Here is a 72,089-nt window from a genome sequence, read left to right on the forward strand (position 1 = left end):
ATGAGCATGGCAACCCCATCACTCGACGCGTGGTCACGCGTAAGTTTGAAGAAACAGCATTTTATTGAGCTTATTGAAGATGTGGGATTGTCGGTGGAGTTGTACAGCTGTCTTATGACTATTGTTTTTAGCTCTTTCTCTTTCTTCCACCACTTTGACTCCGGGTAGGTCTTAGAGAGTTTTTGAATCACAAATCACTAATCACCTCAGTTTTATGTTAATACACGTGCTTTCTCAGTTTATGCAGTTATTGTAATCAGTGCAGTGCTTCTCCACTTCACTGCAGAAGCTTCTCCACCTTGGAGTTTGTTTTTGTTTTTTAATTCCAAATACATTTGCTTAAATAGTGCTAATGCTATAGTCCTGTATTTTCTGGCTTTCAGTTCAGCCAATGGGAAATGCTCCTGACTTCAGCACTGATGTCACAGACAACTCCATCATTGTCTCCTGGACCCCTGTGCCTAAAATTGGATACAAGGTACCGTTAAATCATGCCAGAGCCATTTTGGCACAGCTATAGACTAATTCAGAATGGACGTCACAGTTACGTCACTTGCAGCTACGCGTATATAGTGGTTGAAGAAAAACGCTGGTGAACAGCTGGAGGTAAATGGGTAAAGTCCATGGAATAAGAGAAAAAAATATGCTTTTGATGTCAAGATCAGATTGCAAATAATTTTTAAAGAATACTGTCATCAAAGACGCCATTTGAAGCTAAACGCAGATGTTTAAATGCACATGCTATGGATGAAAACTGCTATGATTACTCTACTTTTAAAGCATACATTTTATTTAAACAATAGGTTTACATAATATTCACTTACTGTTCAATCTGGGGGGGGGGGGGGAGCCAGAACAGAAGAGGGGAAAAGAGAGAATGATGAGTTGTTTTTCCTTATTATAATAAGGAGATGAGATATTGTGAGATATAATCTCGGAACTGCGAGGAAAAAATCAGAATTTTGAAATATAAAACAAAAATTTACCTTTTTTGTTCTTTTATTCCATGGCTCCATAAACTGCCACTTGAAAACAATCATTTTCTGCCAACAGATAGGCTCCGCCCACAAAAAAGTCATCCCTGTTTCGGAGCTGTAAGACTATCCCACTAACGTCAATTTAGTTGAAAAACAGTGCTTATCGCTGGGTGACAAGCTCTAGTAATATGCAGATAATATTTTGAAAATGACATCTAATCAATGAAATATTTTTAAACGGAACTATTTTGTACCGTATCCGTGTAATGTACGTGCATCCTGAATGTTTACAAACCTATAATTGTTCTATAGGGAATCACTCTTGGTTTTTTGGCCGTTGTAATACACATGTAAAAGTACTCTTTAGAAACTGACTTTTGGCATTCTTTTCTCTCACGGTCACATACATTCAGTCATGATTACTCAATACACAGTGTTTACTCTCTAATTCTGCTCTGCAGCTGACCGTGAGGCCCAGTCAAGGTGGAGAAGCTCCAAGGGACACGATCTCAGAGTCTGGTAGTGTCCACATCTCAGGTCTAACTCCTGGAGTTGAGTACACCTACAGTGTCCAGCCAGTCATCAACGGTCATGAGCATGGCAACCCCATCACTCGACGCGTGGTCACTCGTAAGTGTGAAGAAACAGCATTTCATTGAGCTTATTGAAGATGTAGGAGTGTTGGTGGAGTTGTACTGTCACGCTGGTAAATGAAAGATCCAAAAGCAGAGATAACAGGAATAACAGTCTTTAATGAAAAAATATATAACAAAGGCAGTCCGTCTTTTCAGCACACAGAACTGGTAAATAGAAACTTGAACAAACGGAAAGACTCCTGTCTCGATGAGTAACAGAACAGGACTCCCTTGTAGCAGACTCGAAGCTCAGGAGTAGATAACTCAGGCAGGGTGAGAGAACCACATTGGTCTACAATCAGCAGCAACAGCAGCAGAATACAGCAAAAACTTAGGGGCTAGACTGTTCCAGGCAGACAAGACAAGAATAGGTGAGTACCTCTCAATACAGACAGGATGTAACTGCAGACAAAACGCATGACATGTAACAATAATCCAACCAAGAATCTACCCGAGCAAACACCAGATAAAGGGTGAACACTTAGGGCAAAGTAGAAACAGGTGTCATAGCAAATCAGCGCGAGCGCTGATTGCAATGACAAACAGGTGCATGAAGAGAGAGAGGTCAGCGGGACAGACAAAGAGTAATATAATAAGCTAATAAGGTGTGTGTGTGTGTGTGTGTGTGTGTGTGTGTAAATGAGTGAGAGCGTGCGAGAGCGAAAACGGAAGAAAAACCTGACTCATGACAGTACCCCTCCCTCAACGAGCGCCACTAGGCGCTCGAGGAAGGAGCCTGACGGGACCGGTAGAAGTCGTCAATCAGCGAGCGGTCCAGGACATCCCGGGCTGGAATCCACCGCCTCTCCTCAGGACCATACCCCTCCCAGTCCACCAAAAACTGGTGACCACGCCCCCGGGGACGAACGTCGAGTAGCCTTCGAACTCTGTAAATGGAGGCCCCCTCGTCAATAGGAGGAGGGGGAACGGAGGGACGTGCGGGCGCACGAATAACGGGTTTAATGCAAGACACGTGAAAAACCGGATGAACACGGCGCATCTGACCAGACAGTCTTAGCTTTACAGCGACTGGACTGATGACCTTAACAATAGAAAAGGGTCCAATAAAACGAGGCATGAGCTTGCGAGACGTCTCCTGAATAGGCAAATTGCGGGTGGATAACCACACCCTCTGACCGCAAAAATATCTGGGAGATCTCACCCTGCGGCGATTAGCGGCACGACGAGTACGTTCCCTAGTCTGACATAAGGCAGATCTCACCCTCCTCCAGGTACGCTTACATCTCTGAATAAAAGCCTCGACGGACGGAACCGAGGCCTGAGACTCCTGGGCGGAGAAAACAGGCGGTTGGAAGCCAAGGCAACCCTCAAACGGGGATAACCCAGTGGCGGACGATGGGAGAGAATTATGAGCATATTCGGCCCATGGTAACTGCTCGCACCAAGACGCGGGATTCTGAGAGGTAAGACTACGCAGCATGCGACCAAGAATCTGATTGGTCCTCTCGGCTTGCCCATTGGTCTGTGGATGGAATCCTGACGACAGACTGGGGGAAGCCCCTATCTGGCGACAGAACTCCCTCCAGAACAGAGAAGTAAATTGCGGACCTCTGTCAGACACAATGTCCGAAGGAAGACCATGGATCTTGAAAACGTGATCCACCATAATCTGTGCGGTCTCCTGAGCCGACGGTAATTTAGGGAGCGGAATAAAATGCGCAGCCTTAGAAAAACGGTCCACGACGGTGAGAATGACCGTATTGCCAGACGAAGGGGGAAGCCCGGTAACAAAATCCAACGCAATATGCGACCAGGGACGCGAAGGAACGGGAAGAGGTCTGAGAAGACCCGCCGGAGGATTATTACTAGACTTAGTCTGAGCGCAGATAGAACAAGAAGCAACAAAACGACGAATATCGCGCTCACGAGTGGGCCACCAAAATCTCTGGCGGATGGCCGCTAAAGTACCTCTAACTCCGGGATGCGCGACTAATTTAGAAGAATGACCCCAGCGAAGAACCGTCGAACGAGCAGCCTCGGGTACAAACAAAGTTCCCTCAGGAGCGCGGGGCGGTCTTGCAGTGTGAGAAAGAGCACGCCTGACCGCTTGTTCCACTCCCCAGACGGCTGCCCCGACCACACAGTGCTGAGGTAAAATCCTCTCATCGGTCGAGGCACCCTCTGATGAGTCAAACTGCCGAGAAAGGGCGTCAGGCTTGAGGTTCTTAGAACCGGGTCTAAATGAAATGGAAAAATCAAAGCGATCAAAAAATAATGCCCAGCGGGCCTGACGAGCGTTAAGACGTTTAGCAGAGCGAATGTACTCCAGGTTGCGGTGATCCGTCCAAACAATGAATGGTACACTGGCTCCCTCAAGCCAGTGTCGCCACTCACCTAGCGCCAGACGGATAGCCAAGAGTTCTCGATTACCCACGTCATAGTTGCGCTCCGCGGGCGAAAGACGGTGGGAGTAAAATGCGCAAGGATGAACCTTGTCATCCTGGGAGGAGCGTTGCGACAAGACAGCTCCTATCCCAATTTCGGAGGCATCGACCTCAACAATAAACTGACGTTCTGGATCAGGAGTGATCAGGATGGGCGCAGACGTAAAAAGCATCTTAAGACGGTCAAACGCATCCTGAGCAGTCTCAGACCAAGCAAATTTGGACTTGGACGAAGTGAGAGCGGTAAGAGGGGCGGCAACCTGGCTAAAGTTACGAATAAAGCGCCGGTAAAAATTCGCAAACCCCAGAAATCGCTGGAGTGCGACTCGAGAATCGGGAACAGCCCAATCAAGAACTGCTCGAACCTTGTCAGGGTCCATACTAATCCCCTCCGCTGAAACGACCGAACCGAGAAAAGTAACCGATTGGGCATGAAAAACGCATTTCTCAGCCTTGACGAATAGGCGATTCTCTAATAAGCGCTGCAGGACACGGCGAACGTGTTGAACATGTACCTGGAGAGAGGGTGAAAAAATTAAGATGTCATCCAAGTAAACGAACACGAAAACGTTAAGCATGTCTCTTAAGACATCGTTTACTAATGCTTGAAATACAGCGGGAGCGTTGACCAAACCGAAAGGTAGAACCCGGTACTCAAAGTGACCGACAGGAGTGTTGAACGCGGTCTTCCACTCGTCTCCCTCCTTGATACGCACTAAATGGTAGGCGTTGCGCAAGTCTAATTTTGTAAAAACCCTTGCGCCCTGTAGGATCTCAAAAGCCGACGACATAAGAGGCAAAGGATAACGGTTCTTGACTGTTATGTCGTTCAGCCCTCGATAATCGATACAAGGACGCAAAGAACCATCCTTCTTCTTTACAAAGAAAAACCCAGCGCCGGCGGGAGACGAAGAAGGAGTAATGATCCCCGCATCGAGAGATTCTGTAAGATATCCTTCCAGAGCCTCTCGTTCGGGCGCCGAAAGAGAGTACAGTCTACCGCGAGGGGGCGTGGTGCCAGGAAGGAGCTCGATAGAGCAGTCATACGGACGGTGAGGCGGTAAGGATACCGCCCGGGAACGACTGAAAACCGCCCGCAGATCATGGTACTCCTCCGGGACACCAGACAAATCATCAGGCTCCTCCTGGAAAAGAGGAACAGAAGACACGGGAGAAACAGCGGAAACCAGACAATTTACATGACAAGCTAAACTCCATGAATGAATAGACCCCTTAACCCAATCAATGTGAGGATTATGTTGGATAAGCCAGGGATGACCTAAAACAATGGGGGTAAAGGGAGACTGAAAAACATAAAATGAGACTGTCTCATGATGATTGCCGGAAACAGTGAGACTAACCGGACTGGTGACACGACGAACAGAAGAAAGCTCTCTGCCATCCAGGGCAAAGACAGTGGCGACATCAGTCAAATCAACTAAGGGAATCTTGTTCTCACGAGCCCACATCTCATCGATAAAATTGCCCTCCGCACCCGAGTCGACGAGGGCAAGACCGGTAACAGAAAAACCAGCCCAACGGAGAACAGCGGATATAGTGGTTCGAGACCTTGGTGATGAGGAGATGACAGAAGCGCTCACCAGTACTCCTCCGTCTACTGGCGAGCTTTGGCTTTTAAACTGCAGGATGAAGCGAAATGGCCCGCCGTACCACAGTAAAGGCAGAGACGGTTAATAATTCGCCGCTGTCTTTCCTCCGGGGAGATGCGTACGGCCCCCAGCTGCATGGGTACAGCATCAGGTTGGTTCTGAACAGAAGCAGTAGCAGAAGGAAAGTTATCACAGGATGTGAAAAGTGGAGAACGAACTCGACGCCTCTGCTCGAAACACTTGTCAAGGCGGATGGCCAGGTCGATAAGTTGATCGAGCTGAGTTGGCGACCCCCGCGCGTAGATCTCCTCCTTAAGGTCTACATTCAACCCTTCAAGAAAGCGAGCAGTTAGTGCAGGATCATTCCACTCACTTGTAGTAGCCAGAGTCCGGAACTCTATCGCGAAATCTGCAACAGATCTTCTGCCTTGACGTAGCACAGCAAGTAGACGTGATGCCTCGCTGCCGAAGACGGATCTATCAAAGACCTTGATCATCTCATCCTTGAAAAGAGTGTACTTGCTGCAGCATGCAGATTGCGCTTCCCAAACTGACGTACCCCACTCGCGTGCTCGTCCCGTGAGGAGAGAGAGAACATAAGCGATGCGGGCCCGATCCTCTGCATACGTCTGGGGCTGAAGGGAAAAGACAACTTCACATTGGATGAGAAAAGCTCTGCACTCCGTAGGCTCACCCGCATAACAGGAGGGATTGTTGACTCGTGGCTCAGAGGGCAGCTGACGATTGTGAGACATGGCAGATTCCTGATGCAGGTGAAGTAAACGGGCAGATAGATCAGCCACCTGAGCTGAAAGACTCTTAACAGCCTGATGAGCGGCGGCCAACTCCTGCTCATGTTTGCCAAGCATAGCTCCCTGGATCTCGATCGCCGACCGGACAGGCCTCTCATCTGCTGGATCCATGTTGGTTGGATTATTCTGTCACGCTGGTAAATGAAAGATCCAAAAGCAGAGATAACAGGAATAACAGTCTTTAATGAAAAAATATATAACAAAGGCAGTCCGTCTTTTCAGCACACAGAACTGGTAAATAGAAACTTGAACAAACGGAAAGACTCCTGTCTCGATGAGTAACAGAACAGGACTCCCTTGTAGCAGACTCGAAGCTCAGGAGTAGATAACTCAGGCAGGGTGAGAGAACCACATTGGTCTACAATCAGCAGCAACAGCAGCAGAATACAGCAAAAACTTAGGGGCTAGACTGTTCCAGGCAGACAAGACAAGAATAGGTGAGTACCTCTCAATACAGACAGGATGTAACTGCAGACAAAACGCATGACATGTAACAATAATCCAACCAAGAATCTACCCGAGCAAACACCAGATAAAGGGTGAACACTTAGGGCAAAGTAGAAACAGGTGTCATAGCAAATCAGCGCGAGCGCTGATTGCAATGACAAACAGGTGCATGAAGAGAGAGAGGTCAGCGGGACAGACAAAGAGTAATATAATAAGCTAATAAGGTGTGTGTGTGTGTGTGTGTGTGTGTGTGTGTAAATGAGTGAGAGCGTGCGAGAGCGAAAACGGAAGAAAAACCTGACTCATGACATGTACAGCTGTCTTATGACAATTTGTCTACAACTCTTTCTCTTTCTTCCACCACTTTGACTCCGGGTCGGTCTTAGAGATTTTTTGAATCACAAATCACAATTCGCCTCAGTTTTAAGTTAGTACACATGCTTTCCCAGTTTATGCAGTTATTGTAATCAGTGCAGTGCTTGTTTTAAATGTCTATTGAGATATTAAATACAGAGCAATTACATAATACACATTGCTTTCTCAGTAATTTTTAATAAAGCATATGTTTCTGTTGTCAGCATTTATCCTAATTAGACAATTTTGGCAAACAGAACATAAGAGCTCAATTTCATCTCACAAATTTGGTTAGTTTTATGAAAAAATGACATTCTGGCAAATGGTAACCCCTCAGTCACTTTGAGGTACTACAGGATCACACACGGAGAGTTGGGTAGGTGAATTGGATCTAATATAATATAATCTGTCTCTTCACAGAGCCCGACCCACCCACCGATATTGATTTCACTAGCGTTACTGAAGACAGTGCTGTAATCATCTGGTCAGCTCCTAGGGCTCAAGTCACAGGTTACAGACTTTTCCTGACTGTCCAGGGCTCAAACCCTAAACAGCTGCATATTCCTGGCCGTATGTCACAGTACACACTCATCAACTTGCAGCCTGACACCGAGTACACTGCCACTCTGCATGCCGAAAAAGGCAATGTGCTTAGTGAGGGGTCCATTGCCTCCTTCACCACACGTGAGTTACTGATTTGTTTTATTTTTTATTATTCCAAATACATTAGCTTAAAGAGTGCTCATGTAATAGTCCTGTATTTTCTGGTTTTCAGTTCAGCCGATGGGAAATGCTCCTCACTTCAGCACTGATGTCACAGACACCTCCATCATTGTCTCCTGGACCCCTGTGCCTAAAATTGGATACAAGGTACCGTTAAAACATGCCAGAGTCAATTCAGAATAGATGTCACAGTTACTGACTTTTGACATTCTTTTCTCTCACGTTCACACACATTCAATCATGATTACTCAATACACAGTGTTTACTCTCTAATTCTGCTCTGCAGTTGACCGTGAGGCCCAGTCAAGGTGGAGAAGCTCCAAGGGACACGATCTCAGAGTCTGGTAGTGTCCACATCTCAGGTCTAACTCCTGGAGTTGAGTACACCTACAGCGTCCAGCCGGTCATCAACGGTCATGAGCATGGCAACCCCATCATTCGACGCGTGGTCACTCGTAAGTTTGAAGAAACAGCATTTTATTGAGCTTATTGAAGATGTGGGATTGTCGGTGGAGTTGTACAGCTGTCTTATGACTATTTGTCCATAGCTCTTTCTCTTTCTTCCACCACTTTGACTCCGGGTAGGTCTTAGAGAGTTTTTGAATCACAAATCACTATTCACCTCCGTTTTATGTTAATACACGTGCTTTCTCAGTTTATGCAGTTATTGTAATCAGTGCAGTGCTTCTCCACTTCACTGCAGAAGCTTCTCCACCTTGGAGTTTGTTTTTGTTTTTTAATTCCAAATACATTTGCTTAAATAGTGCTAATGCTATAGTCCTGTATTTTCTGGCTTTCAGTTCAGCCAATGGGAAATGCTCCTGACTTCAGCACTGATGTCACAGACAACTCCATCATTGTCTCCTGGACCCCTGTGCCTAAAATTGGATACAAGGTACCGTTAAATCATGCCAGAGCCATTTTGGCACAGCTATAGACTAATTCAGAATGGACGTCACAGTTACGTCACTTGCAGCTACGCGTATATAGTGGTTGAAGAAAAACGCTGGTGAACAGCTGGAGGTAAATGGGTAAAGTCCATGGAATAAGAGAAAAAAATATGCTTTTGATGTCAAGATCAGATTGCAAATAATTTTTAAAGAATACTGTCATCAAAGACGCCATTTGAAGCTAAACGCAGATGTTTAAATGCACATGCTATGGATGAAAACTGCTATGATTACTCTACTTTTAAAGCATACATTTTATTTAAACAATAGGTTTACATAATATTCACTTACTGTTCAATCTGGGGGGGGGGGGCAGAACAGAAGAGGGGAAAAGAGAGAATGATGAGTTGTTTTTCCTTATTATAATAAGGAGATGAGATATTGTGAGATATAATCTCGGAACTGCGAGGAAAAAATCAGAATTTTGAAATATAAAACAAAAATTTACCTTTTTTGTTCTTTTATTCCATGGCTCCATAAACTGCCACTTGAAAACAATCATTTTCTGCCAACAGATAGGCTCCGCCCACAAAAAAGTCATCCCTGTTTCGGAGCTGTAAGACTATCCCACTAACGTCAATTTAGTTGAAAAACAGTGCTTATCGCTGGGTGACAAGCTCTAGTAATATGCAGATAATATTTTGAAAATGACATCTAATCAATGAAATATTTTTAAACGGAACTATTTTGTACCGTATCCGTGTAATGTACGTGCATCCTGAATGTTTACAAACCTATAATTGTTCTATAGGGAATCACTCTTGGTTTTTTGGCCGTTGTAATACACATGTAAAAGTACTCTTTAGAAACTGACTTTTGGCATTCTTTTCTCTCACGGTCACATACATTCAGTCATGATTACTCAATACACAGTGTTTACTCTCTAATTCTGCTCTGCAGCTGACCGTGAGGCCCAGTCAAGGTGGAGAAGCTCCAAGGGACACGATCTCAGAGTCTGGTAGTGTCCACATCTCAGGTCTAACTCCTGGAGTTGAGTACACCTACAGTGTCCAGCCAGTCATCAACGGTCATGAGCATGGCAACCCCATCACTCGACGCGTGGTCACTCGTAAGTGTGAAGAAACAGCATTTCATTGAGCTTATTGAAGATGTAGGAGTGTTGGTGGAGTTGTACAGCTGTCTTATGACAATTTGTCTACAACTCTTTCTCTTTCTTCCACCACTTTGACTCCGGGTCGGTCTTAGAGATTTTTTGAATCACAAATCACAATTCGCCTCAGTTTTAAGTTAGTACACATGCTTTCCCAGTTTATGCAGTTATTGTAATCAGTGCAGTGCTTGTTTTAAATGTCTATTGAGATATTAAATACAGAGCAATTACATAATACACATTGCTTTCTCAGTAATTTTTAATAAAGCATATGTTTCTGTTGTCAGCATTTATCCTAATTAGACAATTTTGGCAAACAGAACATAAGAGCTCAATTTCATCTCACAAATTTGGTTAGTTTTATGAAAAAATGACATTCTGGCAAATGGTAACCCCTCAGTCACTTTGAGGTACTACAGGATCACACACGGAGAGTTGGGTAGGTGAATTGGATCTAATATAATATAATCTGTCTCTTCACAGAGCCCGACCCACCCACCGATATTGATTTCACTAGCGTTACTGAAGACAGTGCTGTAATCATCTGGTCAGCTCCTAGGGCTCAAGTCACAGGTTACAGACTTTTCCTGACTGTCCAGGGCTCAAACCCTAAACAGCTGCATATTCCTGGCCGTATGTCACAGTACACACTCATCAACTTGCAGCCTGACACCGAGTACACTGCCACTCTGCATGCCGAAAAAGGCAATGTGCTTAGTGAGGGGTCCATTGCCTCCTTCACCACACGTGAGTTACTGATTTGTTTTATTTTTTATTATTCCAAATACATTAGCTTAAAGAGTGCTCATGTAATAGTCCTGTATTTTCTGGTTTTCAGTTCAGCCGATGGGAAATGCTCCTCACTTCAGCACTGATGTCACAGACACCTCCATCATTGTCTCCTGGACCCCTGTGCCTAAAATTGGATACAAGGTACCGTTAAAACATGCCAGAGTCAATTCAGAATAGATGTCACAGTTACTGACTTTTGACATTCTTTTCTCTCACGTTCACACACATTCAATCATGATTACTCAATACACAGTGTTTACTCTCTAATTCTGCTCTGCAGTTGACCGTGAGGCCCAGTCAAGGTGGAGAAGCTCCAAGGGACACGATCTCAGAGTCTGGTAGTGTCCACATCTCAGGTCTAACTCCTGGAGTTGAGTACACCTACAGCGTCCAGCCGGTCATCAACGGTCATGAGCATGGCAACCCCATCATTCGACGCGTGGTCACTCGTAAGTTTGAAGAAACAGCATTTTATTGAGCTTATTGAAGATGTGGGATTGTCGGTGGAGTTGTACAGCTGTCTTATGACTATTTGTCTATAGCTCTTTCTCTTTCTTCCACCACTTTGACTCCGGGTAGGTCTTAGAGAGTTTTTGAATCACAAATCACTATTCACCTCCGTTTTATGTTAATACACGTGCTTTCTCAGTTTATGCAGTTATTGTAATCAGTGCAGTGCTTCTCCACTTCACTGCAGAAGCTTCTCCACCTTGGAGTTTGTTTTTGTTTTTTAATTCCAAATACATTTGCTTAAATAGTGCTAATGCTATAGTCCTGTATTTTCTGGCTTTCAGTTCAGCCAATGGGAAATGCTCCTGACTTCAGCACTGATGTCACAGACAACTCCATCATTGTCTCCTGGACCCCTGTGCCTAAAATTGGATACAAGGTACCGTTAAATCATGCCAGAGCCATTTTGGCACAGCTATAGACTAATTCAGAATGGACGTCACCGTTACGTCACTTGCAGCTACGCTTATATAGTGGTTGAAGAAAAACGCTGGTGAACAGCTGGAGGTAAATGGGTAAAGTCCATGGAATAAGAGAAAAAAATATGCTTTTGATGTCAAGATCAGAATGCAAATAATTTTTAAAGAATACTGTCATCAAAGACGCCATTTGAAGCTAAACGCAGATGTTTAATGCACATGCTATGGATGAAAACTGCTATGATTACTCTACTTTTAAAGCATACATTTTATTTAAACAATAGGTCTACATAATATTCACTTATTGTTCAATCTGGGGGGGGGGGGGGGGGAGCCAGAACAGAAGAGGGGAAAAGAGAGAATGAGTTGTTTTTCCTTATCATAATTGTGAGATATAATCTCGGAACTGCGAGGGAAAAAATCAGAATTTTGAAATATAAAATAAAATTTACCTCTTTTGTTCTTTTATTCCATGGCTCCATAAACTGCCACTTGAAAACAATCATTTTCTGCCAACAGATAGGCTCCGCCCACAAAAAAGTCATCCCTGTTTCGGAGCTGTAAGACTATCCCACTAACGTCAATTTAGTTGAAAAACAGTGCTTATCGCTGGGTGACAAGCTCTAGTAATATGCAGATAATATTTTGAAAATGACATCTAATCAATAAAATATTTTTAAACGGAACTATTTTGTACCGTATCTGTGTAATGTACATGCATCCTGAATGTTTACAAACCTATAATTGGTCTATAGGAAATCACTCTTGGTTTTTTGGCCATTGTAATACACATGTAAAAGTACTCTTTAGAAACTGACTTTTGGCATTCTTTTCTCTCAGTCACATACATTCAGTCATGATTACTCAATACACAGTGTTTACTCTCTAATTCTGCTCTGCAGCTGACTGTGAGGCCCAGTCAAGGTGGAGAAGCTCCAAGGGACACGATCTCAGAGTCTGGTAGTGTCCACATCTCAGGTCTAACTCCTGGAGTTGAGTACACCTACAGTGTCCAGCCAGTCATCAATGGTCATGAGCATGGCAACCCCATCACTCGACGCGTTGTCACTCGTAAGTGTGAAGAAACAGCATTTCATTGAGCTTATTGAAGATGTAGGAGTGTTGGTGGAGTTGTACAGCTGTCTTATGACCATCTGTCTCCAGCTCTTTCTCTTTCTTCCACCACTTTGACTCCGGGTCGGTCTTAGAGATTTTTTGAATCACAAATCATAATTCGCCTCAGTTTTAAGTTAGTACACATGCTTTCCCAGTTTATGCAGTTATTGTAATCAGTGCAGTGCTTGTTTTAAATGTCTATTGAGATATTAAATATAGAGCAATTACATTATACACATTGCTTTCTCAGTAATTTTTAATAAAGCATATGTTTCTGTTGTCAGCATTTATCCTAATTAGACTATTTTGGCAAACAGAACATAAGAGCTCAATTTCATCTCACAAATTTGGTTAGTTTTATGAAAAAATGACATTCTGGCAAATGGTACCCCCTCAGTCACTTTGAGGTACTACAGGATCACACACGGAGAGTTGGGTAGGTGAATTGGATCTAATATAATATAATCTTTCTCTTCACAGAGCCCGACCCACCCACTGATATTGATTTCACTAACGTTACTGAAGACAGTGCTGTAATCATCTGGTCAGCTCCTAGGGCTCAAGTCACAGGTTACAGACTTTTCCTGACTGTCCAGGGCTCAAACCCTAAACAGCTGCGTATTCCTGGCCATATGTCACAGTACACACTCATAAACCTGCAGCCTGATACCGAGTACACTGCCACTCTGCATGGGGAAAAAGGCAATGTGCTCAGTGAGGGGTCCATCGCCTCCTTCACCACACGTGAGTTACTGATTTGTTTTATTTTTTATTATTCCAAATACATTTGCTTAAAGAGTGCTCATGTAATAGTCCTGTATTTTCTGGTTTTCAGTTCAGCCGATGGGAAATGCTCCTCACTTCAGCACTGATGTCACAGACTCCTCCATCATTGTCTCCTGGACCCCTGTGCCTAAAATTGGATACAAGGTACCTTTAAAACATGCCGAAGTCAATTCAGAATAGATGTCACAGTTACTCACTTTTGACATTCTTTTCTCTCACGTTCACACACATTCAGTCATAAGTACTCTATACACAGTGTTTACTCTCTAATTCTGCTCTGCAGTTGACCGTGAGGCCCAGTCAAGGTGGAGAAGCTCCAAGAGACACGATCTCAGAGTCTGGTAGTGTCCACATCTCAGGTCTAACTCCTGGAGTTGAGTACACCTACAGCGTCCAGCTGATCATCAACGGTCATGAGCATGGCAACCCCATCATTCGACGCGTGGTCACTCGTAAGTTTGAAGAAACAGCATTTTATTGAGCTTATTGAAGATGTGGGATTGTCGGTGGAGTTGTACAGCTGTCTTATGACTATTTTTCTATAGCTCTTTCTCTTTCTTCCACCACTTTGACTCCGGGTAGGTCTTAGAGGGTTTTTGAATCACAAATCACTATTCACCTCAGTTTTATGCTAATACACGTGCTTTCTCAGTTTATGCAGTTATTGTAATCAGTGCAGTGCTTCTCCACTTCACTGCAGAAGCTTCTCCACCTTGGAGTTTGTTTTTGTTTTTTAATTCCAAATACATTTGCTTAAATAGTGCTAATGCTATAGTCCTGTATTTTCTGGCTTTCAGTTCAGCCAATGGGAAATGCTCCTGACTTCAGCACTGATGTCACAGACACCTCCATCATTGTCTCCTGGACCCCTGTGCCTAAAATTGGATACAAGGTACCGTTAAATCATGCCAGAGCCATTTTGGTACAGCTATAGACTAATTCAGAATGGACGTCACAGTTACGTCACTTGCAGCTACGCGTATATAGTGGTTGAAGAACACTGGTGAGAAAGCAGAGGTAAATGGGTAAAATCCATGAAATAAGAAAAAATATATATTTGGTGCCTTTTGATGTTAAAATCGGAATGCAAATTATTTATATAAAATACTGTCGTTAAAGACGCCATTTGAAGCTAAACGCAGATGTTTAAATGCACATGCTATGGATGAAGACTGCTATGATTACGCTACTTTTTTAAAGCATACATTTGATTTAAACAATAGGTCTACATAATATTCACATGCTGTTCATTGTGCGCTTGTCAATTCTGAGTCGGAAAAAAAGCCAGAAGAGTAGAGGGGAAAAGAGAGAATGACGAGTGGTTCCTCTTCAGGAACTCGAGCTGCATCGAAAAACCCTATGGGGAACGCGTTTAGCATGAGCGACTCTGAAAATCATGTGTAATCTGTTTTATGGAAGAGCATGACATCACGGGCGGGGTGACGTAAGCGACCATAAAAGCACATGCCGCGCAGCTGCGGTTTCCAGCGAGCACTACTCTCAGTTTTTTCCGCCCACGAGCGTAGCAGTGCTGAGAGGCTCTTACCGCCAAAATTCAACGGGGTTATTCCAACGTTGGTCGGACCCGAGCAGGCTCTGGTTATGGAAAAAGAAGTGAATACTCTATTAGGGAGGAGGCCATAGAGGTAGTCCCTCCTCAAGACAGGGATCTGGGTTTTAACAGCCGGTATTTCACAAGTTCCAAGGAAGGATGGGGGGGAGGGGGGGTTGTGTCCGATCATAGATCTGCATCAGTAAAATCACTTAGTTATGAGGCTGAATTTCAAAATGCTCATTATAAAGCATGTTGAATCACAAATCAGGTCCGAGGACTGGTTTGTCATGACCGATCTCATAGACGCATACTTACATCCCTCCATCCTTCCACAACACAGAAAGTTTCGGAGGTTCGCTTTCGGGGGCAAAGTAAACCGATATCGAGTACTTCCTTGCCTTTGCACTCTCACCTCGCATACAAAATTATATCAATGATTGGTTGATTCTAGCTCAATTAGAGCACATGGCCTTTCAACATCGAGATGTCATTCTCACTCACATGGGGGAGCAGGGTTTGAGACTGAACACCAGAAAAGTGTACTTTCTCCAGTTCAGAGAACCACCTCTTTAGGCGTAGTGTGGGATTCGACCATGATGCAGACACATCTGTCCCCTGCTCGTATCGAGTCAATCCTCATGTCAGTCAAGAGAGTCGAAGAAGCCAGTCACTCACTGTCAAACAATTTCAGAGATTGTTGGGTCTGATGGCAGCTGCGTCCAATGTGATACCTCTTGGCCTGCTGTACATGAGACCCCTACACTGATGGCTCAAGACCAAGGGATTTTCCCCAAGGGCAATCCACTTCGAACTATCAAGGTCAAGTGGCAATGCCTCCGTGCCTTAGACACGTGGAAGAAACCTCGTTTCTTGAATCAGGGCCCGGTGCTGGGAGCTCCTTGTCGCCGTGGAACACTAGCGACGGATGCGTCCCTCACTGGCTGGGGTGCGGTCATGGGTGGCCACCCTGCCTGTGGTCTGTGGAGCGGTCGCCATCTGATATGGCATATCAATTGTCTAGAGATGCTAGCCATCTACCGAGCACTAAAATACTTCCTCCCAGACCTGAGGGGTCACCATGTGTTGGTGCGCACTGACAACACATCGGTGGTCTGTTATATCAACCACCAGGGAGGTCTGCGTTCGCGCCCCTTGTATAAGCTGGCACACCAGATCCTTGTGTGGTCCCAGGCCAAACTCCTCTCATTCAGAGCAGTGTATATTCCTGGGAAGCTAAATATGGGAGCAGACATACTGTCGAGGCTGGGGCCGAGGCCCGGGGAATGGAAATTTCACCCCGAAGTGGTGAAGCAGATATGGAGAATTTTTGGCAATGCTCAAGTGGACCTCTTTGCGACTTGAGAGACATCCTAATGTCTCCTCTGGTTCTCTCTAGTTCATCCAGCTCCTCTGGGACTGGACACTATGGTACAGACCTTGGCCGAGGCTTCGTCTGTACGCATATCCCCCTATTGCTCCCAGGAGTTCTGGCGAGAGAATGCTGGGACGGGGTCCGTCTGTTGTTAGTAGCCCCGTTCTGGCCGGGCCGAGTATGGTTCCCAGATCTGGTCTCGCTCCTCGATGGCTCTCCGTGGGAGATACCGATCAGGACAGACTTACTCTCACAGATGCAGGGCACGATAATTCACCCTCGCCCGGTGTTGTGGAAGCTGTGGGTATGGCCCCTGAGGGGGGACAACTCATAGCATCCAGTCTCTCAACCGAGGTTGTTGAGACCATCCTCCAATCCAGAGCTCCCTCAACAAGGAAACTGTACACCCTGAGGTGGAAACTCTTCACCTCATGGTGCAGAGACCGTCAGCTTGACCCAGCTAACTGCCCAGTTGGTACAATTCTGAAGTTTCTGCAAGCCAGGTTCTCTGCAGGGTTGACCCACTCCACGTTGAAGGTTTACATGGCAGCCATTGTGGCCTACCATGTCCCTCTCGATGGTCAGTCTTTGTGAAGACATCCCCTAGTTACACGTTTCCTCCATGGTGTGCTGAGGGTGAGGCCTCCAGTACGGTCCCGTATCTTGGTTGTGGCCTCTCTGAGGAGAGTTGGAGATCTTCAGGCCCTCTTAGTGGCCCCTACTTATCTCGACCTTGCGCCCGGCATGGCCAAAGCACTTCTAAAGCTTCGAGCGGGTTGTGTTCCTAAAGTTCCCTGTCACACCACAACCGATAGTACTGCAGGCCTTCTGCCCTCCTCCCTTCCGGCAGTCCGACCAGAAGAAGCTAGTTTGATGTATCCACCTCGAGTGCTAGACACATATGTCCACAGAGCTGTCCTGTGGAGAAAATCAGACCAATTGCTAGTGTGCTACGGTCCCCCCCAAAAGGGGCTTTCCTGCATCTAAGCAGATTCTTAGCCATTGGATAGTTGAGGCTATGAGTCCTCTGGTCTTCCCCCGCAGTTGAGAACCAAGCCTCACTCCACACGGGGTATGGCAGCCTCCAAGGCCGCCTTAGCAGGTGCGTCCATGCTGGACATCTGGAACGCTGCGGGGTAGTCCACGCCCTCCACATTCGCAAGGTTTTATGGCCTAGATATGCCAGTTACTGCAGACTCTTCTGTTCTCTTGTCCTAAGCTGTGCTCTTCGGATACACACTAGGCAGGGATTTGGTAGTCTGGCAGCATGGGCACATCATTCCCCGTAGTGTTTTCGATGCAGCTCGAGTTCCTGAAGAGGAACGTCTCTAGGTTACACATGTAACCATGGTTCCTCGAGGGAACGAGACACTGCGTCTTGATGCCATACCCCCGGCACCCCTGCCGGCACTTGCTGGTACTCGAAGCTGATACCAGCTGCGCGGCATGTGCTTTTATAGCTTCCTGGTCACTTGCGTCACCCCCCCGTAACGTTGCGCTCTTCCATAAGACAGATTACACATGTTATTTGGAGTTGCTCATGCTAAACACGTTCCCCATAATGTTTTCAACGCAGTGTCTCGTTCCCTCGAAGAACCATGGTTACATGCGTAACCTAGAGACGTTTTTCCTTATTAGAATTGTGAGATATAATCTCTAAACTGCAAGGGAAAAAAAGTCAGAATTTTGAAATATAAAATCAAATTTACTTTTTTTTGTTGTTGTTGTTCTTTTATTCCATGGCTCCATAAACTGCCACTTGAAAACCGTCATTTTCTTCCACCATTTTGTTGAATAACAGTGCTTATCGCTGGGTGACAAGATCTAGTAATATACAGAGAACATTTTGAATATGACCTAATCTAATCAATATAATATTTTTTTAACCAAACTATTTTGTACCCTATCCGTGTAATGTACATGCATCCTGAATGTTTACAAACCTTTAATTGGTCTATAGGCAATCACTCTTGGTTTAATGGCCGTTGTAATACACATGTAAAAGTACTCTTTAGAAACTGACTTTTGACTTTCTTTTCTCTCACGTTCACACACATTCAGTCATGATTACTCAATACACAGTGTTTACTCACTAATTCTTCTCTGCAGTTGACTGTGAGGCCCAGTCAAGGTGGAGAAGCTCCAAGGGACACGATCTCAGAGTCTGGTAGTGTCCACATCTCAGGTCTAACTCCTGGAGTTGAGTACACCTACAGTGTCCAGCCAGTCATCAACGGTCATGAGCATGGCAACCCCATCACTCGACGCGTGGTCACTCGTAAGTGTGAAGAAACAGCATTTCATTGAGCTTATTGAAGATGTAGGAGTGTTGATGGAGTTGTACAGCTGTCTTATGACAATTTGTCTACAGCTCTTTCTCTTTCTTCCACCACTTTGACTCCGGGTCAGTTTTAGAGATTTTTTGAATCACAAATCACTATTCGCCTCAGTTTTAAGTCAGTACACATGCTTTTCCAGTTTATGCGGTTATTGTAATCAGAGCAGTGCTTGCTTTTAATGTCTGTTGAGATATTAAATACAGAGCAATTACTTAATACACATTGCTTTCTCAGTAATTTTCAATAAAGCATATGTTTCTGTTGTCAGCATTGATTCTAATTAGACTATTTTGGCAAACAAAACATAACAGCTCAACTTTCATCTCACAAATTTGGTCAGTTTTATGAAAAAATGGCATTCTGGCAAATGATAACCCCTCAGTCACTTTGAGGTACTACAGGATCACACACGGAGAGTTGGGTAGGTGAATTGGATCTAATATAATATAATCTTTCTCTTCACAGAGCCCGACCCACCCACCGATATTGATTTCACTAACGTTACTGAAGACAGTGCTGTAATCATCTGGTCAGCTCCTAGGGCTCAAGTCACAGGTTACAGACTTTTCCTGACTGTCCAGGGCTCAAACCCTAAACAGCTGCGTATTCCTGGCCGTATGTCACAGTACACACTCATCAACTTGCAGCCTGACACCGAGTACACTGCCACTCTGCATGCTGAAAAAGGAAATGCCCTCAGTGAGGGGTCAATCGCCTCCTTCACCACACGTGAGTTACTGATTTGTTTTATTTTTTATTATTCCAAATACATTTGCTTAAAGAGTGCTAATGCAATAGTCCTGTATTTTCTGGCTTTCAGTTCAGCCAATCAGAAATGCTCCTCACTTCAGCACTGATGTCACAGACACCTCCATCATTGTCTCCTGGACCCCTGTGCCTAAAATTGGATACAAGGTACCGTTAAAACATGCCAGAGTCAATTCAGAATAGATGTCACAGTTACGTCACTTGAAGCTGCACGTATATAGTGTTTGAAGAAAAATGCTGGTGAACAACCTGAGGTAAATGGGTAAAATCCATGCAATAAGAAAAACATATGTATTTGTGACTTTTGTGTCAAAATAAGAATGCAAATAATTTTTTATAGAATACTGTCATCAAAGACGCTATTTGAAGCTAAACGCAGATGTTTAAATGCACATGCTATGGATGAAAACTGCTATGATTACTCTACTTTTAAAGCATACATTTGATTTAAACAATAGGTCTACATAATATTCACTTGCTGTTCATAGGGGATGCATTGTATTAGCCCTACAGTTACAGCATGAAATATTATTTCAACCCTACTTTTCACATTTTTACATATTTATTTTATTCACAATTCAGGATTTTTTTTTTTTTTTTGCAAATGCATTCTATATATCCTAATTTTGACTTTATTACTAGACTTGACTCAAAAATAGTGAGTTTGTCAGTTCTGAGGGAAAACAAGCCAGAAGAGGGAAAAGAGAGAATGACGTTTATCTCTTTTAATTTTGACGATTATAACTGACAATTAAAAATTAGAATGTTACTTAAGACCAGGGCCCGCCAACCCGCCAAATGCAGGTGGATTTTGCTTGTGGCGGGTAACACAGTGACTCCAACTAGCCACTTTGACTGATTGAATAATTGCCAGTGTGTGAGTTGGAGGCTAAGTGTAAGTTTAGCACAGATATATTTTCACTCGCGAACACGCTGACTCTGACTGAGGGCTTCAGAGTTTCACTTTCTGTCAAGCAATCTGTGATACTTCTCAGTTCATCTCAGTGGATACGCATCGCACCTGTATTTGATGTACCGTAAACTCTAGTGTGAAGGTGCACAAATCGCCGTCGCTTTCTCTCACACACGCAGAGACCGAGAGAGAGAGAGAGAGAGAGAGTGAGAGAGTGAGTAAATTGACGCGATACATTTAAAGAATATTCTTTGTTGTATTTTCCTGTCAAAATAACAGCGTTCCTATGGAAGTCTTTAGCTTTTAAGAACCGCCAAGTTTTCCGGTAGTGGGTAATGTTAATGCGCAAACGGCAATCTCATTGGCTGGCGCTCACCTATTATCGTCCCTATTTTGATTTCAGCAAATCAGTTTAAGCGAACGCACAAAACTTGATTAATATTCATGAATCCAGCAGCTCATTAATCCTTAGTAATCCTTAGTGTGTTTTATAGTTCTTATTATTAGAATTTGTATCATTATTATCCTATCAGTATTTTTGTTAGTTTTTTCCCAATTTTTTTTTGTCAGAAACATTGAATGACAGAAAAAACAACCACCTCTCAAGTTAAAATGTTCAGCTAAAATGACTAATATGCATTCAAACATGGTTATCAAATTTACTTCTAATTACTTAGGTTATATTAAATAGTACTTGATTATTATAAAACTTGACCGACTGAGGTTAAAAGTGTACTGATGTTAAGTGTATAAAAAACTGCCATTTTACAAATATTTTATATATATATATATATGGCATGCATTTTTTGTGAGGTTTCGAGACTGTCCTACTTTCCATTGAAACTTGTAACAAAGAATTTCCCAGTGTGGTTCAATAAAGTAATTCTTGCAGGTGTTTTGAGTTAATTAGCTGATTAGAGTGTGGCACCAGATGTCTTCAATATTGAACCTTTTCACAATATTCTAATTTTCTGAGATACTGAATTTGGGATTTTCCTTAGTTGTCAGTAATAATCATCAGAATTAAAAGAAATAAACATTTGAAATATATCAGTCTGTGTGTAATGAATGAATATAGTAATAGTAATATGCAGATAGCATTTTGAAAATGAGATCTAATTAATATACTGCAATATTTTGAAACCTAACTGTTTTATACCGTATCCGTGTAATGTACGCGCATCCTGAATGTTTATAAACCTATAATTGGTCTTTAGCCAATCACTTTTAGTGTGGCCGTTGTACTACACATATTAAAGTACACTTTAGAAACTGACTTTTGACATTCTTTTCTCTCACGTTCACACACATTCAATCATGATTACTCAATACACAGTGTTTACTCTCTAATTCTTCTCTGCAGTTGACCGTGAGGCCCAGTCAAGGTGGAGAAGCTCCAAGGGACACGATCTCAGAGTCTGGTAGTGTCCACATCTCAGGTCTAACTCCTGGAGTTGAGTACACCTACAGCGTCCAGCCGGTCATCAACGGTCATGAGCATGGCAACCCCATCACTCGACGCGTGGTCACTCGTAAGTGTGAAGAAACAGCATTTTATTGAGCTTATTGAAGATGTAGGAGTGTTGGTGGAGTTGTACAGCTGTCTTATGACTATCTGTCTCCAGCTCTTTCTCTTTCTTCCACCACTTTGACTCCGGGTCGGTCTTAGAGATTTTTTGAATCACAAAACACTATTCGCCTCAGTTTTAAGTCAGTACACATGCTTTCTCAGTTTATGCAGTTATTGTAATCAGTGCAGTGCTTGCTTTAAATGTCTATTGGGATTTTGAATATAGAGAACAGAGAAATTACTTAATACACATTGCTTTCTCAGTAATTTTCAATAAAGCATATGTTTCTGTTGTCAGCATTTATCCTAATTAGACTATTTTGGCAAACAAAACATAAGAGCTCAATTTCATCTCACAAATTTGGTCAGTTTTATGAAAAAATGGCATTCTGGCAAATGGTAACCCCTCAGTCACTTTGAGGTACTACAGGATCACACACGGAGAGTTGGGTAGGTGAATTGGATCTAATATAATATAATCTGTCTCTTCACAGAGCCCGACCCACCCACCGATATTGATTTCACTAACGTTACTGAAGACAGTGCTGTAATCATCTGGTCAGCTCCTAGGGCTCAAGTCACAGGTTACAGACTTTTCCTGACTGTCCAGGGCTCAAACCCTAAACAGCTGCGTATTCCTGGCCGTATGTCACAGTACACACTCATCAACTTGCAGCCTGACACCGAGTACACTGCCACTCTGCATGCGGAAAAAGGCAATGCGCTCAGTGAGGGGTCCATCGCCTCCTTCACTACACGTGAGTTACTGTTTTTGTTTTATTTTTTAATATTCCAAATACATTTGCTTAAATAGTTCTAATGCAATAGTCCTGTATTTTCTGGTTTTCAGTTCAGCCGATGGGAAATGCTCCTCACTTCAGCACTGATGTCACAGACACCTCCATCATGGTCTCCTGGACCCCTGTGCCTAAAATTGGATACAAGGTACCTTTAAAACATGCCAGAGTCAATTCAGAATAGATGTCACAGTTATGTCACTTGAAGCTGCGCGTATATAGTGTTTGAAGAAAAATGCTTGTGAACAAGTGGAGGTAAATTGGTAAAATCCATGGAATAAGAGAAAAAAATATTTTTGTGGCTTTTGATGTTAAGATCAGAATGCAGACCAGACGTTTAAATGCACTTGCTATGGATGAAAACTGCTATGATTACTCTACTTTTAAAGCATTCATTTGATTTAAACAATAGGTCTACATAATATTCACTTGATGTTCATAGGGGATGTATTGTATTAGCCCTACAGTTACAGTATGAAACATTTTTACATTACATTATTTAATTCACAATTAAGTTTTTTTTTTTTTTTTTTTTTTGCAAATACAAGTTTATATATCCTAATTAGGACTTTAATACTCAACTTCTTTTATTTCATGGCTCCATAAACTGCCACTTGAAAACAGTCATTTTCTGCCACCAGTTAGGCTCCGCCCATAAAAAAAATAATCATCCCTGTTTTGGATCTGTAAGACTATCCCCCTATCTAATGTCAATTTTGTTGAAGAACAGTACTTTTCGCTGGGTGACAAGCTCTAGTAATATGCATTGAATATGACATCTAATCAGTATAATATTTTTAATTCTAACTATTTTGTACCGTCTCCGTGTAATGTACGTGCATCGTGAATGTTTACAAATTTATAATTGGTCTATAGGCAATCACTCTTGGTTTAATGGCCATTGTAATACACATGTGAAAGTACTCTTTAGAAACTGACTTTTGACATTCTTTTCTCTCACGTTCACACACATTCAGTCATGATTACTCAATACACAGTGTTAACTCTCTAATTCTTCTCTGCAGTTGACCGTGAGGCCCAGTCAAGGTGGAGAAGCTCCAAGAGACACGATTTCAGAGTCTGGTAGTGTCCACATCTCAGGTCTAACTCCTGGAGTTGAGTACACCTACAGTGTCCAGCCGGTCATCAACGGTCATGAGCATGGCAACCCCATCATTCGACGCGTGGTCACTCGTAAGTGTGAAGAAACAGCATTTCATTGAGCTTATTGAAGATGTAGGAGTGTTGGTGGAGTTGTACAGCTGTCTTATGACTATCTGTCTACAGCTCTTTCTCCACCCACGGATCTGAACCTGCAGTCCAACCTAAACACTGGAGAGCTGACGGTTCAATGGAACGATGCTAAAATCCCAGGTTAGTACTGAAATATTCCTCATAATAGAACAAATCCTGTTTTACATGTGCTTGTTAAACTTTCAAAATAAACACACAGTTTAAATATACCATTTTGTGTGTTTAAATTAATGTTTTAATTAAATTGATCTAAAGTGACATATTACTGCAAACTAAATAATATTGTTGTAAATAAATGCAGATCAGTTGAACTTTGTTCATCAAAGAATCCTTACAAAGCATAACTGTTTCCACAAAAATATCAAGTAGCACAACTTTCAACTTTTGATAACAGTAAGAAATGTTTCTGAAAATTCAGCTTTGCAGTCACATGAATAAATTGCTTTTTAAAATAGATCAAAATAGAAAGCAATTATTTTAAATTGCAATAATATTTCACTAATACTGTTTTCACTGTATTTTTGATCATATAAACATGATAATATATATATATATACACACACATACACATACATATATGTGTGTGTGTGTGTGTGTGTGTGTGTGTGTATACATATATACATATATTATATATATATTTGTTTTACTCTGTTGCTATTTCATCAACATAAATTGATTTGTGAGAGAATCATTGTCTTTATGCTGATATTTATCAATAAAATCAATCTTCCAAAAACTGCATACAAACAATTAAAGGTTCCATGAAAAGTCATTATACAGGAACACTGTATAATGAAAATATGTTCTGTCCTTTCTCAAATGAGCTACACAAATGTTCACTACACAAATGTACTGCTTGATCTTCCCTTGGTGACACTTGTTCTTTTCCCTCAGACATCACGGGTCACAGGGTGACCTGCACTCCCACCAAAGGGCAACAAGGGAACTCTATAGAGGAGTTTGTGAAGGCAGGACAGAACTCATGCACGTTAGAGAATCTGAGTCCAGGAGTGGAGTACAATGTCAGCGTGTTTACTGTGAAGGATGACATGGAGAGTGTTCCTGTCTCCACCACTTTGACTCCGGGTAGGTCTTAGAGATTTTTTCAATCACAAATCACTATTCAACTCAGTTTCATGTTAGTAACTATGCATAAACTGGGTACGCATGTGTATTGTAATCAGTGCATTGCTTGCTTTTAATGTCTATTGAGATATTAAATAAAGAGAGCAGAGAAATTACTTAATACACATTGCTTTCTCAGTCATTTTCAATAAAGCATATGTTTCTGTTGTCAGCATTAATCCTAATCAGATGATTTTGGCAAACAGAACATAAGAGCTTAATTTCATCTCACAGTTTTGTCAGTATTCCTCACACTCCTCTCCATGGTTTAGTATTCACAATATGAACCATGAAGGCTTTGTTTTCTGATCAGATGACTTACCTCACTTTCTGTGTTACTTTCTGTGTTGTGTCTATGTCTGTGTTGGGTCTCTGGCACCTTTCTCCTCCAGATGTGCCCAAAATAACTGACCTTAGCTTCATCAACATCACTGACTCCACTTTCGGCCTCAGCTGGAGTCCTCTTAACTCCACCGCCGTTACCGGCTACCGCATCACTGTCTTGGCTGCTGGGGACAGTGTCCCAATCTTTGTTGAATTTGTGGAGCCCACATCAGGCGTTTATACTGTGCATGGTCTGGAGCCCGGTATTGATTATGACATTACCATCACCACAGTCACAGAAAATGGAGAGAGCGAACCCATCACCATCACCCAGCAAACAGGTAAGAGTATGTGTTTGTGTGTGGGTGTGTGTCTAACTATACTTGTGGGGACAAAATTGCTGAACAATGTCTCCAGGACAAATTGTTGAGGACTTCTTAAAATAAAAAAAATGTTTAAATGAATCTGTTTTGAAATTGAATGTTTTCATCCTGTGATGGCAAAGCTAAATTTTCATCAGCCAATAATATTATATGATTTCCTAATTTAATTTATGGTACTAGTTTATACACTGTCACGGTCATATTTGACACAGAAATATTTTTCCTATGGGTATGTTGCTTCCATCCAAAAATAATGTGATAAAACACAGCAGCTTTTGAGTGGAAATGAAAAATCATGCCCTTCCTTCCTGTCTCTTTTAGCTGTCCCAGCTCCATCTGGCCTGTCATTCGGAGAAGTGACTGCAGACACTATGCTGGTGACCTGGAAAGCCCCTCATGTGCCCAAATCCTCTGATATAAAGCGCTACATCATCCACTATCATCCGATCGATGACGATGATGACACCATTGAGCGCACTGTAGATGGAAACACAAACTACATTGTTCTTCGCCGTACGTGACTTATGAAAGAATTGTCCCTTATTTGTTTGTGCAGTTCTGTCTTTAGTGTCTGTACTGAATACTCATTAGTAAAGAGTCTCCCTGTGTGATTTTAGATCTTGTGCCCAACACTGAGTACATGGTGAGAGTGATTTGTGTCTATGAAGAGAGAGAGAGCTCACCTGCCATTGGCACTCAGAGAACAGGTGAGTTTGTTGGCTAAAACTGTTAAAAAAGAGATTTGTTTCATTGGTTGATTAAGTCATGTATCATTTTTACTTCACAGTCCTCGATGCACCTGTCGCCCTGCAGTTCTCAGATGTGGGCACCAACTCCTTCACCGTACGCTGGCAGGCTCCTCAGGCCGTTATCTCAGGATACCGTATCCACTACCAAATGACCAGTGGGGGACGTGCTAAAGAGGAGAGACTGCCCCCATCGAGGAGCCATTTCACCCTCACAGGCCTGACCCAGGAGACCGAATACAGGATCAGCGTCTACGCCGTCAGCGGATCCCGCGAGAGTCTGCCTCTAACTGGAACTCAGTCTACCAGTATGCTGCTACCTTCTGACTTTTGATTTCTCATTGCAGCTCACTTTAGATCTTAATAGTACTAATTGTCTCCCATCAATGTTTCTCTGTTAGTCTCTGATGCCCCCACTGACTTGGAAGTCATCTCCTCAACGCCAACCAGCATCACTGTTCGCTGGGACGCCCCCTCTGTCACTGTGAGGTACTACAGGATCACACACGGAGAGTCAGGTAGGTGATTTGGATCATATTGAAGTGTTGATAAGCTTATGTCACTTAGGTTCGGCATGAAAAAATTCAGTCTGATTTCCACATGCGATGTGTCTGTTTTAAATAATGCATAAAAATGGCAGATGGACAGAAAGAAAATGCAGATTGACTCTGACAATGGAATAGAAAATAGTTTTAGAAAAGCATGAATTCCCTGGTTACTCCGAGATACAAAGTGCTACACAAGTTGACATTTCTGACATCCGCTTGTCACAAAGAAAGGAAGTCAAATAGTATTTAAATGTTTTCTAACAGCAGTTATAAAATGACATAAAATGACAATAAATTGTGAAAAATGTAACCCTCCCTCAAAATCAGGTCCCCGTAAAGACCCTGTGCTACCCTATTTGCTCAAACATCTTATACACCATGCATTTGCTCTTACCTTACATGTATTCACAATAATCTTTAATGTAATTGTGTGTCAAAATACATTTACAATGAATAGATTTTAAATTAATATTATGTATTATCAGTGGGCCATCTTTATTTGAAGTGCAATGGAAAAGGAATTAGATCTTCTCTGTATAAAAAATGCAAATGATTGTCAGTCCGAACAGATTCCTTTAAAATGTAAATGTTTATTGCAGCATTTTTTTTTTCAAAGAATATTCGTCTTTTTTATGAATTGATGTTCATTTTACCATAGTTTGTTTGGGGCTGACCAAATTGTTTGAATTTTTACTTCCAGGAGGTATTGACGCTCCTCAGGAATTTACTGTTCCTGGCTCCCAGTCTACTGCCACTATTGATGGCCTCCGTCCAGGCACTGATTACACTATCACTGTTTACGCTGTGACCGGCAGAGGGGACAGCCCTGCATCCAGCACCCCCATCCACGTTATACACAGAACAGGTAAACCGATGCATCTGAGAGTGTCTGTCAGATATGATTTGACAGACTTTTTAAGGATTTCAAAAGACAGGGTGGCGTAGAAATTACACTCAGTTAAGAGCAAAAAGGTATAAATAATGGGCTTTGTTTCTTTAAACCTAGATATCGAGTCTCCATCAGAGATGCAGGTGACTGATGTGAAGGACAACACTATTACTGTACGCTGGAGCCCAGCAGTGGGTCCCATCTCAGGATATCGTGTCACAGGAAAACCACTTAATGGACAGGGACCTACTTTCTCTGAAGTGGTTGCTCCAGGTAATACTCATCATTCTCAATAAAATATTGTGTTGTACTTACTCTTGAAATGAAGGAGTCTATGCTGTCAGAGTGAGAGTTAAATAGGTGTGTTTTTCACATGTAACTGCAGACCAGACTGAAATGACATTCTCTGGCCTGATGCCGACAGCAGAGTACACTGTCAGTGTGTACGCTTTGGGACAGGACGGAGAGAGCCCCCCTCTGGTCGAAAATGTAGTCACAAGTAGGTGTAAAAACTTGTCATACAGTGTAAACGTGATTGGATCCCTTGTGAAACAGAAGTACTCTTTGTCATATTTTTAATAGGAGTGCTTATAACATAAATAATGTAGTTTGTACAAACTGAATATAATGTTTTCAGATATTTTTGTATATTTAATGCAATTAAATGAATATATGTTATGGTTTAATTTTATATTAAATGTAATTAAGTGCATTTTTGATTCGCTTAATATTAATTTTTTATATAATATCAAATAACATTATCGTTAAAATTATAATAATAGTACTTTACATGTGCTTTAATGTCAACACATCAAGCTTACTTCTTTAAAGCACGACAGAACCTTATTAAAACAATGATTTAAAATGTACTATACATTTTTTTCAATTTTCCATTCATTCATAGTTTCAAATGTTTATTTTTCTAGCGGTGGACAAACCCAAAGACCTGTCCTTCACTGATGTGGACTCAACCTCCATGCGCATCTCCTGGGAGAGTCCCGATGGGGTGGTCTCCTCTTACAGAGTCCTGTATTACAGTCCAGAGGAGGGCGAGAGAGAGCTGTTCCCTGCCCCACGTGGAGAGGATGAGTCTGCAGTGCTGCACGGCCTCAGACCGGGCACAGAATACACTGTTAAAGTCATTGCACTGCATGACCGGACCCCCAGCACTCCACTGGTGGGCACTCAAACAACAGGTATTACTTTGGACAGCTACTCTTCTACTATTAACATTAATATATATATATATATATATTCAAATAGAAAAGTTATTTTGAATTGCAATAATATTTCACAATATTACTATTTACTGCATTCTTACTAGCCACCTAGCAATCACCCAGAACACCTTAGCAACTGCACAGTAACATGCTAAACACCAACAACAATATCCTTTACAACTTCGCAGTATTGTTGTAGTGAGTGTCGTGCGCTTTAGAAAATGTACAAATCTGGTCATTTTTCTTTAATGTTCTGTTTCTCCCTGTAGCTATTCCTGGACCCACAAGTCTGCACTTCTCCCAGGTGGGTCCAACATCCTTCACCGTCTCCTGGTCGTCTTCTGACGTCAGGCTGACAGGTTACCGTGTGGCCATCACCCCCAAGAGCAAAAATGGACCCACTAAAGAGGACAACATCTCCCCGGACTCGAGGGAGTTCCACGCCACCGGACTCATGGTGAATAATCATCTCACGCTTCCAGAAGTTCATTCTCTCAAAACCTTAACCTAACTGATATTAGACGTAATGTAGAACAAAAAACTCTCATGCTTTTAATGCCAAAAAGTGCTTAAAAACGCTCTGAGGGGTTTCATGGGGAGAAAAAATCGAAACAGCTGTTCCTTAGGTTTTGAGGCATTTATTTCTTGATTTAAGCTGTGGTTGTGGGTTACTGGTAGTAAGAGAGCAATGCTAATCTCAGTCTGGCAAACCTCACATGGTACATCTACCTTGTCATTTTGGTCAGTGGCTAGAACAAAGATTAAAACCTGTGCCAGATTTTTTCAGAAAATGATATGGTGTTTTGTGAAGCACATTTTCAAGGCTTTTGCTTCATTTTTTCCCCCTGTGTGTTTGTAGCCTGGCACTAATTATGAAGTGGAGGTTTACGGAGTGAAGAACTCTCTCACTAGCCGTCGTGTCAAAGGAGAAATCTCAACACCTGACAGTAAGCCACCTTCCATAAACCTCACAGAATCAGACCCGCATTCTGTGCTGGCCAAAACTCAATCTAGATCTCATTTTCCCAGACATCAGTCCACCTCGACGTGTCCGTATATCCAATGTGAAGGACTCCTCCATCACTCTGACCTGGCGCTCTAAGACCGAGGCCATCTCTGGTTTCCTGGTAGAGGCCACACCCACCATACGTGGTCATAACCCTATCCAGAGAACCATTGAACCTGATTCACGCACCTACACCATTACTGGTATAAAAAAATATAGCCATATTATCTTGTTTTAAAGGCTGCAGCATATACCGGGTAAATATTTGCTGTGAAAACTGAGATTGATTTGATCATATGATTCTGCATTCTATAGGTCTGGAACCAGGAACCCCTTATAAAATCAATCTCTATACTCTGAATGGAAGCTCACGTAGTGAGCCTTTCACCCTTACAGCTGCTACAGGTACGATACATAACATATCATAACATAACATAACATAATAAATGTAATAAACATTTAATATTTTTTTCAGCGAAACCAGTTATCAGCCCACCTACAAACCTCCATTTCACATCTCTGACTCCTTCTTCGATCTCCTTCACCTGGGAGCGTTCACGAAGCACTATCACTGGATACTATGTGACTTATGAAGAGGCTGGAGACATCCCTAAAGAGCTGACCCCTCGACCTCAGGCTGGCAGGACCTCCGCTTCCATCTCTGGTACAGCTCTTTCTCAGTTTATAGCTTTCATAATGTTGTGCCTCTCCTTAATTATGTTAATAGTTTTTTTATTAACGTTTTTGTGGTCTATACATGTAGGATTGAAACCGGGCACTGAGTATGTTATCAAGATTGTGGCATTAAATAATGCTCAGAGAAGCATTCCACTGATTGGAAAGGCAAAAACCCGTAAGTACACCTTTGTTAAGCTTTCTCTTACACTTACAGTAGGTTTTTTCTTTACTTTTAAGTCTCTAATACTCACCAAGGCTGCTTACATTTGATCAAAAATGCATTAGAAATGTCAATATTGTGAAATGTGCAATTTAAAATTACTATTTAAAATAACTGATTTGTATCTTAAGATATTTTAGAATATATTTTATTACTGTGATACAAAGTAGAATTTTTCAGAAGTCATTATTCCAATCTTCAGTGTCTCATGATCCTTCAAAAATTATTCTAATGTTTTAACACTTATTATCAGTGTTGAAATAAGAGTAGTTTAAAGCGTTTTTTGATAAATAGAGTATTCAAAAGAACAACTAGTGTTTGAAATATTTGGTAACATTATATGTTTGGTGACACTTTTGATAATGCGGTCTTGCTAAATCTACATATTCAAGTAGTTTTTGGGTATTATTTGTACTAAAACTTTTATTACAATACATTTTATAACAATATTTTATGAAGCAAATAATACATATTACATAGCAAGGCTGGTGATATGTATTATAATATTACATGATATGTGCTGCTCCTTTTTGAATCACTTTCATGTAGAATAAATGAATGAATGACTGAAATAAATGAAATGGTTTATATAATCAAAGCAAATTGAATTAAATGTGCTTAACATTGCCCTCTGCTGGCATAACATAATTTTCCTGCTAGAACTGGAAATTCACCAGCTGACCCCCCAGTTTCCTGAACCCAGCCGACCCCGACATGACATCCTGGATGTGCCAGAAGACAACGACCATTTTAACAACCACGTGCATATGGTGGGGCCAAACAGACTCGACACACTGGGGCAGCAGGGCAAACACATCTACACTGAGTATCAGAGCTACAACCTGGGCAATAAAGCCCAGCAGCTTCATCCCCCAAGCCACCGCGAGCCCCTGGTCTACATCCCTCTGCCGGGAGCAGATGGCCAGAGAGTGCCAGTGGTGCAGGTGAGCGACGGGCCTGAACCTGGCTTCCCCTTCGGTGGCCTTTACAATGAGACAAACCTGCCCCAGGAGGCTCAGACCCAGACAACAATCATGTGGCAGCCTGTGCCGCACACCTCAGAGTACGTGGTGTCATGCAATCCCATTACAGAGATCAGTGAGAAGATTTTACAGGTGAGTAAACAATCAAATCTGAAACTATTGAAAAAATCTAATTATTCACAATTAACTGCATATATCAATATATGATTAAAGAAAAACATCTAAAACATTACTGTACATTACTGTGTCAGAAAATAACTGAATAGACAGAATTACTGAATAGACATAAAAAATTTGATTTGAGCCATGTGTGTAAGAGCATTTCATGGTAAATAATTAAATGCAATAACTTTTAATAATTTAATAAATAATTTATTATAAAATAAATAATTAAAATAAAGTATTTTATACATAAACTACTGTTTAATAGTTTAGGGAATATATTTTTTCATATATTTTAAAATGCAATTTAATATGTTGATCTGTTACTCAATAAATATTATTATTATTATTATTTCTATTATTATTATTATTATTATTATTATTATCGCTATTATTATTTTTATTATTATTATTATTATTATCGTCAGTGAATCGCTGCTTAATTCTTAATGCTTAATGCTTAACATTTTTTTTAATGTATTGATATATTGGAATTTCAAACATATATTTTTTTTTATAGAAATTTTTTATAACATTATAAATGTCTTTACTGCATCCTTGCTGAATACAAATAATAACTTATTTAATAAGAAAATTACTGACTTTTGAAAAGTAGTGTTTATCAACATTTGCTGCGGCAAGCCCCTAACTCAAGAGAATTTAATAAATTACTGTACTGTTATTATTGTGGTAGAAACTGTAAATTATAAAATAAAAACACATTTGTATATAGCAACCCTTATTTATAGAGAAGTATGCTGAAACAAACCCACAGGCACAAAACCTAACACTTCAAATATTAAAACTAATCAAAAGTTTAAATGTACCTGTTTGGTCCTATATAATGCAGTTTGGTGCAGTAGTAGTATATTATCAGTGATTAATACACACACTCTCTCCCCTTCAGATGCGTCTGCCTGGTACGTCCACTAGCGCTACACTGATCGGTCTCACATCTGGTGCCTCCTATAATGTTCTTGTGGAATCTGTCAGCGGAGAACAAAAACAGAAAGTCCTGGAAGATGTTGTGACTGTCGGAAACAGTGGTAAATAATCCCTAAACCAAACAAATGTGTAACAGCATTTCAGAAGTTTCCATGCTCATTGCCGACTCCTCATATGCTCTAGTTCCAGGGGCTGGAGTGGTTCCCAAAGGCAGGGATGTGTGCTATGACACGTTCACCGCCACCTACCATGAGGTGGACGAGGAGTGGGAGCGCATGTCCGAGACAGGCTTTAAACTCTGGTGCAAGTGCCTTGGTCTTGGCAGTGGTCATTTCAGATGTGATTCATCCAGTGAGTGAATGAGCTGTGCTACATGCTAAACACCACACCTCATTCTAGCATGGTTGACCGTTTGCCAATTACAAATGTTGTTTTATATTTTATGCAGTTCTTAGTGAAGTAAAACACTCCATACTGTTGCTCATGCTAGCTTTTCCTGACATGTTTGTGGAGGTCATCAAACATGACAGCCATAGATGAGGTGGCTCACGTCTCAGATTTGTATTGTCAGCCTTTAACCAGACGATATTAAACTCTGGGACCGGCTTATTATGTGCAATAACCACTGTATGAATGTGTGTGTGTGTAGGATGAAATCACTGGAAACCCTCAAATGTATTTCTCCAGACACTTTTGAGGCTTTATATACTAACCAACAGCCACCTTTGAATCTACAGAATGGTGTCATGATAATGGCCACAACTACCGAATTGGTGAGAAGTGGGACCGTCGTGCTGAGAACGGTCACATGATGAGCTGCACCTGTCTGGGCAGTGGGAAAGGAGAGTTCAAGTGTGAACCCCGTAAGCAGAGTTTTTCAACAGAGTCTAACCAACTTTCAATATTTTATGGTTGGTTGATTGACATTCATTCTCTGCTGTAGATGAATCCACCTGTTATGATGATGGGAAGCTCTACCAGGTGGGAAACCAGTGGCAGAAGGAGTATCTCGGAGCAATTTGCACATGTACCTGCTATGGAGGACAACAGGTAACACTAGGTTTTATGTCGTCTCTATTTTCCAGTGTATTTACACATTAATGAGTTTCTACATGATTAAACTCCTGCTGTCTGTCCAGGGCTGGCGCTGTGAGAACTGTCGTCGTCCTGGGGTTGAAGTTGATGCAGACCTCGTTCAGCCTCCAGTGCACTCTGATGCTTACGACCGCTACAGAGAGAACGCCCTTCGCAAACTGGTGAGTCTTTTATAAATGTGACGGACAAAGGCTTTGAAAACAAATAATGGAAGGTCAGATTTGCGTATAATTATAGTGAATATTGTGTAGTATGATGTGCATCTCTTGTTTATCAAGGCTGCATTATTTGTATTTATTTTTTAAATAAAAACAGTAAAACAGAAATATTGTGACATATTATTTCATTTTAAAATAACTGCTTTTATCTTAATATATTTTCCAATGTAATTTATTCCTATAATGCAAAGCTGAATTTTCAACATCATTCTAATATGCTGATTTGCTTTTCACACCCAGAATGATAACTATAAAGATATAGTGATAATGGTATTAGCGTCTACACCAGTGAATGAGATCATCTGTTTATTCTAAGCGCACACGTGTCTGCTGCTTTAAATTCTCACACTCATTATAGCAGGGTTGATTCTGATTGGGTGTAAAAAAAACAAAAATATCGTTCATCAGCTGGAAAAATAAAATGTTCTGAAAGCGATTACAACTACTGTATATTGTTCCTCTATGCCTTTAATGTTATAGATGTGGTGTGGACTCTTCTATTCTTTAATATTGAGAATTATTTTTAGAACTATATCTTTATTGTTATCCTAATAGTTATCATCCTTTGTTTGAACGGCCCTGAACAATAGAAAGTTCATTACATTAACAATTACATTTATTAATTTAGCAAACACTTATATCCAGAGCGACTTACAGTGCATTTAGGCTATACATTTTTTTTTATTTTTTACCAGTATGTGTGTTCCCAGGGAATTGAACCCACAACCTTTTGCGCTGCTAATGAAATGCTCTACCACTGAGCCACAGAAAAAGATAGCATTTATTCTAAAAACAACACGATTAGATAAATGACATGTACTGTATTTAATAAAGTTGATAGGGTGACTTAATTGTATACTGACTTTCAGCATTTGGAAATGTTTCAGATTTTGTTATAAAACAAACATATTTTTACTTTCTCCTTACAGAACATTCAATGTCCAATTGAGTGCCTGAGACCAGACCTCTTAGCAGATGCTCAGAGCCCTCTAGAATAAATGTCTATCAATTTTGCCCAGTAATGGAGAGGACATGGCCTCCAGAGACTGTATCTAGCTCCCTCAGTGCCTCTCTGTCCTTATCTTCACTCACACTGCAATATCTGTCCTGCTGCTTCCACCTGTGATGTCACGCCCAGAGACAAAACTTCTCACTCTTCTGATTGGTCGAGTCAGCAGCCAGTCTCCCTCTGCACAGTGGATGGAAGGCCACCATCTGTCTACACCGAGATTCCACTGATTTGAAACTTGGCTGTTGACATCATTTCCACATCCTCTGGAAGCTCAAATCAGTGGAACATCAGCAGAGAATCAACACATCTTGCCTTTGTGTTTTTCAGTATTATTGTCTATTGTCTGATTGTGTTTTTTTTATGATTTTGTGACATTCTGTGTATTTTTGCCAGTGATCCAAACGTTTATTGGTGTTCTTTTCTAAAACAAGCACTGTCTTACAATGAAAACCTTTGTGCCTTGTAGGCATCCTTTTTGAATGATATAATATTCACCCCTCCCTAATCTGATTGGTTGGTTGATCTGTGGCCTTTGTGTCCGTCAGGAGACAAAGGAAAAGCACTGTGTTAATGAAGAAGTGAACTTTTTCTTTTCTTTTATTTATCCCTTTTATGTATGTTTTGATGGAATGCAGATTATGGGTGTATACTGTTTTTATGTTTGTGTTTTAGGTGCCAAAATCTTAACTACTGTGGACAAAAATACTTTTTAATAAATTCTTTTTTTTACAATGTTTGTGATTCAAGGCCTATTTGTCAGAAGGTTCCGTGGTACTAAAGCAGCATTCATCTGTGTGTTGTTATTTTTTTTGTGGTTTTAATAAGGATAACCGATATCAGCATGCACATTTTTTGTAAAATGTTTTAACGTGACATTTTTGTTTATCACATAGCCAAAATTATTGATGAAATATGCAGACAGTGATTGTTTTCAGGATAAAACTAACAACACAGCTCTGCTCTCTGTGAGGGCAGTCAGAGACAACGGTATCTTTAGCCACATTAGCTGTACAGCATGCCAAAGAGCACATCTGGAAATGCGATTTGGAAACATTGAGAAAATATGAGGCGATTCTGACTTGTTCTGCATATGATGTTTGAGCATGAACCGTTAGTACTGACCCATCTTTCATAATCAGCTTCTGCACAAAACCTGTGTTTAAACACTTGTTTACAAAGTGCACATATATATTTCGACTCTTTGGCACATTTCCTTCCATAAATTAAAATCATCCACAGTGTTCTCCATTACTCAGATGTCGAGAGTCTTTCAAAACTGTCATTTGTCCATCCAAAATCATTTGTAATGTTAATGTGGCCCAGACAGAATGTAAATAGGAGCCATAGCAACAATATAAACATGGCTGACTATGTGCAGTTCAATCAGGGCGGGGTCAATGGGCGGGGCTTACACCTACTGTGTAGTTTATAAACTGCTTCTGATTTATGGAGATTATAAAAAAAGAAATGGATGGATTTGTACCATTGTAGGCTGGTTGTTTAAACACACTGTAGACACACATCAGTGTTCAAACAGCATGCAAAAGTGAATTTTGCACAATGGGTCGGAACTCCTCCTTGACATCTGTTTGGTGAATTTCGGATTCAAAATTCTGTAAAAAGTGTGGTTTGCTTTAAGGCAGCAAGAAATGCATTTTTTCTCAAATGTAATTACAAGTGACATAGGCTACTTGCGTTTTTTTACTTATTATTATCATTATAGTTGTTGTTGCTCTTGTTGTCTCAATAATCAATAAACTGAATCACTGTAAAAGTAAATATTTTCCTAGCTGTATTCGTTTGGATGGAAGTCATCACATACTTTCCCTTCAGTGATTTCTGTGGCTGAACAGATGGAGGTTGGCTTGGCTGCAGCTGATGCCATGCGCGGAATGGAGTATGAAGCAGGAGCTGATCCAGATATTCTCTGTGAGTGAAATCCCTCTTTGTTTGTTTCTTCTTGAATATAATACTAATCAGTGTTCCCATGTTAAAGTAGATTGTTGGTTACCACTGATGTAGCCAGGACCTTCTGCCACTTTATTTTGTCAGACAGATCCATTCAGCCTCTCTCGAGACAGGCCATGTTTTGTTGGAATCCTGTTTTCAGTTACATTTGAGCTTCGGGAATGAGGAGAATTTGCCTTTGAACTAGAGGAGCAGCTCCAGCCTGTATGTGAAAAGGCATACTGTATGTAGCCTACATATCACATCATCAAATCTATGACAAAACATTTCATAGAACACAGGAATAAAAGCAGATTCATGTAGCTGGTTAGTCTGGACCTCTACTGCATTGTTTCTCAACTAAGGCTTTTAAAATAAGACGAATCTTGTTTTTAAATAATCTAAAACAACTAAAATGAAAACTGATTTAGATTATATTTCTTTATTCATTCCATCAATGTCTGTCATTTTTATTTCATTTTTATTTCATCAATATCTGTAATTTTTTAAGTTTCTCACGGTGTTAAAAAGCATGAGGGATTTTTAAAGTGAGATTTCTAGACCTGGAAAAGTCAAGGAAATTAACATAATCTTAAGAGCTCTGTATTTCCATAATGAATATACATTTTTCTAGTAATGTTAAGCTCTAAAATATTGTACTTAATTATTTTCATTAAATATTTTACTTAAGTAGTTAAATATATTGACACTCTAGTTTCAGTAAATAAAAAAGGCTCTTCTAGGGTGGCCGTGTCTGATTTCTTAGTCCCAGTTACCAGTATAAACAAAGAAAATGGTGCCCAAATATGATACAGGACAGATCAATGATACAATAATCATTGATATATCACTCAGAATCGGTTTTTATGCTATTTTACATTAATAATCACAAAATCAGCACATAATCAAATGTACTATTAAACTTATCTTACCTTTTCACTCTACATCCTTGCTCTTTTTGAGAACGGCACATTATTAGCATTCCAGTTTTATTTCGGGCAGAAAAGCACAAATTATAAGAGAGGTTGAATCCTAATTGACACAATATGAAGTTTTTATTTTTTTCACAGCAGAGGGCAGTATTGGTCTTTACTCAGTTTAAGACTGCCCTCTCATTCTACATCTTATATGGTTCTCAAGTGTGTTTGTATTGGACATAATCAATGGGCCTGTTGCGTTCACTTATGTTTTTGTTGTTGCCACATATTTCATACTTGCTTCATTCAATCCATGGATTGCAGAATGCAATTTACTGAGATGCTACTCTAACTTTTTTTTTTTTTTTTTAATCTCTGTGACTTAAGTCAGTTTTAGTTTAACCCTGTCTTACTGGAACCAAACCAGCTCATCTGAAGCTCCTAACATACTATAGTCAGGTTGGCTGAGATGCAGGCAAGAAACTTAAACAATGCCAGCCACATCTGATTGTCTTTAACGGAAACATGTGATTACATTAGCCACCATCAAGATGTGCATTGATAATCAAAGATTTCCATACAAGCTTTCAGGGAGTGATTAAACACCACATTTAGACTCCATATTTTCATTTGTTTGAAATAATGTCAACCATTAGTCCTGAATTCATTTGACTTAAAAGGTAGTCTGAAATCTCGGGCTGTAATGAGGGATCTCAAGGTTCACGTATAATTGACTGAATTTTGAGTGTGTTGCTTGAAGCAGCAGAGTGCTTGTGATACTTGAAAAGCTTGTAAACGAAGTGAAATGGTAATTTCCATTGTGTTGTCAGAGATTATATCTCTCCATCGCCAATACTCTCATCCATCTTTAGGAATGTGATTGATTAGTCTGCATATCCCAGCTTGTCCATCAATTAATTCATATTCCATTTGTCTGCATGACCAACACATCTCTATTAATCTTTGCTAGTACTCTCACTGTTTTCCTGGACTCTTGCTTTAAAGTATGGAAGTGATCAATGGCCCATGGTTTTGTGTAGAAACTGTTGAGATTTATGAGTCTGCAGTGGTCGAAGTGATGAATGCTCTGGCTCTGCTCTATGCGTACGCTTTTGTGGGTCCTCATTACATGTGATTGGTACATAAATGATTCTAATCAATATTAGCTCTAAAAAGAACCTTTAATGATTAGTGGAAGCTAGTGTTTTGAATGTGTCTCTTTTAGTCAGTCTGATTTAACCATCTGAGGCATACAGAAAGCCATTTTGAACATTTTAAGGTGTGATGGATGATGATGAACTTTGACCCTTTATTATAATTCTATATGACTGTCTTCTTTATTTTTCATTGTGCTTTTAATTTATAACATAATACATTTTAAATATTTGACAGAAGTGGTGACAGACCAAGATATTTACATTATCTTCTGCACTGAACATATGTGACAGAATACTTCATTTATTAATAATATTTATTATATTATTATTAGAAATAAAGAAAAACATTCAGATAAATGTGTTTCTTTGCTATTCAGTAATTTATGTTTAATAGGGTCTTTTGTTTGAGTTTAAGTGTGCTACATATTATTGAGGCAGATGATAAAATAAAAAGGCACTTAAGTGTTCTTAATGAGAGCACTTGCTTCTTAACACCTAAAATACACTTTTAAAACATGCACTTTGTAACAATGTCAAATAAAATGTTTTGCTAACAAGTACATTTGAAATGTTTGTGTTTTAATAATCTTTTGTTGTGCACTTATTTTAATACATTGACTAATATACTAAAAACAACAGAAATGGCATTGAAATGTTTTAGTTTACCATAAATTCTTGCCATTTTAAAAACAATATAAGTTATTATGAAATTACATATAAAAATGGAATTAAGTCCTACTTAAGTGGGTCAAAAATCACTCTGAAGTTAAGCTGATATTTTAAATTTAAGCTATAATACATTTTCAGTTAACATGCAGGTGTGTCCGAAAACATTACATTTAGTTTGCACTGAAGTATATTATTTAAAAAATAAATATAGGCTAATTCCTCCAATAAATATTTTTTTATAATAAAAATGTATTTATTTTTTACAAGGGGATACATGAGCATCAGCTTTTTTCATTTGTCAGCGTGCATATTATCTGATCATGGTATGTTCAGTTCTGATTCACTCTTGTTTATTTCCTGGAATTGTGTTATCAGTGCTGTGCATTACAATGGCTGAGCATCAGCAGTGTCCGGAGCATCTGGAACTTCTGTCTATGCGCTAATTAAATTCTCTCATTCATTTCCATGATGCCTGCTCTTTCAAATCTTAATTAAGGAATATGTTTATGAGTGCTGTTAGGTCAATTTAATTTGATTTATGGCTTCTTAAGCAAGCAAATGATTACCTTTGTACAAATGTACCTCACACACTTTGGAGTTGGTAAATTTCATCTATATCCCAAGTTTAGTAATGCACAGTTTGACAGTTTGACTCTTTCTACTTCAGCCGAAGAGCATAACTGTCAAGTAGTGATGTTTTTTACAGCCTGTTTTAATTTTAGTTTAATATGTCATTTGAGTTTTTATTAGTTTTAGTCATACGTTCATAATCTTTTAAGTCTAGTCAAGTTTCAGTCAACTAAAAGCCTGAGCAATTTAATCTTATTTGAGTCAGAATGACTATTCTCGTCTAGTTTTAGTCAACGAAAACTGATAACATTTAGTCTAGTTTTAGGCAATGAAAATTGTATTTTATTTTTTTTTTAGTAATGCAATTCTATTTAACCCAGTCAATATAGTATAAGTACCTAGCAGTATAGACATAACCAACATTTTATTTTAGCCAAACCCATTTCAAACAAGGTTATCTTATTATATTATTGTTACCGTGTAGACTCAAGAATACAGCCATTCCAGACACTGTAGATGCTCTGATTTGAATTTACAACATTTATTTTACCAACCAAACATGTTAGAAGTACACACATCAGTCCCTTTCTCAGACTTAACTTTGTTTGTTGTTGTTTTCTACAAACCAGATTCCAAAAAAGTTGGGACATTGTACAAATTGTGAATAAAAACAGAATGCAATGATATGGAAGTTTCAAATTTCAATATTTTATTCAGAATACAACATAGATGACATATCAAATGTTTAAACTGAGAAAATGTATAATTTTAAGGGAAAAAATAAGTTGATTTTAAATTCAAGGCATCAACACATCTCAGAAAAGTTGGGACAAGGCCATGTTTACCACTGTGTGGCATCCCCTCTTCTTTTTATAACAGTCTGCAAACGTCTGGGGACTGAGGAGACAAGTTGCTCAAGTTTAGGAATAGGAATGTTGTCCCCTTCTTGTCCAATACAGGCTTCTAGTTGCTCAACTGTCTTAGGTCTTCTTTGTCGCATCTTCCTCTTTATGATGCGCCAAATGTTTTCTATGGGTGAAAGATCTGGACTGCAGGCTGGCCATTTCAGTACCCGGATCCTTCTTCTACGCAGCCATGATGTTGTAATTGATGCAGTATGTGGTCTGACATTGTCATGTTGGAAAATACAAGGTCTTCCCTGAAAGAGACGACTTTTGGATGGGAGCATATGTTGTTCTAGAACTTGGATATACAGTACCTTTCAGCATTGATGGTGCCTTTCCAGATGTGTAAGCTGCCCATGCAGCATGCACTCATGCAACCCTATACCATCAGGGATGCAGGCTTTTGAACTGAGCACTGATAACAACTTGGGTTGTCCTTGTCCTCTTTAGTCCTGATCACATGGCGTCCCAGTTTTCCAAAAGGAACTTCAATTTTGATTTGTCTGACCACAGAACAGTTTTCCACTTTGCCACAGTCCATTTTAAATGAGCCTTGGGCCAGAGAAAATGCTTGCGCTTCTGCATCATGTTTAGATATGGCTTCTTTTTTGACCTATAGAGTTTTAGCCGGCAACAGCGAATGGCACGGTGGATTGTGTTCACGACAATGTTTTCTGGAAGTATTCCTGAGATCATGTTGTGATTTCCATTACAGTAGCATTCCTGTATTTGATGCAGTGCTGTCTAAGGGCCCGAAGATCATGGACATCCAGTATGGTTTTCCGGTCTTGACCCTTATGCACAGATATTGTTCCAGATTCTCTGAATCTTTGGATGATATTATGCACTGCAGATGATGATAACTTCAAACTCTTTGCAGATTTTCTCTGAGAAACTCCTTTCTGATATTGCTCCACTATTTTTTGCAGCAGCATTTGGGGAACTGGTGATCCTCTGCCCATCTTGACTTCTGATAGACACTGCCACTCTTAGAGGCTCTTATTATACCCAATCAATTTGCCAATTGACCTAATAAGTTGCAAATTGGTCCTCCAGCTATTCCTTATATGTACATTTAACTTTTCTGGCCTCTTATTGCTACCTGTCCCAACTTTTCCCAACTTTTTTGGAATGTGTAGCTCTCATGAAATCCAAAATGAGCCAATATTTGGCATGACATTCCAAAATGTCTCTCACTTTCAACATTTGATATGTTATCTATATTCTATTGTGAATAAAATATAAGTGTATGATATTTGTAAATTATTCCATTCCTTTTTTATTCACAATTTGTAGAGTGTCCCAACTTCTTTGGAATCGGGTTTGTAAATAATGCATGAGTGGGGCTTGAGGAAGTGACGTCGCCTGCGTCTGCGCAGTGCGACCTGATGCAGCCCCTGAAGTGAGACAAAGGAAACAGAAATACTGCAAAATAATAATAATAACATAATGTTATAACATTTCGTTTTGTCTCGTTTTGGTCATCAAAAATGAAGAGACATGTAAACCACATTTAGTCTCATTTTCAACAATAATCATCAACAATATTGCATTATACATTTAATTATAGTCATTGTCACATGACCAGCATTTGCATTGCGTCTCGTTTTTGTCATGTGATAAAAGTTCGTTGACGATGATATTTAGTCATTATTTTCATTGACGAAAGCAACACTACTGTCAAGGCCTTGTTCCTTGATTCTGAGTGAAAGTTGAGAATTCTACCTGGTCTTAAAGGACATTCATTCTATCAATGATAAAAGTGGTTACATGGTCTGTGATGGGAGCTGGTCTCTGTACATCAATGTGACAACAACACTGGTGTCTCAGAGACACAACTGAGGTTGTAGACCCCATACCCCCTCGCGTCTGACTGTAACAGGTCTTGATAGATTACTCACACTGTTCTTTGGCTGCTGGTCTGTTATTCAAGCCCTTTGAGGCAGTCTCGCCCTCTGGCTGGTGATTTACTGCCGTATGTCTCTGTAAATCAATCTGTGGCGAGTCCGTGGGCCTTCCTCTCTACCCTGCAGTGACGCACTGAGCTACTTAATGTCAGATGCTCTATGATGTATGGAGAGCCAAATATTTGATTTGGCAATGCTCTCAGAAGAAGGAAATTCCTCCATTCTCTTTGGTAGGAGTTTAACAAATTGGTTATTATTCTGTGTAGTTGATCAAAGAAGGATTACTCTGAAGTGTTAGAGGTGAACAATCGCATTGCTGTTTAGTTTTCTCAATATCTAATTCTGTACTGAAGGGGTTTCAGAAAGCGGGGGAAAACTAGACCAAGTGCAAATAATAAAATTCAACTATGCAATCATGTTTTATTAGGATTTATAACAACAACCATAATATAATCTTGAAAAAATGTGTACTTTTATTTCTACGTTATTAAAACTATGTTAAAATTACAGCATATTAATATTTTGTAGGAAATTCTGTTCACCAAACCAGTCATCTGGTGTGACCAATAAATAAAAATTCAAATAATAAAAAACAACAAACTATAATTATACATAACAAAAACAACAATAAACATTATTATCTTGAAAACTGTTTTACTTTCATTATTATTTCTTAGAAAAAATATTTGACCAGTATTGCTTATTAATATTTATAAAGATTTTGTTCACCAAATTAAAGTCATGTGCTGCGACTAATAAAATCGTAGTGGATTTTAAAACATTAAAAAGTTGACACAGACCCATATTTAATCATAATTATATAATCATTTTATTTACATTTATAACAACAACAACAATAACAACATACAACAATTCTATCTATGTTTTAATCTGTTAATAATCCATTTTTTTGGTAAATATTTACATTTATGCACACACACACACACACACACACACACACACACACACATATACAGTTATGGTGCTGATTCTTTCTTAAATGGCAATATAGCATTTACTTTATGGCTCTCCTGCTAAAATCTTAGATTAAGAAAATAGTACATAGCCTCTTCCATCTTATGCGGGCAGGATAAGAACCAAAGCCTGGCTGCTTTTCTCTTTTTTCTTTCTTTTTAGCCCCAGCAGGCCTATATTCTTAGATTTATGCAGCAGAATATGGACTGATAACCCTTCATCTGTTCACCGTGTGAATTATTCTCTGCTCTCACTATCTGTCTCACCCTACACAGCCAGGATTCATATGGCTGCATGGCAGAATTTGTGTCCTTCACAGCAACATGGCCAGCAGCTGAGATTGTGTGTGTATGTGTGTGTGTGTGTGTGTGTGTGTGGCGTGCCTGCCGAAATGTGTCAGTTGGTCTCTCTCGACTTTCCATTCTCCCCAGATTGCAGCACAGACTGTAAGATGTTAACGTATTCATGCCACATTTCCATTCCTCCCTTCAGAAGTGTTGTGAAACAGGGTATTAAGACATCATCTGAAGGAGTTTCATCTCCGCAATGAAACACAAAATCAAGAAAATGGACCTTTTGGCTTGTAACGGATTACTTTGTGCATTTGAATGGCCTATCCTAAAAAAGAAAACGTCTCCTCTCTGTCTCTTTATCTTTGGGTTCGGTTATAGATGTGCTGATTTGGTGGATTAACCCACTGACTCAATCTTCCCTTAGCAGACAGGCAGGAAATTAAAACAGAATCATGTCTTTTCTAAACTTTAAACTTCAACTGACCCCAGATCAGTAGTTCTGCCCTGGGACTGTGGACTGTAAAGTACAACACAGAATCAGAAACCTTTTCTTTTCCCTAGTGTCCACCCAAAACCTTAATCTGAAGCCCAACATCTAAGAACATCTAACAAGCAGACACTCATGTCCTTCTCCCTCAATAAGACAAGCAAACTCAAAAGAAAATTTTACTTCATATAGGCTTCTTTAGCAGCTTCAGCTGCTGGATTATAACATTCATTAAATACTTTAAGAGTTATTTTTCCCCCCATGCGACATAACCGTTTTTGCCATGCAATTTATTTTTATTACCGCTAGTTTTTCTGTCACCGTTCGGTTCCACGTGAGTCACGCTGTATTTGTTTAATTTGGGATGACAAATGCCAAGTTACTTTTTAATTACACATATGAATCGCTGTGTTATTAAAAAACAAATTCGTTCCCATATTAAGGGTATAATGAGAATTATTAGGCGGTTTCATTACCGAAATCCAATCTCGCTTTGGCCAGTGGGGGAAAATAACCTTCCAGCAGGGAATAACGCAGTCGGTCTGAAAGCAGTTTGATGTCTCTGCTGCAATCTGTCTACCTCTCCACATAATGCCTTTGGAATGTCGAGCTCCTTTTGAACATAAATTAGCATTTAGACAAACCATCAGCCCCAAACAGAGCAGTTTCACTTGTTAACTTGCATCTAAATGGCTGCTTGGCTCATTTGCGGACTCTGGTATAAGGCATGCTAGCTGTTAGTTGATGAATTCGGGTTTAATTCAGTGTGGCGACGGTGCACAGGCTTGCAGGCGCCGTTTGTTTTTCCACCACTGACATTCATCTCCCTCCTACCTCCGCTCTTCTCCACCTCCTCGCTGCATACTGACATCCGTCTCCTTTATGTACGAGGCATCTGACATTTCTAATGTCATGCATAATCTTGACAAACAATCTTTTTCGATGCATGGAAATAACTGGCTGAAACAAATGGGAGGGCTTGCTGTTTCTTCAACTGTGGCGTATTAGTTCAAACTGAGACGGCTAAGATGATAATAACGTCACTAAATGGTTCAACTTTATGAGGATAAATGATTATGCCCGTGTTTTCCGCCCCTGCTCGCACCCATCTGAAAGAAACATAGCATACTGTCTGCTGTTTGGGTTTCATTTCATCACGCATTTTTAATTTTGCTCAGCTCATTCATTAAGCTCAAAGAGGAACGAACAAAGACAAGTAATTAAAGCTAACAGGGCGGATCTCGTCACTATTCAGCTCAACTTTAATACACCTGAAGAGTAAATAATTAGAGCATGATATTAAAAATGGAAAGATAAAAGTGTCTGTCATGCTCAGAGATGTGTAGGAAAAAAGAAAGAATGGAGGAGGGGTACAGGTAAGCGAGTCAAGGCTGTGAAACTATTAGATGATAAGATTTAATTGTTTTCTGTCTATGGCTAAATATAGCCATTTTACTTATGAGTGATTTTCTCTAGGCTAGGCCTACTTGACACTGAGGGGGAAAAATAAGGAAACAGCCTACTGCACAATTCTCTTTTATAAGGAAAGAAAAAAAGTATTATCAAATCAGTCATGTGGTGCAACCAACATAGGGGAAAAAACATAAAACATATCAAAGAGAGACATTTGTTTGTTAAAATATCAGATAATTTGAGCTTTATGACTAGGAAAGTTTAGTTAGTTAGGACCTAAAGGTTGCAAAATGTCATGTGGTGCAAAATGTTGGCCTATTTATAAATGAATGAATCCCAACCATGTGCTGTATGAATCATGCATGGTGCATGACATTATGATCATACATAATATAAAACCCTGAGAAAAACAACAAAGCATAAAGAACATTGGGTAATCCTTTTTTTTTAAGTGAAGTGACATTCAGCCAAGTATGGTGATCCATACTCAGAATTTGTGCTCTGCATTTAACCCATCCGAAATGCACACACACAGAGCAGTGAACACACACACACACACTGTGAGCACACACCCGGAGCAGTGGGCAGCCATTTATGCTGCGGCGCCCGGGGAGCAGTAGGGGGTTCGATGCCTTGCTCAAGGGCACCTAAGTCGTGGTATTGAGGGTGGAGAGAGAACTGTACATGCACTCCCCCCACCCACAATTCCTGCCGGCCCGGGACTTGAACTCACAACCTTTCGATTGGGAGTCCAACTCTCTAACCATTAGGCCACGACTTCCGGAAAGTTTGTCTACTATAACTCTACTAAACTCTCTTCCTAGGCCTAAATTCTTGCTGAAGGTGATCCATACAAATTTAATGGAGGCTGTATCCTGTAATGCCTGCATGGTTGCCCATCTGTACGATTAATTTCAGACTTTCATATTGGACTGATGAGGTTGGGGTCTCTTAATGGGGTTTGAGATGACTGTGAAGGCTTCAGTAAACAACAATTCTCCAACCCAAACACCTCTGACCCTCTATCACTGATGTTAGGCTCTCCAGACAGGGGTCAACAGCTACTGACACACTTGAACTTTAAGAGAGAACTCTCAACATCCCATAGGAGGGTGAAAAGTTTCTTTGTGAAATAGTTGAATGTTTTTTTAAACTTCAATATACTTAAAAAAAATATTTTTGTGTGAAGAAAAGAAAATGCAGCAATCACCTCAGAAATCCTTACATATGGAAGCCATTCAATTAGCACTTTCCACATTTTTCTCCATGGGTTCTTGGGTAAATTAGCATATGTTAAGCTCATGCTGCGATTGAAATGGGTTTGAACTATATTAGCTATAGATTATTAATCTGTCAGATGTCTCACTTCCCTGATCGCATTTTAATGCTGGTTTCTTATTCAAGAATTTATTACCACATGCTTTGATACAGACTTTTGATCCAAAAATAAAGGATATGGGTAAATGAAGTAGACACGGGTCTATGTTTATTCCTCACGCTTCGTTAAGAATTGACATTCTCACTGAAGTGTCAGTGATGCTAAATTTTGTAAAATTAATTCAAATACAAACAATACTTTGAATACATTTTTCCTACAATAAACGTGCTTTAAATTCTGAAATTTCTTTTTTTTCCATTCTCAAATGTTAATACAGTATGAAGGAAGTCCTATTGGTAATTTAACATCATTTAACATAAAGTTGTTAAAAAATAGTATTTTACCAACTTTGTCGACAAAACAAAAGTCATGTGGTGTGATCACATTCTCTTCTTTTTTTCGTGCAATCAAGAAGATTCATAAAACGGGAGATTACATCTGAAAGATCATCAAATATTTCGCTGATCTGAAAGATAAATGCACTTTAGCTTCTTAGAGTCTTAACCTGCTCTGTGGATTTCACCAAGGCTCTGAGTTTGTATTCTGACACTTAGAATGTCAAATCCTTTCTAGTGAGAGCAACTGAGCACAGCCTCTCTTGTGGGAGTCATGAACCTTCACTCAGAAGTTTTGGTTGTCACTCATTCTTATCTAAAGAGCAGCATGTTTCACCTCTTGTGCTGCCACAGTTACTTACCCTGCACCCTGGTCTCCCCATACTCATCTTCAACGGGGAGAGAGCCATATTTAAGTAACAAAGGGAGTAACAAAATGAATAAGCTCTTCTCCTTGAAGGGGTGTCAGGGGAGTTAGGCACAGTCTAGTCTTGACATGCCCGTGGAGACTGGGCTCTGTGGCAGCGCAGTGGTTGACACAGTCTGCCTTAGAGCTTCTAGCTCAGCTTGTCACTCACTCTGATGCTCTGCACAGGCCAATAATTACTTTTCCAATCATAGCAGCCCAGCATCAGACCAGAGGGACCCTCAGTCAGAAACACAGCACTCAACACATCTCTTTTTCTCTTTACTTCCTGCCTCTCTCTTTTCATTCTCATGTTGAATTTGAGTGTGTCTATCGCGCTCAGAAGAACATGTTCATTGCTGAAAAGAGCAACTTAATTATGATTTTTGGTCCTGGCAGTTCAACATCGATGAGACCGTTCACTGTTTTTATCACTTCCCTGTTGCAGACTAGTAAAGTGAATACAAATACCTTTTTGAACATACTTTAGTCAAGTATAAATATTTCAAAGAGACAATATATATATTTTACTCCAGTAGTGGGATGAAAAGCTTTGTGGATTGATAATAAGATTTATCACGAATAAATCTTTTGATCTACTTGGTTCATTTTAATGTCAAAAATAAAATAAAATAAATAAATAAATAAAAAATGGAAATACAGCACAAAGAAAAAAAAAGCTTGATGCAGGGCAGTGGAATAATAATAATATGTGACCCTGGACCACATAACCACTTATACGTATTATGGGTGTATTTGTAGCAATAGCCCAAAAAAATTGTTTTGGTTAAAATAATCACATTTTCTTTTATGCCAAAAGATCATTAGGATATTAAGTAAATAAATATATTTTAATATATATATATATATTAATTAATATATCTTAAATAGATATTTTGTACATAAACAACTGTAAATATATCAAAACTTAATTTTTAATTAGTAATAGCCTATACATTGCTAAGAAAATAATTTGGACAACTTCAATGACAATATTAATATTAATAATACTCAATATTAATTTTTTACCCTCAAATTCCAGATTTTCAAATAGTTGTATCTCAGCCAAATAATGTATTGTATACCATACATCAATGAAAAGCTTATATATTCAGCTTTTCAAAAAAATGACATTGGTTTTGTGGTCCAGGGTCACATATTCAAGTAGAAAAGCAAGGTTTCGAGAAATGTTATTTTAAAGCTCGACTTCTTTTTCTAAGTGTGCGCAGCGCGCAAACACTTAGGTTTAGCGTATGTTTACAAGGAAAAAACTATGGAAAAGAATCGCAATGGAAGGCAAAAAAGCATTCTGTGTGAACAGCGCTTAACGTCATGCAGATGGAGTGTACGTATGAAGCTGAGTGCGCTCGCATGTGGGTAAATAATCACATCTGACTGGATTTGCTGCTCCGCAGTACTACAGAATAGACACAGAGCTTAATGCCCCCAATCACGGATATTTAGAACGCTTTAAGCTTGTCACTGTGACGTCACTGGGGTTGGCTGTAAAAGCGGAACTTTTAAAGTTTACTCTTTCCAAAAACAGATTCACCAACACTCATCACACATCACATTATACGTATCACATACAACAAACAAAGCACCAACAAGTATGTTGTTTTGACATGAAGGGTAGGCTATGCTATGGTACCAGTATCAAGCTGTGTGTACCATGCTTTTACTATCTATCACCTATGGCACTCATTGTCATTATATAGCCTAATGTAGTTATATTGTTTCTTAATATTTTACAGCTTATATTTATATTTTGCCAAAGATCTACAGTGATACCTTGGTTTCTCTAAAGGTACCTTTACTTAAGACTGATAATTATTGTATATTTGTTCCCAACAGACTCTCATTGTGTATATATTAGTACTTGAAATTTTTCATTGAGTTTTTACATTGTTACTTTATTATAGTAGGTAATTCACTCTCATCAAAACGATCAATTCCAACACTGATTCATTCAGGAACGGATCTATTACTACTGCTGTGTTTTTCACAGAGACGCAATTACGCGACGCTGATTCTGCATTGGTTTCGTTTAGAACTATTTTCATTGGCGGGGCAAAATAGACAATATGTAGCATACTTGTGTCCAAAATGTAAGTTAGCCTACTCAATATTAACTTGTTTATTAACTGCATTTTATAAGAAATATCATTGCATCATGCAACCTCTATGAGGATTCTGAGATGTTTCTTCTGTCCTAAAGAAGGAAGTATTCAGGTAGGTGCTAACATATTTTTAAAACGGAAGTGAGATGTATAGATACATGATGCATTATTTCTCCCTAAAGCATATATCTGTGTTGCTGATGGCGTGTGTATAAATATGTTTATCACCATGCTACATATAAAATTAAATTATAGTGCAATTTTAGCACACACATATTGATTTGTTGCTGCAGATATGCTGGCTTCTGGAAGTGAAAATAGAATTGTGTCAGAAACTAAAAGGAAGAAACCAAACATGTGAATATATCTCTAAATTTAAGCTATACTGTGCCAGCAGAAAAGGACTGGGAGTGTGATTGTGTGTGTGTGTCTGAAGATTACGTTTTTGCTCATGAGCTTCCTTTCAAAAGAGAGACTTGTGTACAACAGCTGGAAAAAGGCTTAGCGCCATAAAATGTGACACTGTTTTACTTGCTCTTTTATGCTGGTCACCGGGGAAGATATGCTGTGAGCTGGGGAAACCTCCTGTGTGCTTCTGAAGTGTCTTTAATGACTTCACCAGCTCATTGAGCTCAGGTTAAAGGCTTCACCATGACTGAATTGTGCTTTATATAAAATACTACAGCTCGGAGATGTTTTGCATAAGAATTCAGCTTATGAGAAGTAGAGTCTGGCATTCATTTTCATTGTAATTGACTCGTAGGAGGTTTGGAGTGGGTTGACGTGGTACAATCCATTCCCTGGGGCTTCCTCTGTTTGTCCCTGTTTATTGTTTCTTCTTTCTCTCAGAGAATCAATTTGAGAGGCTGAAATGGGATTTTTACACTCGGGGGAAGAGAGTCGTCAGGTGCCAAGACAAAATCAAGAGCAGATATCTTCTTCAGGTCTGTGGAAGCTTTCAGGGAGGTTCGATCATTATTCAGACCCCAGTTTCTAACAGCTGCTCTGAAACCTCTCACTCAAAAACTTATGAGTTATGAAGTTTTGAAGTCAGAGAACATCTTTGGTTTTTCACATATGCACACATGCGCTCTTTCCTGTAGATGTTTAAAGCCAATCAAAGCTTTATGTAACTGCCAATTCTTCCCCTACCACATGAGAAAGAATTGCAGTGTTTGTTTACCTCTGTGGTTATGTTTGCATAGATTTTGAGACCTGAGAGCGATGTGTTTATCAGGTTGCTGAGATTCCATTTCCTTGACACATAATCTATTTTATATCTACAAAAGAGCACATTGGATGGTTATCAAAGTAGGCAAGTGTTTTTTTTTATTTCACTGTCCACTTTACACTAGGGTGGATTTCTTGGAGTGCTCTGCACTTATGTATACAATATCATGTTCACCCTCTTCTCTAGTGCCATCCGGGTATGTTAAGTGTCTATTAGGATTACTCCATAAATTTCTGTATATATTTGTTTAAAGAGGAAGCTCTCAGAAGCTCCCAGACAAATTAGATTTATGAATTTATACAGGACAAATATTCAATCTTTTTAAACTAATCTTTGTCAAGCTTTTGAAAAATATTAAAAATTACAAACATTCTTGAGCCTTGATTACAGTTCAGGAGTCAAGAATTTTTTTTCTCCTGTGTTCTCAGTGGAGCCAATACTTAAGATTTTTGCCTGCCCTGTCAACATTTACATTGGTCCAACAACAAAAAAGTAAAAATATATATATTTTTATTGTTATATATTTTTATATTTACTAGGTTTATTATTTTTCCTCGTTACAGGTTTTTCGTGCACTTAAATTTTTCTTTTTCCTTATTAAAAAATTGCTAGCTGTAGTGTTTTTATCTTATAATGCACTCTTTTTAACATCCATCACAACTTGTACTTTATTTTCGAATTCATGCATATTTGCATATCACTCTTATACTGTAATGTATAAGATATAGCAAAATTTCTATTGTCACTTTATATTGTCATTGTGATATATTTTGTTATATACATACAGTACAACATATATGTTGCCCAGGCGTTTACATACACATCTGCTAAACAAACAAACAAATAAATAAATTAATATATTTAGGTCAGAAAATGTCCATGTTAAACTAAATTATCACAATTTTTTGGTGCCAGAGACATTGACTTGCATTGTAAGTGCAAGACCTTGTAAATGAAAAAAAAATCTATTATAATATGCACATCTGTGTTATCATAATTCTTAAATATTGTAACTTTGCCAGGTAAACCTTGCCATCTTTTCCGATCAAAGTAATTTCCTCCTTTTTTGGTAATTATGCTTAAAGAAAGGTTAAATGTGAAATGCTAATTAGCCTCCTTATGGGTATGATGGTAGTCTCAGGAGAGTCATTGTGGTTTAAAAGGTTCTTAGTGCAAAGTGTGATCAGACTGGTAATGTCAGGATTACCTAAAGTTCATTAGCATGGCCATCACCTCTTTGACAGCTCCAGGATCAGTTCTCACGCACATACTGTACTGTATGAGGCCCTTCCTCTACCATTTAGCCCTTTAAGGGCTCAAGAGAGAAGATAAAAGCAGAAGAGCTAAATTTGCTGACTGTGTTTGTTCAATGCAGATGTCAGGTCCTGGGTTCCAAGTTATCGATGGTGGTTCATTAGTCATTTGGTGAGAGTGCCTGTAATTGCTGACTGTCCATAACAAGGACAACTCCCTTTGGACATATCCATAATGATAGAGTGATTGGGGTTGGACCTCATGGTTCTTGTGATTGACAGACTAAAGCTTGCATTGCATATGACATATTAGACCTGCAGACAATTTGACCAGAGAAATGTTTTAAGCTTAAAGGTGAAGTGTGTAAGTTTTAATTTGTTTAATACCCCGTTTTATATCTCAGCTAAATATTCAGATACTAAGTAAACCATTGGTAGGTTAATTTAGGGTAAAGACTGAACGTTCATTTACATGCACAGTTATAATTGAGCTATGCTCCTCATTATAATTGAGCTATAGTCTTCATTACTCTGTCCAAATGTTCTTGACACAACCCGTAATTGAGTATTTTGTCACCTCTGTCTTTCAGAAGCAATTTGCAAGGTCGAGGCCAATAATCGTTGATGAATATGTACATCAGTTAAAGGAATATTTCTGATTCTCTGATTCAATACAAGTGAAGATCAGTCAACAGCATTTATTGCATAATGTTTATCATTTAAAAAAGAAAATAATAAAATATTATTTATTTAGAAATCCAGCACCCCCCCCCCCCCCCCCCTTCTCAATTACTGGTGTTATTTTGATGATTGGGCTATCCGTTAAATACTCTCAGAGAAATCCACCATACTGTAAAGTGGACAGTGAAATAAGTACCAGGCACTTAGTTTTATTATTTTTTGTAGCATAAATACCATCAATCCGACGAGAGCTCTGGATCTTCCAATGTTTCTCTATGGCACTGAAACCTATAGATGTCTGAGTTCCGGTCCCAGTGCTACAGTACTGATACTCAACTGCCATTGGCTCATCTGTGTTCGAGAGGAGGAGCTTACTGATAGATCAATTATAGATGGGGATAGTGTTTGAAAACAGTCAGTGTTTTTACAGTTCCATTTGGTGTTTTCTGAAATCAAGTTATACTATGCATAGTAAGTGTGTGTGTGTGTGTGTGTGTGTGTGTGTTTGTGTGTGTGAAAGAGGCAATTAACTAAAATATTTTAAACCTAGTGAAATATTTAAGACCAGGTCTGCGTTTTACTTTGTGTTGAGAGACACCCGGACACATCTGCTCACTGCTGAAGGAGCTTCCACTAGGAACTCAAGTGCAGAACGTCTGAAAAATGTGCCAGAAAAGGTTAACGCACAGCGTACGACTATCACGCCCCTCAAGTCACGTATCCCCCACTTGAACTCCCAACCAACTTCGACAAGCGTAAAAATGGTGAGTCTGAAACGATGCACGAATGTCTCAGTAGTTCAGCGGATATCGCTGTGCGTTACCACAAAGCATGGAAGAGAATATCTAATTAATTCCATTGTGAATGACCCTCAAGTTTAGATATTGAGGGTCATTGAACGAGTCCTATTTAACAACTGTTTCTCATTAGAGGCTCTGGGTGTTCAGTTCTAACTCTAGATTATGTATTTGGGGAAGCACTCACTATGAAAACAGTTAGGCTCAAAGACACACCATTTACAGATGAATACGCCTATAGTTTCCTATATTCTTAATGCAGCAGTTCCAGATCGGGCACATGTATGCATATCTCAGGCTCTGGTGAAAGGAAAAGCATCACGCATGCCAGAAACATCCCTCTAATAGGGTCCTGTGCTCCATTTTCAATTGGATTTTGCTAATAGGCTCTATATGGACCCCAGGGGAGCCTCAAATTGGCTTCATAGTGTCTCTAGCTTTGTTCCCAATAATCAGCACCCATCTGGCCCAGAGAATAGGAGGCAAATACTCCCCAAATGCAGCCCTCCGCCTCTCTCCCTCCACCACCAGCTGCTCTGGGTCCCTTTAACGAGAGTGGAGAGAGCTGATCAGCAGTAACCACTGTACAGAGATGCACATCTCCCCCATATGTGTTATACTGTTATAAAACACATTATCTGTTGTGTTTGTGTCTACTGTGTTTGTGTGTGTGGAAGATATAAGAGAATTAGAGAGCAAGAGCATGTGCCGAGGGCACCCTGGGTGGTGCTACACTGTCCAATGAGCTGTGGAAATGGTTGATGATCAGAAAATGTGGCTTTTAGGATCTGTGTATGGCAGGATTGGGTAAATTCAGAATATAAGGATCGGCTCCCTCTGATTCCGTTAGTGTTGAATTTGAATTGAATTGGTCACGCCCCATAGGATGATGAATTGGAATTTGAATTGGAATGACAGGAAGTGGAATTTACTGAAATGCAATTCAGGGAAGTGAATTTAATTAATTAAATATATCAGAATCAGAATCAGAATCAGAATGAGCTTTATTGCCAGGTATGTTCACACATACGAGGAATTTGTTTTCGTGACAGAGCTCCGCAGTGCAACATAACAGCGACAGAACAAAAAACACAATAAGGAATAAAAAATACAAAAAAATACAAATAGGTGGGTAAGGATTGACAATATACAAATTGACAATGTATGGCAGGTATATTAAAATGAGCATTTATGTATGTACATGTATATTATGTGGAAAAATTTTAACTGTACGCTAAGTATGTGTGTTTGGATAAATAAGTGTATGTGTATATAAATATAAATATAAGTAGTATAGTGTGTTCCATGTATGTACATGTATATTATGTGCAAAAGATTTACGTGTACGCTAAGTATGTGTGTTGGATAAAAAGTGTAGTGTATATAAATATAAATAGTGTAGTGTGTCCCACAGTTATTATCAGCTGTTCATAAGATGGATTGCCTGAGGGAAGAAACTGTTCCTGTGTCTGGTCGTTCTGGCGCTCAGTGCTCTGTAGCGTCGACCAGATGGCAGCAGTTCAAAGAGGGAGTGTGCTGGATGTGAGGGGTCCAGAGTGATTTTAACAGCCCTTTTGCTCACTCTGGATAAGTACAGTTCTTGAATAGATGGGAGGGTTGTACCGATAATTCGCTCAGCATTCCGGACTACCCTCTGTAGTCTTCTGAGGTCAGATTTAGAAGCTGAGCTGAACCAGACAGTTACTGAAGTGCAGAGGATGGATTCGATGATGGTGGAGTAGAACTGTTTCAGCAGATCCTGTGGCAGGTTAAACTTCATGATGGTGAGTGGGGGGAGTGCAGGGGGGTTTCTCCTGAAGTCCACGATCATCTCCACTGTTTTGAGCGTGTTAAGCTCCAGGTTGTTGAGACTGCACCAGACAGCCAGCTCTTTAACCTCCTGTCTGTAAGCAGACTCGTCACCGTCCTGAATGAGGCCGATGAGTGTGGTGTCATCTGCAAACTTCAGGAGCTTGAGAGAGGGGTCCTTAGATGTGCAGTCATTAGTGTACAGGGAGAAGAGCAGTGGGGAGAGAACACAGCCCTGGGGAGCTCCGGTGCTGATTGTACGGGTGCTGGATGTGTATTTTCCCAGTCTCACTAGCTGCTGCCTGTCTGTCAGGAAGCTGTTGATCCACTGACAGACGGAGGTGGGCACGGAGAGCTGAGTTAGTTTGGGCAGGAGGAGGTTTGGCATGATCGTGTTGAAGGCAGAGCTGAAGTCCACAAACAGGATCCTCACATAGGTTCCCGGTCTGTCTAGGTGTTGCAGAACATAATGCAGTCCGATGTTTACTGCATCGTCCACAGACCTGTTTGCTCTGTAGGCAAACTGAAGAGGATCTAGCAAGGGTCCAGTGATGTCCTTCAGGTGGGCCAGCACCAGTTTTTCAAATGACTTCATGACTACAGACGTTAGAGCCACAGGCCTGTAGTCATTTAGTCCTGTAATTTTGGGTTTCTTGGGGATGGGGATGATGGTGGAGCGTTTGAAGCATGAAGGGACTTCGCCCAGCTCCAGCGATCTGTTGAAGATCTGTGTGAAGATGGGGGCCAGCTGGTCAGCACAGGATTTCAGACAGGCTGGTGTAACACAATCTGGGCCTGGTGCTTTTTTCCTTTTCTGCTTCCGGAAGACCTGGCGCACCGCATCCTCGCTTATCTGTATTGCAGGTGTGGGGGAGAGGGGGGATGCAGGAGGTGTGAATGGTGAGAGCGCTTGATTGGAGAGGTGTTCAGGGTGGGTTGCAGGAGTTGTGAGTGGTGTGAACAGTTGTTTGGAGAGGCATTCAGGGTTGGTTGCAGGAGTTGTGAATGGTGAGAGCGGTTGATTGGAGAGGTGATCAGGATGGGTTGCAGGAGCTGTGAATGGTGTGAACGTTTGTTTGGAGAGGCATTCAGGGTTGGTTGCAGGAGTTGTGAATGGTGTGAATGGTTGTGTGGGGAGGTGTTCAGGGCAGGTGATGGGTGTTCTAATATAAATTAAACATAACATTTCTGTAGGTGGCCTTTTAAACATAGATTATGTTTCATTGGTTCTAAAAATACCCCATATGTGTGTGTACGATAACATTATTATGGGTAATTCATTCTGAAAAATGACATTTAGCAATAAGAATGACATGTATAGCAGATGAATTTCTTTGAATTTCATTCCATGTGTCAGTTTGTACTCATTGCATGCTTACCTTATGCAAGTGCATTAAATATATATATATATATATAAATTCTCTGTAAAGTAATGTGTAGTCTCTTTTGTAATATTTTCTGTTTGTCACCATTAAACAACATCAGAGTCAGTGAACATGTGGATCTGTTGTTCAGTTATTGAGAACAAATACAGGTGGTACTTCAATATTTTATATATCTAAGGGGTTTGGCTGACAAAAAGACCAGTGAACAGTTTTTTTTTAGTATAAAGAGCATTTTAATCATGTAAAGAACTTTATGTCCAATATAAGGTTCTTTATAAAATCGTAGATGCCAATTACTAATCTTCATTTCTGAGAAGAGTCTGTGTAAAGGGCCGTTCAGTGTTTTGCCGATCAGAGTTGGTGATTTATCAGCAACGCTCATCTGAAAGTAAAAACACGTTATATCATATCTATTGTTGCAAAGAAATATATTTTTTTATTTTAATTTGCATCAGTGTTACTCAGACTAAAATGACATCATTAAACCGAACATTCAAGAAGTATATATTAATATTGATTTAAACATTTATTAAAAACATGTCAAAATCTGATCTGAAATTACATTTAAAAGAGTGCATATAATGCTGTGAATTCTTTATGCTTCAGTTATTCAGTAAGAACATCAATCACATCTGTACACTCCTGTACAACTACAGCTACTTTATCACGTTACCTCTATTTATGTAGAGCTCTCTTTATGTATGAGCACTAATTCAACTGATGCATCTCTAAACTCTTCAGTTGAGAGGATTTAATGCACCTTTGATAGCGTGAGGAGGTCACAAGTGGTGTTTACTTTCTGCCACCTCAGTCGCAACACTGCATCAAGCACACATAGAAAAGTCATGCATCAAATTATGCATAAAACATCAAGCCCAGGGGGCCGCACTCACTGGTACACAACAGAGCCCAAATTAATCTCTGTCATTACTAATGCAATCGCAGCCTCTTTGTTTAATAAACAGTTTGTCAGTGATTTATTGTAGGGTGACTGTAATTTGATTGCTAGAGGAACAGGGCGGATATGCATATGGCAGCCGGTTCAGATAAACAGAATTATTAGTGGCTGTTAGCACAAAGCAGACATCACAGTCACACCGTACCGCAAGCTCAGAGGAGGGATGGGGGGCGGGAGGGGGCAATTACCCCCAAATTACATAATCAGCCCCTGATGGATGATTCCACTCGTCCGTTACAGCCCCCGCAGAACGCATTCACACAAACGCAATAACGTCAAGGAAATGGAGGAATGCCTAATGACTTTTGTTTTGTGCTTGTGTCGCTTCTGTCTCTCTCCTCGGGTTGATTTAAGCACTGAGGCTGTAAGGTCTCTGTCTGGACTCAGTTAATATAGTGAGGAATGATGATGACTATTGTGCGTGTCTTTGAGAGGAAATGCCCAATCAAACTGTGTTTGCTGCAGTCTTGGCAAACTTTAAGAACACAGAGTGATGATCCAACAAGTGTTGCCATTGTCTCTCCATTTAAGATGTTAGGAGGAAGGGTTAAATAAGGATTTTGGAACCTTGAAATCTGTATGTTGTGCATTACCCAATGTGACATTAAAGATATGCTGTTGGAGAACATTGCAGAGCAATACTTCTGTGGGTACAAAACTTAACATTTTTATATTTTACTCATATTTGTTCCAAATCTGTATGATTTTCTTCTGTGGAACAAATCATATTTTTAAAAATGTCTTGATGAGTCCAATGTTGTTTTGATTTTTCAAAATTGTTGTTCAGAATAGCTTGTTTTGTGTTTTCCACAGAAGAAAGAAAGACATTCAAGTTTGGAATGACATGAGGGTGTGTAAATGATGACAGAATATAAATGTTTTAAATCTTTAATGTAATGAGTTTCTGAGTGAGTTAAATGGCTACATGAAGACAGAATAAACTTAGTGAAACAGTTCGGAGTGGACTGAAAAAGATGACTGTACTCTTGTTTTTTTTCTTAGTTTTTGGATTTAAGGAGCAGAAATACAATTGCAACCCAATTTAAATTGAGTGCAGCGTTAGTTCAGTCAGGCCACGGAGGCAAGGCTGTGAACAGCTGATGCGGTCAGCTGTCAAATTGCTCCAATCACCACCATTCTCCTATTAGACACGGGACATATATATACACGTGGCACTACTGCTCGGTAAGTATGCTCAGTGGTTCGCAACCCTCCCTCCCCATCATAAGCATGAGCACATTACTGTGCACCTTCTGGCTGTCATCTTCTTTGTTTCAGATCACTAAGGCTTCCAAAATCTTAGCTGGTATGGACCTCACTGTGGAGAGACACCCATCTTCATAACCAGGCTACAGGATAGACGTACCACTGCCACATCTACATGATTATCACTGTTTGCTTTAAAGACTTTATTAAAAGTCTTAATTGTTATGTATTTCTAAACTCATGGTTCCAGGGGGTTAATGTTAAAGCTCTTGTATGTTAAATTATTCTGGGAGCAAGAACCCCCATAAGGAACCATACTGCCAAAGATAAATTGTGTTCAATAAACTGAAGTAAACTTGCCAAAGTGGTTCCTGTCTGAACTCGATTTATGAAGATGAACATTTTTTTTATATTTTGTTTTTATTTAAAACAAAGATTAATAAGGAATGACAATCAACAATTAATATATGCGTGTTTGTGTGTGTGGGGGGGGGGGGGGGTGCTGGAATGCTTTTGTATCCCAATTTAACACCAAAGTGTAGGCCCGTTTTTTTTTTTTTTTTTTTTTTTTATATATTATAATTTCTATTGATACAGCAAATTCAATAATTAATTTCACCAGTCTTACTATTTTCTGAATGCTGTATAACAAGTTATAAATCACTGCTAACTTAGTGTTCAAAATTAAAGTGCCACTTCAGTCCTGTGTATGAATACATAAGTTTGGTTGAAATTGTGACTGAACATTAATTTAACTTAACCACACAAGAGCTTGTTTAGTAAGAAATAAAAGCATGTTGAAGGTAAGCTACTGTGTTCTGACTCTCCAGCACTAGATGGCAATGTGAAACAGATGGGGTTACCCCTAAGGCCTGGTCTTCTGAATGCTGTAATGAACAAGCAGTATAACACAATGACCTCCAGTGCCCTGTCTGCTCTGTTGATCGAGCGACTCAAGTGTTCATTCTGATTTGCCGGAGGAATTCTAATTTTGAGTTTGCAGGAAGTGCATTGACTTGTAGAAACAAACCTTTGGATTGTGCATAAACACAACCCCACTTTCACCGCAATGTATTCTCCAGCCGCAGCTGAAAAGAGAGCAATAAATAAACATCAAGCAAATAGTGTACAAATATAGGCTATACACAACCTAATTTCCATGTGTTGATACATTTCACGGATGGGTTATTTGAGGCATTGTTGGTTGGAGGTGGAATCCTGGTGTGAATTTCACCTTAGTGATAATTAGACTTGCCTGTTACATCCTATGTAAAACACAATCTATGCACACAAAACCTTTTTAATATTTTTGTCTTTCTTTTTTTAATTTTTGTATAGCACTTTCCTCAATACATATCATTGCAAAGCAGCTTCACAGAAAAGTGGGTGGTTTTGTATGTTGGTTTCAGGGTTGCTATCATCTGAGTTCTTCAGAGGGTTTGGCGTCATCTCTTCTCAGGTGTTCGGTCAAATCGTCATAAGAGGCTGGATCCAGACTGAAGCTTGTCTAATTCCTAGTTACCTTGGGATACCCATCCTGTGGCAGAAACAGAAAAATTAGAATAGCTGCTGTTCAAACCATTTCAAGCAAAGAACAATAATGTGCATTTGATCAGATATAACTGGAGTACAAGGTTATGAGATCCATTATGTGAATGCTTGGCTAAATAGATGTGTCTTTAAATTTAAACAGAGAGAGTGTGTCTGAACCCTGAACGTTATCAGGAAGGCTATTCCAGAGTATGGGTGCCAAATGCTAAAATATTCTACTTCCTTTTGTGAACTCTGCTAGGTACTACCAAAAGTCCTGAGTTACCTTATGTGGCGTAATGGATTGTAGCATGCTAGAAGACTGGCTAGGTAGCTAAATCTTAAGCCGGAGACACACTGCATGATTTTCAGCTCTCCCAGACGAAAGATTGGCATTGTGAAACGATCATGGCGATTTCTGTGATCGTGGCTTCCAATCGGTGGTCCAGTGTTGTACAGTGAGAGAGGTTCAGAGACAATAAAAATGTGACATGAAAGCAACTACACTAAAACATAAAACTACCTATCTCAAGCCTTTATCCCTTTCCTTTTTTCGCCGCTTCCATTTTTTTTTTTGCACACATAAAAGCTTCTGCCAAAGTGTGATTAATTATTGTTTACCACACTAGCACATGCTGGTTAAGTTTTATTCTTCTATAGAAACATGCATTGGGGGCATTCAAGTCATGATGGCTAGATTGTATTTACGAGTTGAACACACGTGAACACCACCAGAAAGTTATTACAAGTGGGAAACTTGAAATTTTCTTTTAGTCGGAGTTTCCAAGTTGGGAGCGTTTTAGTAGGAAAACATGTCTGGATGCAATGGATGAGGCCAAGGACTAGATATGCAGCATCTGTACTGAAGGTATATTTGTTGAAATTGCATGAATGTTACATATACAAAATAAGAATAATAATATGTAAGAATATTGTAACAAAGTTCATAAGTCGGGAAGAAGGAGGCGGGAACCGGTGAACCTTTAAATAAAACTTTAATAACATGACAGCCCCTCGCGGATGACTGCCACGCATAAACAAAACCAAAACACAAAATAAAACCCAGACATGGTCATCTCTCATCCTTCGCTTTCATTATTCCTTCTTTTATCCATCCGGATCCTCCATGGGACTCGAGACCGGTGAGTGGTGCAGGTGTCGCTCATCTTTAATTACTCCACCAGCCTCGCTCCGTTCCCACGGCTCTCAGCCCCGCCCCACTCATCACAAATATATAATAAGAATATATAATGATTAAGTTTACTTCAAAACACAAATCACAGCAACAACAGTGATGCACATTCTTTATTTATCATTTTGTAGATTTAGAGTTAAAAATCATTGAATTTTAAGAAGAAAATTTCAATCGAAAAGTTAAAAGTTAACATCTTGATCTGACCAAAGTAACTTGATTGCTCCTAATGTCGTAGTTACGACTTGTCAACTCGTAAATATAAACATTCCAGGAGGACTTGAATATAGCAGTAGTGTATGAGTCAATAGGTGTCATCATCATACAGTCTATGTGCATGTCGTACCTAAGTTTAATAGATCCAGAGTGATCTGTAATGATCTTATAGGATTGCTAAATTTGTGCATTGTGAAGAAGGCTTTATAAGTAGTTGTTACTGATATGGAACTTAATAGGTAGCCAGATTGTAAAATTGGGGTGATATGATCATATTTTCTTGACCTGGTCAGGACTTCAGCAGCTGTATTTTGGATTAATGTGTGAATGGTCTATAACTGTACCAATGTGGAGGAAATTTTCCAATGTTTTACCTGGTAGTACGATGAAACGAAATGGTGTTGGATTTAATTTTTTTAATTTTCCCAATAATTTTTATAATTTCCCAAATAATTACAAAGAAATGTCAAGTAACAAGTTGGATTAGGTCTTCTAAACCATTCTCTTAATACTATTTAATTTATGACTTTTTTGTCATTATTATGTTATTTGTCATTGACCCACATGTTGATTATTCCTTTAGTTCTGACGTTTGTAGATAGAGCTCTTTACTTGTATGTGTGGAAGGATGCTGTTTGTGACCTTTCTGTATATATCAACAGCCATGCAGAGTGTTAAAACTTCTACAAGTGTAGATTTATAGGTTTGGAAGCCAAATGAGTTTCATCCTGACCGTATCTTTAACATTTATATCATTCACCAGTGCGAAGCAGCTACCGTGACCGAATCAATAGTTGTTTCATTGGGTTACACGTCAAAAGCTTTTGTAATCTTTGTTTGATCTATTCGAATTCTTGCACGTAAGGCAGAATGTTTTCTGGCCAATACAGATCAATGACTTGTGGAAATACAACACCGCAGAGGACAGATACAATGACCGAAAATGACACGCAACACCGAACCCAATTTCATTTTCAAAAACACTCCCAACAGTAACCATTAGCACACCTACGTACTGTCAGAATTTTGACATAGCAGCTATTTTTCCCCCGACAAATGATGATCGGTATGAACAATGGCACCTCCTGAGGGGGGAGATCACGTTAAAAGAGCATTGTGTTGTGTATTGCAAGATTGAACTGAGGAAAAGTTAAGCGCTCTCAAACCGATCTTCAACCAGTTTCCCATGTCTTTGACCCCCACCCCCCACCCCATCAGATGTTAAGGCAATTGAATTTGTGATTAATTGCGTGAGGGTGGCGCTGGGCTAGTAGTGGCATGTTTTCCCAGTCGAGCGGCTCCTCAGAAGCTCCCTGGGTGAAGATGTTTCCTGTCAAACCGCTCATTAAACAAGGAGAATCTACAGCGGTCTCTGCTCCTCTTGGAACAAGAGACAACTGTTTGCTTAAGAAAAATAAAGCAAAGCTTCGGACATGTGCGCTCATAATGTTCGATATCATTCTGTTCGCTGTTGCCATGGTTATGAGGCTTTCTTGGCAACCAACGCTGGTTGCTGGTAGCGCTTTTTGCCATTCAACCCAACCCCTCTCCTTCTCCCTCATCCAACAGAAACGTGCAATCCAAATGTCGACCCTGCTGGGCCAGACAGACTGAAATACCTTCTGCCAGTCCACTTAAACAAACTGTACTTACTGAAAAGCCCTGATTGGATCTCCTGCTGCCATCAATCATCCAATCAGGTGTAGTGCAATCCCCTTCCCACTGAGCTCGTCTGCAGCCGAGGTTTTGTCCCTTTTGTCCCCACCGTGCTCCGGGCTCATGGCGACCAGGTAAACAGCTATCCCACGGATGCCGGAGCTGAATTTTCTGAGTCTGTCTCGGTCGGATGGGCTGGCTCATTTTGTTTCTCGCTGTGGTGTTCCGATTCTGTCTAGGCGGGGGTTGGGACTTACCTCTGCTTCTGAAGTGGCTTACAAACCTGCTGATTAGTCCAGACATCTTCCAGGTCACGAGTAAGAGGATAGAAGTGGAGGATGGCAAGCTTTCCCTCCTAAACCTTTGCTCTGTTATCTCAGCATGACTTGTAATGAGAGCATCCATGCAGAGTGCATTAGTCCTGTGCTTTACTAATCAAGTAGAACTGAGTTAGATTATAGCAGATTTAGTCACCAGGAGTTGGAAACCAGCTAATTTATTTAACAAGTACAGCTTGTCCTCTCAAATTATCACCATCCTCTTAAAGTTATGACTCAACACTCAGTTCTGTCCTTTACGTTACTGAATGATCTGTTTCTTTGGCTGAATCCCAGTACTGTCCATACTATACCAGATAGGTATTCACTGAAAAACATGTTTGAAACATGAAACATGTTGCAGACCCTCATGACTGTGCGTGTCAATTATTCATATATATTCATATATATATATAAGATTGTAAAAATTACTCATTTAAAAATAATACGAATTATTATTATATATAAAAGAAATCTTACAATATATTTATGTATATAAATATTTTTTAGTTTTTGGTATTACAAATGTCTTTGCCACCAATAACTCATTCAAGTTTATTGTGTTCTGTTTATGATACATTGGTTTGTGGTAGTATGTATGTGGTAGTAGTATGAGTAGTACCATATGGTTTTGAATTCAACATTCACTGAATGTCAATGCATGCTTAAAGCTAATATTGCCCACAAACCCTTGCAGTATTATAAGGGATTTTTTTTATGTTGATGAAAAACATTTAGGTTTTTGAATTTAGGTATATTTTAAGGTGATGTGTGTATGACAAAGCGTTTCAATGTATTATGTCCCAACACTAGAATACTACTACAGTACATACAAAGCGTGCAGGCTTTAAATATATACTTTACCATATTTACTGTTTATGTGCTTTTATTATTGTATGTGTGTTTAGAAATACATTCAGACTCATTTAAGTTTTATTTACTTCCTATTTAAACATTATCCATTGTAAGCCTTGTACTGTATATAGAGTGATGGAGGATATTGATCATTTGTAGTGTCCACTCATTCATCAGTACAGTGTATCTTCATGGACATATCTCTTGAAATCTTATTCAGCGTGACCCAACTGCTCATTTAACACTGGTACTTGTGGCAGACATTCTTCTTCAGCCATACGGCCCGTCTTCCTCAAGGTAAATTGCTTGTTTTTCACAAAACCACAACCACTGCTATTCTAGAGGTTTTTGTGTCTAAGCAGGCCTAATTCATTCTGTTTGTCCCTGGTCTTCATCATGAACCTGGACACACAGGCGCTGTTTTCCATTATCGGCAGGCCGCCAGGCCGGATAAGAGGATAGAATGAAAAGAAGCTTAACAAGACGAGAAGGACTCTTCTCCATCATCACCAATCAGCCACTCTGGAGGAGGATAGGTATTACAGTCTTTTGATGGAAGATGACACATCCTCTATGCCATTGATTTACGTCCATGGATTGTGCTATTTCATTACAGGGCAATTGAAATTTCCTGCGGGCTGAGACCATTACTGCGGCACTGCATCTCAGCGTGTTGACCATGAGCCATAATGAGAAAAGAGCATGTGAGAGGTGGAGAGGAGCACGGGAGGGAAAAAGGGGGCGGAAGGGTGTAGAGAATGTCCACATTGAGCCATTAGACAGTCAAATTTGAATAAGGCAAACACACACACACACAAAACACACAGCAAGGTGTGAAAAACATCTTTTATTAGATGTAAGGGGATAAAAGCTTGAAAGTAATTTAATCAGCTCTTTGTTCTTCCAAGCAGGCGTGACATATTCTTTCTCTCTCCCTCCCATCTCGGCCTCTCTTTCTATTTTCTTCCTAATGTTCCTAAACCCATTATGAGAAGGCCATTCTTTGCTAAAGAAAGGTAAAATGTGCTGTGTTGTGCACTCTCTTTGGTGCCGGCCTTCATGCATTAGAGTACCGCTGTTCCATGTCACTGCATTAGTCGGCTGTCAGCGAGTAAAAACGGAATTGTCCTTTAAAAGCAGCTAGGAGTGGTGTGATGTAGCATGTAGGCTTAATTAAAGGGAGTTTTGTGCCCAGATCCGGCGAAGTTTCATATTTAATGGACCACAGCAAAGATCTAAACCAAATAGTGCTCCTATAGGCCTGGTGCAGCAGCTAAAACACCATTAATTATTTTGTAAAATGGTGCCCTTTCAAAGACAAACATGCTCTGCTTTAAACTAAGACTGTGCTACCCGCCGATTTAATAAATCATTGTGAAAGGCGTCGGGGTCCGCAAAGCAAAAGAATCAAGAGCATTTTTTTTTCTCATCCTTGGTCTCAGACCATTGATTTTAACAGATCATTATGGAAACAGGAGCCCTTTGTAAGTGATTTTCCAGGATTTTTTTTAGCGTGGGAAATAAAGAATACTGGCATCCGAGTGTAATGCGTTTAAAGTTAAGTAAAAATATTTGTGTATCAATATATCAGACTTGAAAGGAGTGTAATTGAATTGACTAATCAATGCTACTTTGTTCTTCAGTATATAATTCAGTATCTGACTCTATTCTGCTCCTGTCTAATAATAAATGGTACAAAATGTGCATAAAAATATTGTAATGAATAAAAAATACTTTAGATAATGGAACACGATTATAGATGAGTTGGTGATTTCATAACCAGCACATTTTTAACCATTGCATAAAAGTGCATTGTTTTTCTAAATAAGAATTCTCTATTAAGTTTGCAATGCTGTTTTGAAAAGTTCAGTTTTTTTTAAGTGGCTTTAGCCTGTGAGTGTGAGTAATTATACCATAAAAGCCCACAGTGTGTAGCTGGCTTCACCTGCAGAGCTTTCTCCTGAAACGCCGGCTATCATACTGGAACCCACAGCCTTGATTTTAACTCTCACCTACTCCCCAACACCCGGACATGCTGCTGTGCCCTGGTGCTAGATATCAACCGCAGGCCTGTTCGCATAAAATGACTCGCACTGTGCTAGAAATGATTTGAACAGCTGGAATGAGACATCATGGGGTCTCTTCCCGATCCTCAGTCCATTTGTATTGTTTCCTGTGTTAATGAGGGTAGCTTGTCATCTGGAAATAGCACCAGGTTTAATTGAGCCATGCCTGCTCATTAGAAAAGAAAAAAACTGGCTATAGTTAAAGGTGTAATGCAATTGTTTCTTTCAGTAGTGGCATGATGTGGAGACCTTTACAGAATGTGTGTTCAAAATCGATTCTAAATGTGTAGTTTATTTTTAAGCAAAGAGGTCGTTTTGTTTCTTCAGCTATCTCTTTAAAACATTTTGAATGCTAGCTAAATTCTTTTATGTCGATTTTATTGTTTTACTCTTGTCCCAGACTCAGACTATCAGTCTTAAACTATTAAAATTCCTGATTAAAAATAACAGTGAAATAACACACTGAACTAAGTTCCATTTCATTTTCAAAAATTACAGAATTCTCCTATGTATGTATATAAACTATTAAGACAGTTAAGCTAGTAAAAATAGTGTTAATAAAAGTCAATGGGATAAAACGTAGTTGAAGAAGGACCCAATTATAAGTGTTGTCAGTGCATGTGCTTCCCTGGACTTTGGATGATTAAATACTTTTTAATTATGTGTACAGAGTGTAGTATTGTCTTATAATATTGCCCAAAGCTACTTTGATTACTGTGGTAAATGTAAATGTACTTGCCAGATGAATAACACTATATTTGCATATCATTATTTCACAACTACTGTATAAATATTGCTAAACAACATTCACAACAGATAACGATTATACCCATTCACAGTTAATTCTATTGCACATTTGCATAAATATTAAACTGTAACAGAGCTGTACTATATACAGCTCTGTTCCTGAAAGGTAAGTTAAAATAGCTAATTAATATTTGGAGTAATTTTAGGAACAACTGCATTTTATGCAGTTTGTAAATGTTCGCACCATTCCTTTACTTAGCAGCTCCTTTTAAAAGTGTGTGTGATTCATTACCACATGGCTCTACTGGAGGAGACAAACTCTTGACAATTCCACCAGTCGCATTCTCACCACCTTATGCTCGCTGCGTTTTCCCAGCCCTCCCCCAGAATTCACCAACAAACAGGATTTTCACAGGAACCTAAGCATGAATGTTTAATTAGCGGCAGCTGTTGTGCAATGTGCGCATCGCTAACTGGCACATAGGCAGCTTCACTTATGGGTCTGATATTCACTTTATGATCACTATTACATGCATGCATGTCTAATTTGTCAGGCTCTCTTGCTCAGAGGAAAAGATCTGACATTTATATATGGCTCGACACCTAAACGGTTTAAAGAAAGCATTTTGGTGTTGTGTACGGTGGAATTTTGCACTACAGAATATGCAACACAATAACGTAAAATTTTTATCTCACATCTTTGCTAATCTTCTTAGCTGCTTTTGCCATTTTTTGACTAATCACTTACAGGAAATGTCATCACAATGCTGACTTGCTGATGGCACGAATGTGTTCTTGCTGTTTAGAAACCGCTGCCATCTTTCTTTTAGCTTCCAGACTGAAGTGATCAGAACCGGCCCACGTTGGTTCACACAGAAGAGTCTTTGAGGGGACCATGTGACATTCAGGAGAGCTCAGGCTCCATAATTGAGACTCCCTGAGCCCCTTTCCTGGACCATGGCCGTGATATTGCTCCTCTCCTCACACAAATCCTACAACTTATAATGGATTATCTGTTGACAGCCAAATTGCCTGAAGGGATTTTGTTTTCCTTAAATGACAAGCCAATCTGTCTGGCTGCCAGAACTATCCAAAACCCCCCACCACCATCACAACTTCCCTCTGTCCTTCTTCCTTTTATAATTTGAGAGGGATGCAAGGCAAACAAGAAATCTGTTTCATTTGGTACATCCAGGTCCTGTCTCTTTGAAGAGGTCATATTTTTATGGATACGGCTGGAGCTCTCATCTCTGAACATCTCTGATGTTACCTTTTCTTATTGTAGCCAATTATCTATTCCCACTCCTGGGCCGTGCTGTGATCGCACCACGCCAAGTTCAAGATAGTGTTGTCCCGAAACCATGGAAACCACAGTCGGCTCCGTGAAACCACTGGATAGTCGAGCCAGATCGGAAGATTTTCTTTTGGGGAGATAGATTTGTTTAGATTAAGCTAGTATAGTGGGATATATCGAGCATGTGTGAGAAAGATGTCACATTAAAATTCATCGTGTTGGCCGAATGATGCATGAACTGAATTTGGCATACTGAATAGGGTTTGAGGAGCTAAACTAAATAACAGCTTCACTTTGGATGATATTAAAGCTGCTTTGAAAGTTTAACTCTTCTGGCCTCCAAAACTCCCTCTTGCTGAACAGATCAGCAGTGTGCTTTATTTATAACATAGCATTTTGCTCTTTCTTTAAAAAAATATATATATATTTTTGGAGCAGATGAGAACAAGGAGTTGCAATTGGCAAGAAGATCTTGAGAATTGTTTTCTAAGATAAGGGAATCAATAAATGAGAGGTTTGGGGTCAGTTTGGGGTTGTGGACTCTCATTCAAATAAATAAATAGTCATTTTTTTATTAAACACTCGCACATTTGAGGAAATGTACCAAGGGTTATTTCTGGCAAGTATGACCAAAAATCTGTATCAGTATTTTTTTTTTTAATTCTGCCAGTTTCTCAGTATCTCAAAACATGATTTCATGACTGGACCTTTATATAGGTGTACATAGAATCTGGGAGTACATATAGAATACACTGATTTCAAAATGGTGGAAATATAATCAATATATAAAACTAACAATTCAAGTCAGTGAACAAGCAAACATGTTTAAATAGCAGTCTTATCCATGCAAAGCAATATTTAATGTTTTTAATATTTAAAGTTTGTCGCACCACAGAAAAATGTGTTAACCACCCAGCTAAATCTAAATGATAAAAAAACGCGCCAAGTAAATAAAAGAAGTTATTCAAATCTTGAGCAGGATTCTCTGCTCTCAAACACTGGGGGCGTGTCCGATGTCAGCTCTAAAACCACGCCCACTAGAACAGCTGTATCTGAAATCCCTCACTCGTTCACTCATCCATTAATCCCTATATAGTGTATGGCAGTTGAGTGCACTTTATCGGAAGGAGTGAATGAAATAAATGGTTTCGGACGGTACGTATACAATGCTCGAGAGACTTGGAGCTGTTGCAAAATCATATTTGTCCCATATGTACTTTTATAGCTATTACATGTACCTTATGTTAGAAAACAACATTAAAAGCAATAACACTTAAAATTACTTTATTTTGTAACTATACCTCGAAGTTAGCTTTGTGGTTTCATTGATGGTACATTGTTAATTTGTTGTTTAATGCTTATATGTTCATAATCATTCAATTCTTTTAAAATGCTGTCAACAGAAATAAACACATATTAACACATATTCAAAATTCACTTCTGCTCTCTCTCTCTTTTCAAGCTTGACGGTTCTCTGCACTGGATTGTGAGAAATAGTGCTTCAGCAAGTGTAGGTTTTACACTCAAAAACAAAGCGCATTGTGGGAAAAAGTAAAATGAATGTAGGGAATGAAGTCGTTCACTCATTTGGACAACATTACAAAATGGCTGATGCCCGATGTAGTGCACTATATTGAATAGGAAGCGG

The 72,089-nt window shown here is 39.7% G+C and overlaps 2 protein-coding genes across 4 annotated transcripts in view; both read left to right on the forward strand.

Moving 5' to 3' along the window:
* The window catches only part of LOC132095018 (fibronectin-like), a 24,307-nt gene extending 23,772 nt beyond the window's left edge, over window positions 1-535 (forward strand). For 2 of the 3 annotated variants that reach the window (XM_059499733.1, XM_059499735.1), the window contains 2 exons: window positions 1-39; window positions 384-535. The exon at window positions 1-39 is cut by the window's left edge and continues 130 nt beyond it. In XM_059499733.1, coding sequence (XP_059355716.1) covers window positions 1-39; window positions 384-520 — 176 coding nt within the window. In that variant the 3' untranslated portion in view covers window positions 521-535. The remainder of the gene's footprint in view (window positions 40-383) is intronic. The other variant, XM_059499734.1, reaches the window with a different exon arrangement.
* A 6,013-nt stretch (window positions 536-6,548) lies between these two features.
* On the forward strand, window positions 6,549-36,503 carry LOC132095644 (fibronectin-like). Its single transcript, XM_059500779.1, has 42 exons — window positions 6,549-6,576; window positions 7,661-7,924; window positions 8,016-8,110; window positions 8,250-8,418; window positions 10,508-10,771; window positions 10,863-10,957; window positions 11,097-11,265; window positions 13,342-13,605; window positions 13,697-13,791; window positions 13,931-14,099; window positions 14,445-14,539; window positions 18,684-18,852; window positions 19,379-19,642; window positions 19,734-19,828; window positions 21,958-22,126; window positions 22,659-22,922; window positions 23,015-23,109; window positions 23,987-24,155; window positions 24,249-24,335; window positions 25,110-25,301; window positions 25,733-26,005; window positions 26,369-26,560; window positions 26,665-26,754; window positions 26,835-27,101; window positions 27,195-27,311; window positions 28,042-28,206; window positions 28,348-28,503; window positions 28,616-28,729; window positions 29,157-29,426; window positions 29,720-29,907; window positions 30,310-30,397; window positions 30,480-30,659; window positions 30,772-30,861; window positions 30,932-31,120; window positions 31,220-31,309; window positions 32,015-32,469; window positions 33,407-33,545; window positions 33,628-33,795; window positions 34,182-34,307; window positions 34,388-34,494; window positions 34,584-34,700; window positions 35,687-36,503. Exons 1-42 carry the CDS (start codon window positions 6,549-6,551, stop codon window positions 35,753-35,755), a joined length of 6,861 nt encoding a protein of 2,286 aa, XP_059356762.1. The 3' UTR covers window positions 35,756-36,503.
* Window positions 36,504-72,089: the final 35,586 nt, after the last annotated feature.

This window comes from Carassius carassius, chromosome 19 (genome assembly GCF_963082965.1).
Source record: "Carassius carassius chromosome 19, fCarCar2.1, whole genome shotgun sequence".
Lineage (NCBI taxonomy): Eukaryota > Metazoa > Chordata > Actinopteri > Cypriniformes > Cyprinidae > Carassius > Carassius carassius.

Bases quoted from the DNA above. Each gene is read 5' to 3' on its own strand.
- LOC132095644 (XM_059500779.1), top strand. From the start codon at position 6,549: ATGTTGGTTGGATTATTCTGTCACGCTG. The intron at 7,925-8,015 runs GTGAGTTACTGA...TCTGGTTTTCAG, and splicing joins CATTGCCTCCTTCACCACAC to TTCAGCCGATGGGAAATGCT. The intron at 28,504-28,615 runs GTAATACTCATC...ATGTAACTGCAG, and splicing joins CTCTGAAGTGGTTGCTCCAG to ACCAGACTGAAATGACATTC.